This window comes from Lissotriton vulgaris, chromosome 5 (genome assembly GCF_964263255.1).
Source record: "Lissotriton vulgaris chromosome 5, aLisVul1.2, whole genome shotgun sequence".
NCBI lineage: Eukaryota > Metazoa > Chordata > Amphibia > Caudata > Salamandridae > Lissotriton > Lissotriton vulgaris.
This window is the reverse complement of record NC_141693.1, coordinates 1,807,969,912-1,808,042,000: the sequence shown is the minus strand read 5'-3', so window position 1 is coordinate 1,808,042,000 and position 72,089 is coordinate 1,807,969,912. Positions and strand designations below refer to the sequence as shown.

Below are 72,089 nucleotides of genomic sequence, written 5' to 3'. Positions count from 1 at the left end.
CTTTGTAGATTTGATGGCTTCCTGGGTTGTTATTTCATTGGTACTTCAAATGCTACTGTTTCAATGCACACAGGAATTAGGGCCCTCACCGATACCGAGTGACAAAGTAAAAAGTCTCGGAATCAAGATTGACAATGAGTTGTCAATGGCCAGTCAGATCTCCTCAGTAGTAGGGATGTGTTCTGGCTTGATCAGACAGTTACGAAAGTTGGCCCCTCTTCTTTCCTTTTCTGCACTCCGTATGGTAGTCTCCGCCACCATCGTTTCGAGGCTGGATTATGGGAACGCCCTTTATTTAGGTCTGCCTAAAATCTTGATTAATAGACTGCAGGTGGTCCTGAAAGACGCGGTGCATCTGATCTTCAAGTTACCTAGAAGATCCCATGCCTCTCCTTTACTGCTCAAGCTACACTGGCTCCCCATTGAACAGAGGGTGGAGTTTAAGAGCCTGTGCACAGCCCATAAGGCCATCTATGGGCAAGCCCCTGCGTACATTAAAGAACGCTTGGAGGTGTACACCCCCAAGCGAGCCTTAAGGTCCGCCGAATCCCAGCTTCTGGTCTGCCCTTGCTACAAGTTAAAAACCAAAGGAGGGAGGTCTTTCTCGGTTCTGGTCCCACAGATCTGGAACAATCTACCAGAATCACTTCGGAAAGAAGCGAATCTCCTCCGTTTCAGGAAACTGCTAAAAACCTTTTTATTTAGGGAGGCACTTGACCCAGCTGAATAAGTCTTATTACATGCCCCTGCCTCTCTCTTGTCCTCATTCACTGTTGTTTGTTATCTGGTCTCGAGCGCCTAGAGACCTGTAGGTGAGTTGGTGCTATAAAAAAACTAAGCTAACAATACAATAACAATATATTACTCCTTTTCCTTACTATCATATCATTGATATTATATCTTATGCTCTCTTATTATGCGGATATATTTATATCCTACCTAAATGTTGCCTCTGCTTTGTATGCAAAGCGCTCTGCCAACTCTATGGGAATGCTGTTCAGATACAAAAAAAGAACAAATTAATGAAATAAAAAATTATATTTGTTTGTGTTTCTATCTTTCATATTTTTAGAGGGTGTTGCTATCAGGTTGATATTTGACAGTGCTTGAATGGTATCTTTGGTTGCAAACCAAAGGTACCTCGTTTAGGGACTGGGAATTAGTATTTAATTTTTAAACAACAAGAGAGAGAAAGACAGAAAAGAGAGCAAGAAGGGGGAAGAGAAAGACGGGAAAAAAGGAAACACATGAGAAAGCAAAATATAGACAAGAACTTGTCATACTGAGCTATACAGGTAAGAAGTGTAGATTGGTGAGAGAAAGATGCAGCCGGTGGAATAAGAAACAGATAAACATGTCATTCAGCTGCCCTAGCATTCGGCACCTCCAGTGGTTGCCTCGCAAGAAACACTTTGGAGCATGGCACTTGAAAAAAATAAAATTAAACAACAAATTTCTTTGCCCACGCCAGATCTGCGGAAATCAATCGTGTATGCTTTTTAATCGTGCCAAAGTCCTGTGATAGATACTTTGAAGGCCTCCAAATTTGATTTGTGTGGGTCAAAATCTCTAGTAAGCACCCTTTGACTCCTACCTCCAGTACACATGGCAGTGGCTTCTTTTGTGGTGGGCTGATTATACTCAAAGACATAACTCCATGGACCCCAGACCAGATCAATTTTATGCCAATCAAACACTTACCTTTGCCGGAGCTTGCGGAGGAAGTTCCCTTGGTTGTTGTTGATGACCCTCTGCAGGAAAAAAATAATAATAATCCAGTGGATCCAGGTCATTTCCTGTCCTGAAGTAGCATATGACGTATTGCACTCCCTACGCCATCCATTCAATCTCTCCTCTTTCTCCTCCTATATTGTATGTGTGTGTGTGTTATAGTGGCTATTTGGAAGGAAGAACACAATCTCAAGTATCACATCATGACCATGACCAAGAGTGGTCTTCACCATCAATGTTCTCGGTATAACTCATCAAAGAGCCTTGTCTCACATTACTGGAAAAAGTCCTGTCAAACTCAGCCATGTTGCTCAATACCCTACGATGTATCTCAGTTGCATTAGATCTGAATATTTAGAATTGTGTTGCACGAACAAACTGTGGCCACAGCATTATCTTTCCTTTCTAGAAAATCCATGAGGGGTCATTGTTTGACTTAAAACTTATGACCTGTGAAAGAGACCTATGTGGACATAACGCAGACTGCAAATCCACTCCAGTACATAGGCAGCACTGTACTAGCACTGGCCAATAGATGTTGCTGCTCTGTGACTATCTATCTTTTCTTTTGTTGCAGACACAAAAGCTTGAATGACTCATTGGAGGGGCAGGAAAGATCGAAAAGATGGACCGTCAAAGAGTAAAAGAGGGGAAAAGGTAGCAGGAATAGAGGGAATGAGGAAGGAGTCCAGTTGGAGTGGTCATTCTCAAAATGCGAATATGACATTGAAAATACCTATAGTACTTTTTGTGTGGCAGGTCTGCACTATCCCTACACTACCCAACTGGTGCAGACAGACAAGAGTCTTACAGCCTGACTTAGAGTTGGGTAATTGTGGAAAATCCACTGATTTGTTGTGGAAATACTAAATCTAGACAATAGCCCGCTAACAGAATTTCCTTCACCATACGGATCAAATCATGTGAGCGTCATATGGTGGAGGAATATTATGGCTTCTACTGAGGATTAGTGACCTCAACAAAGAGGATTAATAAACCTTCTCAACCAACATCACCATCCAACTCATGACTTTGCAACCTCCTGAATGGCCATCTTCCTTTAGCTCTCTTTGGTCTTTAGCGCTGAAGCCCTTACCCTCCCTCTCCATCCAGCAGGCGCCTGTAGGTCTGGATCTCCATCTCCAGCCGGCTCTTGATGTCCAAGAGCTGCTTGTAATCGTCGCTCTGGCTCTCCATGTCCATGCGGATCTGGTTGAGTTGCTCCTCAAGGCTGCCAATAGTGGTCTGGATCATCGCCAGCTGCGAGCAGTACCGCCCCTCTGTCTCTGCCAGTGTTTCTTCAAGGGATCTTTTCTGGGATGATATCATATATACAATGTTTAGGAGCAAGTAACAGGAGCGTAACAATTGAATTTTTATTAGAAGTGAAGAGGCCGTCTCATGCTACTTTGGTACATAAGGTGAATTATACAGGTAAGCTGGGCACCACCTTTCCCCCACCTCTTTTTGCCAGTGGTGTAGCTACATCCTTAGTCAATCGGATTTGGAACATATGTGATGTCCAGCTGATGGTGTCATATGTGACCACCTCTGACATGTGTCCCAGCTGAACAACGGTGCTTTGCACTCGCAATACCGACAGAAAATGTAAAGTTCCAACTCGCACTGCACAAAAGGGCATTTTACTATGGCCACTGTAAATTGCACTGCATATTTTGCAGATCCATACAATCCAGTGCTTAATTTGAGCCCGTGGTTTCTGGTGCTAGGCACCGGCACGCAATTGGCAGCACCAGTTCTAATGACAGTCCACAACACAGTGTCTGTCAAAATTTGTGATAGGAACAACAGTCAATATACATTAAAAATGAATAACACCTGTCACTCACACCATTATTATAGCTTCGGTCAGCCTGAAATAGTTTAAATTGTCACACTTGCGGGAGTGCAGTGGTTAGTACTTGTGTTGGTTCAGTCATTGGCAGCGCAGGCAGGGTCGGTGGGTGGTGCAGACTGCAGTGGCCTTCCGAGAAGGGCCCTGGCACTCACTTTTTTATTTTATTTTTACAAATTAAGCACTGAATCACAGGGGGGAAGATAACGGCAGATATATTCTTGAAAAAGTCACATCCTCCCCTTAACAGGTAAAGCAAAAAAAAAAAAACATGCAAAGGAGTAGCCGGAAATCGACCCCCACCCCAAAACCATCCTCTAATCACACAAAGCAAGGAAAGCAGTGAAACCCGACGCTCCTTAAAAGTTCCTTCAAACAATGTGTACCCCGCCCGTCCATCTACCCTTTTATCCCTCCAACATTCCATCTTTACATCCGTCCAGCTGTCCATCTCTTCACCTTTATTACCACCCACCTGTCCTCATCCAAGCATACTTCTTTCTATTCACCCATCTTCCCAGCCATCCTTTCATGTTTACTTCCAGCCAGCCTTTAACTATCGAATATATATTGTATCCATCCATCATGTTACGCCTCCACCCATTCACTCTTATTCATCTGTCCATTCTTCCTTTTACGCGATGATCCTTTCCCTCCAAATCTTCCCCGTTAATCCATCCATGCTTTCAGTCTTCGTTCCCTTCATTTTGTTCGCCCATCTGCCCTTTCTTTCACTTTTCCTCCTTTGCTTGTACATTTCCTTCTTTGCTGTCACCGCTCCATCCTCCGCCCATTCTTTCTTTGCCCTTTCCATCTATCCATCATTTTTCTCTCATCCTTACTTTTTCCTTCTCATCTTCCCCTCCCATCCTCGATGTTTTCTAATAGTCCCTCTCCCAGTGTGTATCACGTATCCCCATCATTCCATCTTCTTTGCTTCTGTCACTGTACATTTGAGCCTACACCCCTCTAGGCACGGTTTTACCTAAACGTGTTATTTGCATTTGTCTGCACGCTTGCAGACCGAAAAGGCCAATGAACAGCTAATTGCAGTTTCTGTAGGACCCAGTTTCCCAGCCCTCTGTGCCCAGTGGCTGCCCCCGCTTACGCTGCTGGCATGTGAACCAGCTCTCTCGTACCATGGCAAGGGCCGACTGCAGCTCGATCTCCAGGCTCTGCACTGACCGCCTCAGTTCGCTCAGCTCAGACTTGGTGGTCTGCACTTGTTCCACGCCCGTGGCGAGTTCCTTCTTTAGTTGTTTGCTCTACAAGAACACAAAGGGAGGAAAAACACAACGATCATTTGCTGGGTCCTCCCATGTTTTGATTAGCAGCAATCCCACCGACTGGTGGACACCCACCCCAAGAACCTGCTCAGCAGACTGCTGCATGGGCGCCCATCCTAACGAGGCACCCAGAAGACATCTTGGTTGTCGCTGAACTCAATCATGCCACTAACAAGCGTTGGTCTGTGCTGTTGTGTATAAGGGTGCCAGCATGCTGAGGTGCATATACCATTGGTTCGGTGCTGCAGTGCATCGTTCTGGGACCTCTCAATTATCTGAGTCAAGGTGGGATTGTATTCCTGTGTATTGGCACTGTGTGGTCTGTTGATGAATTATTGTGTAACTGAGAAGCTGTTACATTCACAGTTCTGTTGGATGAGTTTGAAGTTGGTTTATGTAGAGTTTCCTGGTGATTCTGTGAGGTACCGATGTCTTGGGGCTGAAGTGTGTTATTGCTTTGGTAATGCCTAGCCAGCAAGCTACTGTTATTTTATCCTTCAATGTGCCATGTACTCTAACATGTTCTCTTGCATCAGCGAGGGGCGGTAACGTGAGCAATGGATGTGCTGCAGCAGCAAATCTTTCCTAACTAAATGGCTTTGGCGCCCTTCTTAGAACATGAGTGAGTTGTGAGACCTCAAGACACAGCCTCAAGGCTCTACGATAGGAACAGGAGGCCTCATAAATGATCGAGGCCTCATGACTAGTGCAGCAGGCCTTATGACAGAGCTAGGTGGCCTTTGACAGGACCAGGAAACCTCATGGTAAGACCAGGAAACCTCATGATGTGGCTCGGAGGTATCCATGCGGGGCTGACAGGCTTCATGACATGGCCAGGTGGCCTCATTACAGGGCTGGGAGGACTCAGGACTGAGCCAAGTGGCCTAATAACTGAGACGAGAGGCATCAGGATGTGGCTAGGAGGCATCTTGGTAGAACCTGGAGCCCTGATGACAGAGCCAGAGAACTAGACGACGGGGCTGGGAGGCCTCATAACTGAGCGAGAGGCCTCATGGCATGACCGTGAGGACTCATAACTGAGGCCTAGCTGGGAGGCATCTCAACAGGGCCATGAGGTCTCTCAATCTCGTTCTTTACGTGCTGAGAGTTTTTTAATGTCTCTGGGCTATTGCACAGACATGCACTTTGAGCTAGAAAGTAGTTAGTGCTATAGGGAGCCCAAATGATCTCTTGTCCCAGCAGTGCCAGGTGTATGGTATATGATGTCCCTAAAGCGTTACCATGGATCTTGGAATATGTCATGTATTAGTGGCAGATATTGCTGCTACCTTCTTGATAGCCGACCGCCATCGCTCACCTGCTCCAGGAAATTTGCCTCTGCTTTTTCGCGGTTCCTACTAGCGACCTCCTCGTACTGCCTCCTCATGTCATCCAGAATCTTGAGGAGGTCGATACCCGGTGCAGCGTTCATCTCCACAGTCAGTTCTCCGGCGCTTCCACCAGCGAGAGCCTTCATCTCCTGGGCAGGTGGAAAAGACAACAAACAGGTTATAAACACCCAATGGCTGAGCACTGTCAGCTTCATTCACTGCAAAGGAGATCTCTTTGGACTTAGAATTGTCACTGCATAGGAGCTCTTGCTAAGTGTAGAACTTTGACTGTAAATGAGCTCTCTCTAAGAGCAGAACATTAATTGCACAGGAACTCTTACAAAGAGCACAGCTTTGCAGAATTTTCACTGTATAGAAGCTATCACTGAGCGGCGATCTTGCACTGAGTATAGAGCCCTCACTGCACTCTAGGACTGCTATGCACATGAACCATGATTGCAAAGGAGCTCAGAGTTTTAACTGATATATATATATATATATATACATACATATATATATATGTATGTACATATATATATATATAATTTTTTTATTGCTCTACATTAATCATAAATATATCAATTGAATCTACATTATTATTTGGCATAACATGTTTTACTCAATTCGTTTGAGTTGAACAAACTTCTTTTTTTTACTTTTCCCCTTTACTTTCTCACTGCGAGACTCCACTGTAGGGGTGGAGGTCTCCCCATTATAAAGTATAGGAACGTTGAAAAGAAACTGGTATACATTACAATAAATTAGTAAAAATATTTGCATGTTAAATATTGATGTAAATTAATATATATTTATTTTGAATGTAGGACGATAAAGAAAATGTGCCAATGTTATTAGCCTAATTTTGAATTAAATCTTTTAAAAAATTAAAATATATTAAATTACATCAACATCGTTCTTTGGAAGTGTAAATAAAAACAAAATCCAACCTAAAATAAACAAATATTGTGTATTATGCAATCATTATTATTAAAAGTGCGGCACATAATGAATTAAAAGTACATCAATCATATTTAAAAAAAAAGATATTGGTACATTATTTTTTACATTAAAAAAGGACATTATATATTTATAATTGAATAGTAAATATGTTTTATTTTTATATGTTTTAAATTAAACTATATATCTTTATATTTCTAACTATTTAAAATATTTTTTTAACATTATTTCCTATGGAGTTTAATTTTCAGTTCATAAGTCTATTCTTTTCTATGGGAATGGGCTGCAGTACCAGTGGTTTGCCATGTGTGACGCAGGACTTATTACTGTTTCTATTTCGGCAGAAGTAACTTACACTCATAAATGTGGCCCCACCTCCTTTTAAAGAGGAGCGGAAACGTGTGCATGTATGCTTTTGAGTAACTTTACAATCAGATTTTCTGAATAGGGAAAAGTAGTAAAGTCACTCAAAAGTGAAAGAGTAAATTGCACATGTAATTTACTACTCACAAGTCTAATTTATATGTGTGAATTTCCCGGAAGGTCATTTAATCATTTTTAGCAGTTTAGCAGACTTTGACTTAGACATTACCAAGGTCTGTGGAAGAAGTACTTGTCTTCGGAGTATCTATCTCCCTTTCTCTTGCTCACCTCACATTCTTCTGCAGTCTCTCAGTTAGATGCTGTTTTTTCTGAAACACCCCATGTGCACATCTCAAACCTCTTCTGTTTCTTTTTCAGCGTCTACTTTTCACTCTCTGCTAAACATATTTCCTTGCATCTCATTCACTTCACCAAGCCCACCCTCCTGCCCATCCACACACAACACCCACTCACCTGTAATTGTTTAACTTTTAGACTATTGATGTTTAGACAGCTGTGTACCTTCACCAACATTTGCATGGAATCACGCCTTCAGTTGGTACACCTGGCCATTGCTCTGTGCGCTCTTTGGATGATAAGCAGGAATTGTCAACCCTTTTCTCACCCAGTTACTGACACTGTAAAAAATGTGCACTACCTTCAGCCTGAACTCACAGCCCTCAAAAGTGGCCTGTTATAAACATCCATCCACAACCTGAACCCACTCTTTTCACAGTACACACCATACATAGGTAATACAACAGAAACGCTACATCCTAGAAAAAGCAGATACTCTTAGGGAATAAACACCTAAGTAAAACGTGAAGTGTAAACAGGAACAACATCATTGTTTCCTTGCTGAAAGGGAAGTGCCTATCTTCTCCAGCTGCGGTTGTCTCCCATTGGTGGACACAAGAGCTGAGGGAGCAGGACTCTTTAAGATGGGCCACCTGCATTACCCAATCAAAAGCACTAACTCTGGGCGCTTTGTGTTAGAACCACACAAGTGAATGACACCTTGCCTAGATGAGGAATGACAGGCTGTGTGTATCTTTCATAAGGTACCTCTTCGTGGTTCTTCTTCAGGTAGGCCAATTCCTCAGTTAGGCTTTCGATCTGGACCTCTAGGTCAGACTTGGACAGGGTCAGCTCATCCAGGACACGGCGTAGTCCATTGATGTCAGCCTCCACACTCTGGCGTAGTAGAAGCTCGTTCTCATACCTAGAGCGTAAACGTAGAGTCATAGATTAAAAGAAAGCATACATCCATCTTTCTTTCTTTCCTTTCTCCCCCCCCCCTTCTTTCCATCTTTCCTTTCGCAAAATAGGGAGATGGGAAAAATGCCACACTTATAAAGCCCACCAGTGTGGCACAGGATGTCCATCAGCCTACCAGTGGGCACCATGAGAGAAGCCACTGTGGGGAGAACTCCTCTGTCCTTGGAAATGCCATCACCTTCTAAAGGTAAATGTACACAAACTATGAGATCAAATACTCAGTTTTATCACACATCTAAGGTGTTCCACTGCATTTTGCTGAGATTCAGCCTTTATGTTGGTCAATCACAGGCGGGTAACGCCATTCACAATCTAACTTCTCAGTCACTACAGCGAGGCAAGCCAGCATTATCAGAATCATTTTCAAAATCCTGTCCCGAACTATGTCCCGGCCAGTGTTTGTTGGCAGTGGCATGCATCAAGACCTTTGTGCAGACATGGCCGATAATCTAAGAAATGTCTATTAAACAAAACCCATTTCAAAGAGAATGCATGGGAAGGTCGAAGGCAAAAATAAAGTTGGGATATAGGGTTGGGAAAAATTTAGTATATAGGGTAATCACTTGACTACTGTTTTAGTGATCGAACCAGTATTTTAGTGGAAGACTGATGAAAAGATGTTGAGGAAAATAATTAAAATCTCGTGTTTATCCCCTTCCATATATACACTGGAAGCAACAAGTGCAAGATGAAAACACGTCAAAAGCTGTTATATCCAAAAGCAGCTTCTGGTCCTACTAGAATCCCAAAACACGCACAATTCATCCTTTCTCCGAGAAAGGCGGCAACCCTGGTGGAAGAGAGCAAGAAAACACATGCATTCCCATGGAGGGCTGAATACCAAAAATAAGAGGCTTTGGCAAAGCTAATATGGCTGTCTTTAATGCGCCTAAACATGTAAACAGAGACATTCACTTATGCTGCTTGCATGCGTTGCATGCACAACTGCCTTCACTCTTGACTTTACCGTTGTTGTGGGGGTTGGAGGGAGTAGCAAAAAAATATTTATTTTCCACATAGAATGCTTATAGGAGGTAAAGAATTATTTGTGACAGGCAGAGTGGTGTACTCTTCGATTGCAATATAGTCCCTCCTCATTTCAATGGCAACATTTCCTGGCAGGTGGAAAGATACACCAAACAGCTAATAAACAAGAGAATATTAGGTGAAGGAATACTAATCCTCCACGTGGAGCCAAATAGTAGCCTATGTGTATTTTAAGGAATTGGTAACAACATGCCTTTCAGACAGCCACACTGTCAAATCAGACCTAAACACAGTCTAAATGTCCCCTCAGAACTAAACAATGGAAGGATGCAACTCAGCCAATCAGAATACTGTGAGACGGACATGCCACCGAGCAGGACAAACAGAAGACCAGGAAGGAGAATCATCACATTTTCAACCTTGACCTAACAAAGGAGTGGGTGGGGGGAGGGGGCTACAATAACCATCCCTTCCTATGACGCTGACTGCCACGGGCGGCCTCACTGGTTGGCTACCATTTCCAATCCACGCATTGCACGTTCTCAGAACTTGAAACCCTGACATTTAAGGGGCGGGACTTTAGGCACTGACGAGTTCGAGATAACTGCCTGCCATCATGAAGGGTGAAATTTACCTGACCTTGCGGGTGATGTATAAGTGTTGCCTACCCACATGTGTGGCTAGTCTCACTTGAGTTTGGTTAGTAAAGTTTTGAATACTCTGGGACAAGAAGACCTAAGTTCAAACACTGGCCTCCTTCTTGGCCGGAATGATGTGACCCTAGAAACTCACTTTATACTCCCGAGTCTCTCTTAACGATCAGCTCCTTGCATGGGTGGGGGCAGGCATGTCTATTTTACTTAGCACCTGACTCGCTTTCTAGCTAGCGCTTAGTTGAACTTTAATAGTTAAAGCGCTATATACATTACATTTCAATGCGATGTAACCAGTAGGAGAAGTTAGAGTAAAAGCTCGCCCTTGTGGCAGTGGCCCCTCACGTTCTATGGAGGCTGGTTTGTGTAGAGGGTACTGGGCCCTTACACTCGGTACCACAGATTCGTTGCATCCCTCAATGTAACGGTAAAGGCGCTGCTCTTGCCCCAGGCTAAGAAACCTCATACAAAGGTTTGCATTTTTGCTAATCTGATAGATTTATGTATTCAATACCTCAATACCTTTCAAAAGCACAAAACTAAGCTTTTTCACGTTCTACAAAATGTTGGTCAACATCTCATAAATATAAAAAAAAGGTGCATCATTTCTTTTCGAAAGGGGCAACTTCCCGCACAAATGACTGAGCCACTACTGTACAGCACACCTCTCCTTTTCTTTACATTGCATATATTTACACATTTCAGACACAAAGTGATAACTCATATGCTCAGAATCAAGCATGCTGTCAACTGCTGAGGCTGAAATTAAAATGGAGGTTGTACATGTCATCCATCTATCCTTCATTCATTAGTCTATCTGTACAGAGCGCCCAAAGAGTGTATTTGCTGCATGCCATGCCCCGCATCTGTGCCACTCACTTGAGTTTGAAGTCGTCTGCGGCCAGCCTGGCATTGTCGATCTGCAGGACCACCTTGGCGTTGTCCACCGTGGCGCTCATGATCTGGGAAAGAGAAGTTTGAGAACTTAGAACAGGTTTAGGGGCCCTCGGACAGAGTCAAGCAATTGGTCACTGCCCGCTGGTATTTTGAATCTGCCAAAAGCCAGTGTGGCACACCAGACTTCAGAATGTTTCCTTCCTTTGAAGAAACTATTAAGCATGGTTATTGGTGACGCTTAGAGGACCCTTTTGGAAATAGAGGCGCTTTACTGGTGAACTTTGACCACACTGTGAACGTAACGTTGAGTCAATTAGTGGTACTTGTGGTCTCCGAAAACTGTGAAAATCACCACGATCCCATTATTGTTGCTGGAGCTGTTCCTGTGCTTTACATGTTAAAAGGTAGTCCTGACCTGAAGAAGCGCACACGTGAGGCAAGCTCACGGTGACGTGTGTACCTCATCTTTTTCAGCTATCCAAAGACTTCAGCAATACCTAGAAGCACACTTTGGCGTACACGTGCGGCATATTCATTCTTATAAGGAATCATTTATCTCAGTGGCCTTCATTCTTCCCTCTTTTACTAAATAAGTTCCCAAACAGACCCAGATTTAGTTTTTACTCCCACTATAACATAAGGTGCATTTGTAAAGCGCACGTTCAGCCGTAGGCATCTTGGTGCTCTCATTTTATCGACCTCAGACGGATGAGAGGCTGAGTGGACCTTCTGGGATTTGAACCTGTGACCTTGAGGTCGAACAAAGACCTCTGCAGGTGACACATTAGTCCACTGAGCCACCAGACATCACATCTTTTTCCTTTTCTCAGGGATATTGTATTCGGAGGCCTGCCTGGCTGGCTACTGCACTGCTATGAGGATTGCCTCTTTCAGCCTAGCGACACCTACCATCCCTGCTGGGTGTGTGGTTGCAGACAGATGCACCCTGTTATTTCTCACCTTGTGCTGTATGTCTTCGATGGTGGCGTAGTACTTGCTGTAATCCCGGGTACCCACACCTGGGGTTCGGTGCTTTTCGTACCACTCGCGGATCTTGCGTTCCAGCTCAGTGTTGGCGTCCTCTAGGGCCCTCACCTTGTCCAAGTAGGTGGCCAGGCGGTCATTGAGGTTCTGCATGGTCTGCTTCTCAGTGCCGCCAGAGAGAAGACCCTCGCTGAGCCCACCCCCAAAACCACCTCCACCAAAAGCTGCACCACTGCCGGCAAAGCCCCCGCCACCGCCTCCATAGCCACCGCCACCGCTACCGCCTCCAAAGCCACCACCAGCACCGCCTCCATAGCCACCACCACCACTGCCTCCATAGCCACCTTGCCCTCCATAGCCAAAGCCAACACCAACCCCATAACCACTAGCAAACTCAGCACCACCATAGCTATCACCAAAGCCGCCGCTTTCCATGCCTCCTCCAAAGCCAGAGTCGTAGCCCCCGCTGAAGCCACCCCCACCAGCACTACTATATTGGGAGGACTTCACTGATTTTCGGACAGAGAGACTGCTGCCCCCGTAGCTGGGGGCACCTACAGATCGAGCAGCACTGAAGGTACTCATCGCGGCCAAGCAAAACCGAAGGGAGTGACCCTTGGGAAGATAGCAAGAGCAGGAAATAAGCAACCTAGCATGGTGCGATCACCATTATATACAGAATCCTCTGGGTGTTCCTGCCCATTGTGCCACCTCCTTTTTCCTTAACAAGCAGTTTTCGTGCCAACTCGGCATACCAGCTCCAAATTAAGTAATTTATGGAATTCTTAAGTGTTCATTTCTGTGAAATGTGATGCCCTGAGGGTGCCCGTATTCTGTGAACAGCGCTAAATGGGTGGGGTGGAACTAATCTTCCATTAAATGTTTGGACGATCTTTTGATTATTATAAATGTACACAGGCAAGATTGCTTCTACCTTTCCTCCCTTCCCCATACTCTCCTCAAAGGGCGGGAATGGCGGAGTGGGACTAGTCTTGCACCGGCAAACACTTGCCCAAGGGAGTGACTAATGTGATTTTTGGCAGGTCTGCCAGAGATGTCTCACCAGTGTTTCAGGCTCAGATCAGACTCATTTTGAAATACACCTTGGCTCGGCTCCCTGTTCAGGGAAACCTCCATGCTTGTGGAAAGCAGCCTCCGCCTTATACCTTTTCATGGACACCAAGGGCATAGCATAGTTTCCAGTTCTTGCAACAGGCTTTTCTTTGAAGCTTTAGGAATCACCTATCAGTATCAAAGCTAAGATTGTTTATGCTCCCTGCAGACCTGCATGCGGAATACTTGGCCTCCAAGGGCATGGCTCCTGGGGTTTCTTCATCGAGGAGACAAGGCTCATGGGAGCCGCTGGACCACACTTCCAGAAGAAGTCTACACACAATCTAGAAAACACACCTCCCTTCTCAACCACCCTCCCCTGACACTAAATCACAATACACCCTCTGATCACAACCGGACATTCGAAGAGCAGGTACACAAGATAAGTCAACAACCTTGATTTGATAGTATGAGGTTGTGGCCTAATGGCTAGGGTGGTTGACTTTGAAGGTGGGGAACCGGGTTCAAGTCTCGGCAGGTACACTCAACATCCTGTGATTCTGGGCAAATCATTTAGGGCCAGATGTAGGTAAATCACATTTACCGATTTTGAAATACCGAATTTTACCGATTCGGTATTTCAAAATCGGTAAATGTGATGTAGGTACCAACATCTGGATTAGTTACCGATTCCTTAAGAATTCGGTATTTACCGATTCGGTAAATACCGAATCGGTATTTGCTATTGAATCCTATGGGCCTTGAAGCCCATAGGATTCAATTCAAATACCGATTCGGTATTTACCGAATCGGTAAATACCGAATTTGTCAAGGGTGCAGGGGGTGTCACTTTGACACCCTCTAGCACCCCCAAAACGGGCATGTGTGCAATGTGACACACAGACATGCCCTAAGGGCACGTCTGTCTGTCACATGGCACATGTGTACATGCACAGATGTGCATGTATACAGGAATCGGTATTTTACCATGGATTTGTATTCCATGGTAAAATACCGATTCTGAAAGCCATGTGCCAATGGAATATTGGCTACCCACATTGCATTTTCGGTAATTTTACCGAATCGGTAAATATTACCGAATCGGTAAATTTACCGATTCGGTAATAATAACGATTCGGTAAAATTACCGAATATATGCCCCTACATCTCCATAGCCCTTTACCGATCGGAAACGGCTGAAAATCGGTATTTTCGGCCGATTCCGATCGGTAAAGGGCTACCTACATCTGGCCCATAATCTCCCCATTCCTAACCAAAAAAAAAGAATGTTTCTTGCACGAAACTGGTGCTCATGTAAAGCACTCTGATATCTTCGGGTCTAATTCACGTGATATAATACTCCTCCCCACCAAAAAAAACCTGCAAGCTTCCCAATCACTTTAACATTGCTATGCTTTAATTTGTTCCACATTAACATCTCATTGCTCTGCTTCAATTAGATCTACTTTAACATTCAACAGCTTTGCTTCAATTAGATCCACCTTAACATTACATTGCTTTGCTTCAATTAGACCCACGTCAACATTCCATTGCTTTGCTTCAATCAGATCCACCTTAACTTTCCATTGCCTTGCTTTAATTAGATCTACCTTAAAATTCCATTGCTTTGCTTCAATTAGATCTACCTTAAAATTCCATTGCCTTAATTAGATCCACCGTAACATTCCATTGCTTTGCTTCAATTAGATCTACCTTAAAATTCCATTGCTTTGCTTCAATTAGATCCACCTTAACTTTCCATTGCCTTAATTAGATCCACCGTAACATTCCATTGCTTTGCTTCAATTAGATCTACCTTAAAATTCCATTGCTTTGCTTCAATTAGATCCACCGTAACATTACATTGCTTTGCTTCTATTAGACCCACGTCAACATTCCATTGCTTTGCTTCAATTAGATCCACCTCAACATTCCATAGTTTTGCTTCAATTAGATCCACCTTAACTTTCCATTGCCTTGCTTTAATTAGATCTACCTTTAAATTCCATTGCTTTGCTTCAATTAGATCCACCTCAACATTCCATTGCTTTGCTTCAATTAGATCCACCTTGACTTTCCATTGCTTTTCTTTAATTAGATCCACCTCAACATTCCATTGATTTGCTTTAATTAGATCCACTGGCAGGTAAAGGTAGACTTGATGTTACCATACGGCTGCCCTTGGTACTCTTACCCACTGCAATGCACTATCACTGCCGTGTCTCTTAATGCCCTGCAGCTCTAGCGCCTCGAGGCAGTAGGGTATGGTAGCGAGCGCCTCACAAAGTTAATTCACACTTATAAGATTAATATTATGAATTCTCTGCCGTTGCCTTGACAATGCGCCCAAGCGGCACACTGTGCATCTGGGGTCTTCTCACACACCCGGGGGGGGCGGGGGGGGGGGGGTAATGAGGGGGGAGGGAGCAGACAAGCCGTGTGGAGCATGGAGCCGCAACCTTCTGCATGGACAATTGAGGCGGCAACTTGCTTGCAACTGTTCCTGGAAAAGCAGGCTGAGAGTAGACAGCTGGGAACCAATGCTCACCGAGCCGCTGGTGTGGTAATAAAGCTCACACATCTATCTGCTCTCGCCAGGGCAACCCTGCTGTTTGCAGATGTGATGTGCCTCCCATGCCCCAGAGCTATGCGTGTCTGTCATACCTCTGTGGTTAGCCTACTTCATGGTTTTGAATGTCTGGTCATCCTAGTTGAAGGGGGTGGGCTTCCATGATCTATTTATATAGGGAAGGATTGCATCCACTCGCTCCCTCCGTGATTTGTGGCATTGGTAAACCAGTCAACCTTCCTACACCCGAAAGGGCCGCCAGACGTGAGCATGTTCAACTCAGAAACATTCACTCTAGCCTCCCAGGCAGCCACCCATTGCTTTTTACTTATGGAATATGACATTTCTTGGGGATGCAAACAGTAACAGTCACATCATTACTACATTACAAGACCTCTCTATAACATTCAGGTGGAAAAACACAAGTCCTGGTCTATCGACAAAAGTCCCTATATTACAATAAAGCACAACCTGTAGGCAACAATCTGCATAACAAATATTCCTCACATCAAGCGTCTATGGAAATGGTTAACACTGCCCTAAAACATAGCTAAAAGTCCCCCAACCTAACAGTTTCTTCCAGATGGATGTGCATGCCCAGGGTTGGTGTAACATAACACCTACATTTTACATGGGGTAACCGAGGGTGGGCCATCCATTAACGGTAGCATCCCAGTGCATCCCATGTGGCTCTCTGATCAGGTATAAGTTTAGGGCAATCATAATCCATCTAGCTCCTGTTTCAAACCTCAGCACCAGAGACTCAAAGGCTGTCTCTTGTCTGGCTTGCGATAGGTCATTGATCTGTATTCCATTAGTGCATTGATGCCACTGCGGACCCTGCTTAGGGATGGTTGCTCCTAGCGGTGTCATATGTACCTGTTAGGACCCACAGATGCTCATAGTGCAACATGTTCCTCTGTATTGAAGGCAGCTGAGGATTCAAATATGAGAAGGGCAGGCATACAGGAAGTATCCATCACGATATACAATTAAGATTTAGAATTTGACTGCTGGATTTTCCGTCCGCTATTGCAGCAATTTCCTTTATCCAACATGCAGCAGGGGGTTCTCTGGCAAATTAAAGGTAATCTACCTAGACGGTAGAGGTTTCTCTATACAGTAGCAACTGTAGGAGCCATGCTGGTGGAGAAATACCATAACATTAATTTCGCCAATGTCCTCAACTAATAGAGGAGAGTCTGCTAGAAAATGTGAACAATGGACACATGCTCCCACGTTGGACCTACATTTCCTTTGCCCTCATGGTTAGTCTTTTCACCTGCTGGAGATGTTGCACAGGATGCTGTATTTGACCTTCACGAAGAACTGGCCACCCTTTGCATGGTGGATCATCTACAGATGTAGCTTTGCTAGACATGATGGTTGATCAGCCATTCTAGAGCAGGTGCTCTCTCCATCACCATTTCTGGTGGATTAAGTTTTGTTCACTGGCAGGGTACATGGTGGAAGTGAAGGAGTCTCCAAAGGTGGAATACCCGCCATTCACTTTACTATACACAGAGTGAATGCGCCGCCAGAGGCACAGACTTAAATCCATTGTTTCAGTAAAATTAAAAAAAGACAACCCTTCACTGGCTTCTAAAGGGTCTAAATACAGCTAGTCACCTAAGTTCCACTTTTCAGTAATAAATAAAATTGCTCTAGTTTGCTGTGCTCATGTATTATCTAATATATAAGCAGACATAAAAAAATCATGCAACACAACTCGATCTAGTAGAAATTATTGGATGACTGGTCAACTGGAATGTAGACATGTTTAGTAAGGCCATAACAAGCTGCCTTTTGCAGTTGTAGACAATCTGTGCTATGCACCTTTCACACCATAAAACCTCACTCAATTCCCAGAGAGAAAAGCCCTAGTGTGTGGTTTTGCACCGGAATGGCTTTCGGTAACTTTCCTCTCTAGTCTATCTCACTCAGAGATTACTCAGAGGATCCATATTCGTTATGGCTGTGTGCCTGCACCAACAAGTTCATCATCTGTTGTTTCTTCTTGGGGAGGTTGATCCTTAAATTGCTTGCCGCCTGGGGTATGGGTGCCCTGCCCTTAGAAAACTATTCTATGCCAGGCTATGAGAAGTTTCCTCAGCCTTTCACACATCAGTAAGTGGCATCTCTGACGATTCTTTTCATTTTCCTCACATTGGCATAAGCTGGTGCTCGTTCGTCAAAGTTATCTTTGACAGTATAAAGATACTGCTGTTTCTGTGTTTTGTCTTCACTTTGATTATTGAATAACTCACATATCCAATGAAGTATTCAGATTTACAACCACACACTCAATCTCAACTCCATCCCCCGCTACAGTGATCACATATTGGAATCCTTCTGATGTCTATTGAGTTGGGTAATAAACACATTTGTTATTCAGTGCCAAGATACCCTAAGTTGTGATGTTATTGTAAATGCTGATTGCATATCAAATCATGACATAGATACCGTCTTTGTTACTGACGCTTGGCCAATCACCACTTCTTTTACATGCGAAGAACTTATCCCCAAGGTGCTGACTCTATATGGAGATGCCATACAGCATCATCCTAAATGGCCACTGTAGGATACCAGGTTGCAGCAATTGCTCCGAAATGTGGGTGTTTTGATATGGGAAGGTGATCTCTAATAAGTGTATACTAGTAGATGTTGACTATGCAGAGGTGGAGAAAGCCATTCTATATCACACTACAGAGGAAAGAGATGCTATTCAACCAGAGCCTTCAGGTTGTACTGCGAGAGAGAGACACAAGCATCTTACAGGATAGAATAAGGGTACCACGTTACCGAGGCAACCTAGAACACTGATAAGATTAGGGGCCAGATGTATCAAAGGGTTTTACCCATTCTGTGTCTATGGGAAAATGTGTTTGTACATATGGCCCTAGGTGTCTGTATATGCCTGGGACGGAATGCAAAAAGAAGAGATAAGACATAGGTGTAAAAACTTGCCAGAAAATAGTGGCTACAACTTGGTAGTTGAGAGTGGTGGCTGTTCAGAGCATGACAAAAATCTGAGAAGAACTCCATGCTGTCTTTCTTCACTCTTGCTATTACAATAACTCAATCACATGTCTTAACCATTCTTGGAAGCTCCTACTTACATCTCCACACCAGTGCTTAATTTGAGCCGGAGGTTTCCGTTGCTCGGCAACAGCACTTAATTGGCAGCACTGACTCTAGTGACAGTCCACAGCATGGTGGCGCTGTCAGTCAACATTTGAGATAAGAACAATAGTGCTTAATAAGTCAATATATATTAAACATGAATAACACCTGTCATTCGCACCATTATTATAGCTTTGGGTAGCCTGAAATAATTCGAATGTTCACACTTGCAGGAGTGCAGTGGTTAGTGCTGGTGTTGGTTCAGTCATTGGCAGCGCTGGCAGGGTCAGTGGGTGTTGCAGGCTGCAGGGACCTTCCGAGAGTGGCTCTGGCACTTACTCCCTTGGCACTTACAAATCAAGCATTGCACGACACTAAGGTCGCCGTGTTTACATCCCTTGATGGAGCTTGCTGTCTGAAATGAAGAGTTCTACATTGTGCTACGGTTTTGTGGAGGCAGTAAGTACCAACAGGCCATGTTTTAATTTGCACCAGAACACCCTTTTATTGATTGATAGAAGAAACAGAACTCACAAAGTTCAGCCAACCGGATCCCATTTGCGGTTTCCCGTTGACTCTGAATCATAAAAAGTATCATGTAATGCAAAGGCCTTCAGAGAAACAATTGAAGGCACTGAGATTAGAGGTGAATAACACATACAAAATGGAAGGAGACTTACTAGAAACAATCCTGCTGGGGGAGACCCTGCCGGAGAAACATTCTCTTACCAATTAAAGAATTAATCATCGCAGAAGCATAGGGTTAGGTGGCAGTAGGAATCAACCAAGAGGAAATCATGCATTAGAACATTCTGAACGTTTCAAGAATGCTACCTTTTTCATCAGCACCATTTCCCCCCCAAATATGATACATTTATTTTAAAAAACAGAAAAGGGGGTTTCTCTCGGTTTCCTCTTTTATTGCCTTTATGCCAGACAAATAATCTTTCAAGATATAGGAGAAAAAATGCATTAGAAAAGCTTGCATAGAAATCCCGTTTTATTGTGCCCCATGAACGTGTAACAAAGTGTTCTGCAGAAGTGTGCTCTTTCGTCTTCTGTCCTTTATTAAGGTGCTTCATTCAGCTTTCAGAAATCATCGTTGTTGTTCATCTTACTTGTTTTGATGTGGTCTGGAATATAAAAACAGAACAAATGAAAATATGAGCTTGGGATATAGGTGTGGTTGAGAATCAGAACAATAGAGAAGAGAGGCCCTAATAAAATGTATTTTACTCATAAGTGGTTGGGAAACAAGTTATTTAAATGCTTTTGAATTTTACGAGGACCAACCTGATGCTGGCTTATTCTAACCGAAACATGTTACGTCACAGTATGAAAAGTCTCTGTGATGATAAAATTATCACCTCTAGCCTTTCCCATTTATATTTTAGAGTTTATCCTCTTGCCAAAAATTCAAATAAGCAGTTATAACATTTTTGGAGTTCAGGGTGAAATCTTCTCGTGAGCTAAATTTGAGCCAGGCACTTTAATCCACAATTATCAAGGTGCACTTAGATCTCCACGGGCCTGCAAAATTGCTTTTAACATTAGATGGTACTAAATGATTAAAGTTATATTTCACAAATCCAGTTTGTTGGCTGGTGGCATACAGGTTATGAATAACTCTTTTTTGGTGGTGCTTTATACCATAGGTGCTGTGTGCAATGTGAATCGTATACAGAGAGTACTGCCTTGCTTTATTATAGGTTGCTGGACTATATGGTACTGTATTTTGTGTTAATTGAGCACAAAGTCAGCAGCAGGATCAACAACCCAATGCACCAGCAGGTCGGCAGGTATCATTCACAGTTATGTTTTGGACCTTGTCTTAAACTATGACTTTAACGTCATAAACAGTAGGTAGAGTTTAATGGCTCAGATATATGTTTACCTTTTAAAGGTAACATTGTGGAACACCATGGCACAACACTTCATTATGTGCTGCGTAATGCCTCTCGTAAGTTCTCCTATAGGTTTGTTAGTGCTCCATTCTAATCATTTCCATATTATTGATTCTGTATCTTGTGGGATTTTGTTAGATATATAGAAAAACTCCACAAATGCTGCAATACATTACAATAATGTGTTAAAATAATATGTGTTAGTGTTTTTTTTAGATAACATAGATGATGTATTTTAATCCTCATACACTTGCATCATATTGTATTAATATTTAATCTGCTATAAAATAATAATGTCTCAACATATATAGACAATATAGCCGTTCACGTGTAGGTTGTTATATATAGCCCTGAAAAATATATTAGTATCAACATGATTCTATGCATATCTGTAATTAGGGGCCTGATTTACAAGGCTTTTTTAGGTTGCAAATTCCCAATTCACAGAATTGGAGATTCTGCGACTGCAAAAAAGCAATATTTATGTGCAAAGCCCAATTTTGTGATTCAGTAATCTATTACCAAATCGCAAAATGGGTTTGCGATCTGGCATTAGGAAGGGGTGTATTAAGGGAATCCCTTCTTAATATCGAATCGCAATGGTATGCGTGAATGATTTTTGCCCAAAATGCGTTTGCAAGACGTTTGCATTTTACTGCCTACTTCAAGTAGGTGGTAACCCATTCGCAAAGGGAAAGGGGTACCCAATGGACCCGTTCCTTTTTGTGAGTGTTCCTTTGTGAATGTTTGTAAAAATGTTTTTTAAGATCAGGCAGTGGCCCCATGGAACACTACCTGCTCTTAAAAAATGAAAAGGAACCTTTTTCTTTTTGAAATGCATCCCATTTTTCGTACAGGAAAACGGGCTGCATTTAAAAAAAATGCTTTATTTAAAAGGAATCACATACATGCTGGCACCCATCCCTGGGGTTATAGCGATTCCTAATGGGTCGCGAACTTAGACCTATCTCATGAATATTAGTGAGGTAGGTCTATGTGCGACCCACAGGGAATCCCAAATGTGTCAAAGACACATTAGTACATGGTGTTTGCGAAATAGCGAATCGCAAAAAAAAATTTTTGGGTAATTGCAAAGCTAACCATATGTACATCGGGCCCATAATACTTTGGTAATATTAAGATATGAATATATATATAAATGGATATTATTATGCCTTCAAATTAATCATTCAAAATTGATTTTAGTACTTTGGACAGTATAAAAACTTCAACAACTTCATGAAGTTTGGGAGTATTTTTCCAATTTTATGATGTTAGAAAAGATAAAGACGACCATATTATAGAGCTGCAATGGCAGGATTAATTTTGTAATATAATGAAATATACTCTGGGAAGTTGTAGTCAAAAAGCTGTTGTCTTTCTCAGCCCAGATGTCCGAGGTTCTGTTATCGCCTTGCCTACAGCTGACTCTACTCTGCAGCCTACAAGAATTGTACTTACAAGGTTTTAGTTCTTTGATGACAGAATAAGCCCTTCAAAAACACAGGTACCAAACTTTCCCTAACCATCTTCCAATATTGCTGTCCTACTGCTTCTGTGAGAGCCTCGTTGGTTGTCCTCACAGAAGCAAAGCTGATTAACATGGCTGTGAGCCTGCAGCAGTGGGGTAATACATTCAATATCCCCCTTTCTATGGTGATATCTACCACCCTGACAGGAAGCTCAGGCAGTGTTCGTTAGATGGACAACCCGCTGGGTTTTATTATGAACATGGCATTGAATGATTGGTTAGTATGATCAACAGGCACCTTTTGTTTTTGAATTGAGTTCTGGAGTCTACAAGTTACACACGGTCAAATCCTAAACTTTGAGCCTCCGACTCACAGATTCCTGTTTATTGAACTTCGGTGCTCTGAATCCCCAGTGTAGGAGCCCCCATTTCTCCAAGCTGACTTCTCAGTAATCAAAGTCCCCACTGGATCATCATAAACCTTAGGCTGGGCCACCAAACACCACCCTGTCAGCTGAAGATGTGTTTTATTTAATTGAGAAACTCCCAGCAGTGAACCAGAACTAGCTTCAATCCAGACCCTGCAGATCCAATAGCTCTTCAAGTCATAAACTTACCGTTCTTGAACTGTATATCGATGAGCTGCCGCCAGACGAGCTTCCACTTGATCGATTTACACTTGAAAATGAACTCTCACCACCACCAGATATCCTGTAAAGACAGAGAGCAAAATGTTATGTTTGAGTGTGTATTGTTGTAAAGTGTCCCTCATTTACAGTTGCAGTTACAAGTGACAGATTTCATTTGGAGATGGAAAGTGCTGGATTAATGGCTGTGTAGCCTGAAGTCTGCCATGTCATGCCATACCATACTATACCATACCATACCAAGCCATGTGTGTAGCTGCCAGCAAGGCAGCAGTTGTAGTGCCACCGACGTCCAGGTGTCATAGGCGGCTTCAGATCTCCAATTATGGCTCAGTGATTACCCAACTAGCAGAAAACAGGCCCATTTTCTTTGCTTTCATCGTGGCTCATGGCAGTCTCGGACACCACTAGACCATGTTATACATACTCTACTGTACTGTACTGTACCATACTGTACTATTCCATACCACATTGAACTATTTAAATGACTCTCTGGACAAGACACCAAAATCCAAAGAGATATTAGGTATCCATTTTCTTGTCAAGTGCCAGATAGTCTTCTGTGATGCTTTACAAATAGTGCTTTTCTTTGCCACAGTATATAGACCATTGGAAAACACTTCAGTTCTCGGTTTATAGTTCGTTTTTGGAGTAGTTTTTGTTTTTATCCCACTTAAACTAAGTCATGTTGCAAGCTCCCCGAGTGTTTCCTGGCCCTCCCTTAGAAAGGCTGACATTGTGGTTCTGATGCTGAAAATAAGGGTGTGCCAAGTGGGAAGAGTTTCGTTCCACTAACTCCAGAAACATTCTTTAAAACTTTAAGACTTCTGGACAGTTGCTTTTAAATGCAGAAAAAAACAAAGTTAAAATAACAATTTGTGGGATCGCTGTACTGCCAATATAGGAGCAGTATGACAGGAAAAATCTCCAGGACAGACGTTCTTTTGTGTGAAATTCTGTGTGAAAGGGGAAGTGCAAAGTTGACAAACATCATAACTTCGCAAAGCAACAACATTTCCACGTACATACAACTAATCTGGGGGGACTGGAATTGCTCACAAAATGTGCACAGAGACCTGCGTAATGTTCCTTACCCGCCCTCACTATCCAGAAGACTTCTGTAGGTTTGGATTTCCTTCTCCAGGCGGCTCTTGGTGTCCAACAGTCGTTTATAGTCCTCGTTCTGTTCCTCCATCTCCACCCGAATTTGTGCCAGCTGCTCTTCGATGTGGCTGATGCGCAGTTGGAGTTGAGAGAGCTGAGAGCAGTAGGCTCCTTCTGTCTCTGCCAAACTGGCTTCCAGCGATTGTTTCTGAACACAGATAATGAATGAAAGTTAATGACAACTCATCAGTCTTTCAAGGACCTGCAGAAGACTACTTCCGCACAGAAAGGAGAAACGTTTTACAGGAAGAGACAGGAATTCGATTAGACCCTACACCCTGGATATTACACTATATCTAGTTCAATTACTAATTATCAAATTAAATGTAAAGATCTGGATGAAATGCATGCATTCCACTTAGAGAGTGCATTAATAGTGTTGAAATTCTAGAAGTGATTGTTAGACATAGCAAAATCGAGCATGAGTGACAATATGCATTTAGTAGGGAATATACTACATGTCAAATTCAAATCCAGTTCAATATGACGTGTCATATTGAGCGTGTTGGATTTGTTGAGGATAAGTACTATTACTGTGTGATGACTGTACTACCCCGTCTGACTTTTGCATGTGATTTTAAGTTGTCTATGCCGGAATGGGGAATAATTAGCATTTTCGGTTGTACTTACCCTTTTTCCAACATTAATTCCTCCAAGCATTACATGAAGGGCTTTGAGTTGACAAAACATCAACATCCATGCTCAGTTTACGTAAAATCAGGTGCAAACGCAGTTTGGGCGCAATTTAGATTTAGTGCCGAAATCAAAATTGGCACATGGTCCTAATGTCGCTATCTGTAGCCCTTGAAACCCTAATGAAGTTAGGACAGAGGAAATTGCAGAAAAATAGCTTTTTGGGCTAACCTTTGCTAAAAATAACATTAAGAAGCCAAATGTAAAAAATAAAAATGACGATTATTTTTGTTTAAATTAAGAAAAAAGCAAAGAATGTATATATTGAGTGAAAGCGAAGTTTGTGAGATAATAGTCTGGGACCCTAATCTTAAGCATTTAATAGCAGCTAAATTGAGAAAGAACAAAAGTGAATTGGAGCATTTAAAGTGGGTTAGAAAATACAAGCAGGTTTGACTATTAGGCACGCTGGTTCACTGTCACTCATTCACTCCCCTCCTCTCCTTAACTTGTAGAGAACTCAGGATGACCAACGTGTGGGATTTTCAGAACATATATAGACGTAGGATACGTAATGCATACCACTCCGGGGACCACGTTATTAACATCATCAGCAACTAGCCTGAACATTTAGCATGGATTTGCCCTCGCGGACTATGTTGCAGAGCCCTTGATTATCCTGCTGAAAAAATTGAACATAATATATTTGTAAAATAATTTTACCCCAGCTACTAAATCAGATTCGAACCTATTCATGGCTTGCAGGGAGTGATGGTTGTATTGAATGGGTAGTGCTTATTGGTACTATTTTTTTCTGGAACTCGATGAATCCATCTTTGTTTTGAAGAGGAGCTACTTTAAGATTCACACACTATAAATACATTTGCCTAAAACAAGGACTTACATTGAGAGAAATGCACCAGATGCCGTTAGAACGCCGTCCAGAAACCCGACTGTCGTGTTCTTGTGGTGGGGCGATACATACACGACACATCACTCAGGTTAGTTGCTTAGGTTGCTTTATTGTCTTAGTCACAATAGACCCTTGAGATGGCGTCCTTGCTCCTCCTGGCCATCCCATGTTCTGTGTGTTCCCCCGCCCCGATGACCGGATGTCCTGTCCGGTGACCTGTCCCCAGCTACTCGACCCACGGGGTCCTAGTGCCCCACACTTAGGTCACGACATCTCCCCCTTTGTTACAAACAAATGTTCGTGACACATTTCTGCAGTCACTGCTAGCCAGCGTTGATAGTGATCATTGGCCAGAAGTGGAGATATAGATGAAGAGAGAGAGAGAGAGAGAGAGAGGAGAGAGAGAGAGAGAAAGAGAGAGAGAGAGAGAGAGCGAGAAAGCGAGAGAAAACCTGCTCACTTTATCTCTCTTCAAACAAATTGTCTCTGTGGTTTCTTGCATGTTCTTCTCAGCCTTGCTTCATCTTCCTTTATTTGTCCTCTATCTCCTCCGTTATGCTTGCTGCGGGTTCCGTTGATGTTTCTTCTTTTTTCAGTCTTCAGCTCCTTTAAGCGTGAGCTGTTTCTCGCCATGTCGTGTTGACCTGCTGCTGCTGTAATAATTGGTCTTTTTACTTGCGTCACAGCTAGTGGGTCTCTGGAGAGTTGGTTGTCAGACTTCCCTTGTTGTTTCTGTCGCCCTAGTATCAGGTCGCCTTCTTTCAGTTTTAGTTCAGATGCATGTTTCCGGTGATCACCACGTGCTTTTATCTTTTTTTTGCCTCTTTGTCTTTTATTGTTAAGTTCCTTCGGTATGCACTTATTTTATCTTCCACTTGTGGCAGTCTCGTCTTGCTCAGTCTGTAAGGTGTTACTATCCGTGCCTCCTCCATTAAGATGCCTTTCTCTGCTTCTGACAGTTCTTCACTTATTGTCTCGAGCGTTACTAGTTCTTCTTTGCTGACTCCTTGATCCGTGAGGCTGTTATTGTTTGTGTGTCTCCATCTTTGTTTCCTCGATACTTTCTGTATCGCTAGCATGGTGGTGTCTCTTTTTGCCTCTTGTTCTAGCACTGACATTGTTGCTGATATCGGTGCGTTGTTCTTTAGGATGTAGTTTAGGTGATTTTCCGCCCTTGTTCTTCCGTCTTTTTTGTATGGCCACGGATGTCTGGACATGTAGTCGGCTAGATTTTGTTCTCTTTCATGCTTGTTAATTATTTTCAATTCGTAGTCCATCAACCTTCTTCCCCATCTTCCTGTCCTTGGTGGTAAATTTGCTTTTCTGTTGCCATAAGTCATTTTTAGTGCTTGGTGGTCCATCACTATTGGTGATGTTGGTGATTCTTTTTCTGCTTTGTGTTGGGCCACTATCGCGCCCAATCCTACTGGGCCGGCATCTGCGGTGATCTTCGTGCCTAGTGTTAGATCCAAGTACTCCAAGTGATCTACCATTGGTGTTACCCAGGCTGTCGGTCCGTCTGCCGGCTCGATGATTTCTTGACTCAGTAGTGATTTTCTCCCTTTCATCTTTCCTAGTCCTCTTATTTGTTTCTGATATTCTCTTGAAATGTTTGTGGTGCAGCTGTCGAGCACGAGCCTCGCTTTGTGGGGCCCCACCTCTATGGTCACGGACTCTGTTTTTTGATTGTCTTTTTGTCTGCGGTATTGTGTACTTGGTCTCGTTTCAACCACGTTACTTTCCTCTTCTCCTTTCCTTTTATGTTCTTCTTTTCTATTTCTAGCACTTGTTCACTGATTCTTCGTGCTTTCTGGCACGTGTTTTCGTCCTTTTTTGCTCTTTTTGGCACTTATTCTTTTATTTCTTTATATCCACTTTTTGTATTCTTGTTCACTGTCTCTTCGTGCTTTCTGTCATTTTTTTTCGTCCTTTTGCTCTTTTTGGCACTTATTTTCTTTATTTTTCTCTTTTTTTTTTTACACTTTGTGATTCTCTCTTGATTGTGCTCTTTGCGGCACTTTCCTCTTGTCTGTGTTCTTATGTGCTCTTTGCGGCACTTTTCTTAAGTTATCCTCTTTTTGTTTGTGCTTAATGATTGTCTCTTGACTATGCTCTTATCGGCACTTTGTCATTCTCTCATTTATTATGCTCTTTGTGGCACTTTTCTTATTAAGTTATCCTCTTCTATATATATTTTTTTTTTCTTGCACTTTCTTGTGCTTATTTAATTCTCTTGTGCTCTTTTCCTTGCACTTCCCTTTGTTTATTTCACTCTCCTGTGCTCTTATCGGCACTTTGTGTTTCTTTTTTCACTTTCTATGCTGTTTCCTCGTTTTGCCTGACTTCAAAATGGCCGCCGCTGCTCAGACCGCTCCTATTGGTCCTTTGTGCCTGATTCCAAAATGGCTGCCGAAATCTCGCGCGATTTCGGAGCCAATCTCGCTCTTGCCTTACTTCAAAATGGCCGCCACGCTGTTCTCTTCTCCTATTGGCTCAATTTCCTGGCCTTAAGATGGCCGCTTTCATTCTCGCGAGAGTTCGCCCTCCTTTGAAAAAACGAGCGCGTTTCACTGCCGATTCCTTACCGGAGCTGTTTTCTTCATCAGACGCTTGTTTTCCTCCTTGGGATAAATTTTCTTCGTTGTGGTGCCTCAAATCCTTCTTCTTGGTCATCAATCAGGGTGGCCTCCTGGTCACGATCTCTGCGCTTACCGGGCTCAGTCGGACCTTTTCTTTCAGCGATCGCGGTGCTCTCTCGCGTCGCTGCACCTCACCCCTTCAATTTCTCTGCACTTTCCGTGACGATGCAAGTCCAGGGTGGGCTCCTGGCATCTTCATTCGACCATTCCTCGGTGACTACGCGTCGATTCTTGACACCCTCGTCGCCAATTGTCGTGTTCTTGTGGTGGGGCGATACATACACGACACATCACTCAGGTTAGTTGCTTAGGTTGCTTTATTGTCTTAGTCACAATAGACCCCTGAGATGGCGTCCTTGCTCCTCCTGGCCATCCCATGTTCTGTGTGTTCCCCCGCCCCGATGACCGGATGTCCTGTCCGGTGACCTGTCCCCAGCTACTCGACCCACGGGGTCCTAGTGCCCCACACTTAGGTCACGACACCGACTAAGGGAGTGGCGTAACGCAAAACGATGGGACCCCTGAGTCTCGTATATCTGACGGATATTTATTGGTCTTTGCCTTAATGGGTCCCCTTAAAGTGGTGTGCGGACCCTGGAAGGTTAGCCCCACACCCCGTGCTGTAGGGACTGCAGGGGCCCGAGATCCACCCATGCACTAAGACAAATGTGTAATATGATAAATATGAATGTTACTCTAAGGTGGTTAGAAGGAGAACATTTTCTGTGATACTTTCCTTTTGCCAGTGAAAATGTCCACTTTAAAAAAGAACAGACTAGCACAAAGTATTGTCTTGGGATAATTCTGTGAAATTGATGGACAGTGGGTTCATTAAAAAACATGCAAACATCCATTGGAAATGATCTCGATTTTGAGTATTAACTGCAGAGGAGGAAAAGTAGGAACTTTTTACCTGTAGGCAGTGAATAGGTAGATGTCTTTGTAACTAGGTGATCTGGCATGGATAGGCAGCTCTTGAATTATTACCAAGCTTCCTTAGAAGCAAGGTATGTTTTCCAACTAAAAGAACCTTCAGATATCTCTTTAGAGTTCTGCACTCTGTCTCTCACATGGGTTTATTTTATGTTTAAAGCTGCACATTGCTACAAGTCAATCTTCTGTTTGCTCTGTAGGTATTACGTTGCACATCAGCAGTGTGGTGCACATCCACCCACCAAGTGCCAGCGCTAGAGTACTGGAGATGACCAGCCGGCAATCCTACCTAAGGTCAAAAAGAGACTTAAGAAAAGATCGTGTGTGCTGCTGACGAATCCAACACAAGCTAGGAGATCGAAATCCTATTTATTTACCATTGCCCTTCAAATAAACTGAGGAATTCACAGGTAGATGCACCGTATGAAGCAAACGTGATTTTCAGTTTTTATGACACCATGGTTTCTTCTGCTGAATACTGTCAAGGCTTACAGGGTCTTTTGACAACTTAAAGAAGAGCATATTATTTTCTTTAAAGAGTACATTGAATGTGTGATCTTGTGTGGAATTAATGCACATCACCATTGTGTCTCAATTACAAACTGGGTTAGTCGTATGCCTTGGGAGATACTACTTCATCCAATTAGAAGTGGCCCAAATGTTCCCACATCTGGATTTTCCAGGTGCAGAAACACTCAGCACATTTTTAACTTCCAGATAATTGAAAGGTAAAAGTACATTTGGGTTGGGTTGCAAGGGCAGCCCAACCCAGCCCTTGCCCAACGCCAACTCTCTCCTATGGAAGTGGTGGAGCCCAGTACAACTCACCAGCTGGTTCTGCACTACCCTCCTGTGACACCATCCCAGACCCTGACAGGTCTCCTCCTCCCCATGGAAAAGGGAATATCATTCATAAAAAACGGGTGTGCAGGGTTAGTACCCAGTTATTGGGAATTAACTCATAATTGCACAGTAGCGACAGGGTGTTACTTCAGGATACCAGTGTTTACGGATGTGGATTTTGCTCCCTGCCCATACCATGATTTGATCGAGAATTGTATACATTTTAACTCTAGTAATTTGGTTAGATACACTATTGGCACTGCTACTAGTGCAAGTGTAATTTCTGACCATATCGCTATTTTGTAAAGTTGGCTGTTGGGGATTGACTCTCCCTGGTACTGGATGTTGATGACAATATGACTATGGACATAACTGAAGAAACGGCGGAGACTCCGCCCATTGCTTTCCATATTATATATGGCAGAAAGTGCCCCGCCGAAGATTATAAGGATATTGCAAGAGTTGCAATGGAATGAGCATGAAGACCGAGTAACGTCTTGCATCGTGAAACTCCAGAATGACTTTTAAATACCCTTATACTTATAATACACCTCTATAAACGAAGAAGTCAGCAGTTGGCCCAGGGAACTGTATAGGGATGAGCACCCTGAATGCTTACTAGTGATTGGCTCCTCACAAATGTGTTCAACTAACGCCCTGTATTTCTTTTTCTTCAGACATAGTTCTTAGAAATGGAAGCCTTATGGAAAGGGGCGACCATTCGGTCCCCCCGAACGTATGGCCGAGTACCACGAGCCCCCCGGGAAGCCATTTTTGGGCGGGAGGCGAGCCTCGGCTGGTATGCCCGAAGCGGCATAGCCGGGGCGCGCTGTTTCCCGCCCTCGAGTGGGCTGGCCTAGACACTGACGCGGCTGGCCACGCCCTAAGGGCAGGCAGGGGCGGGTTTACGCCCGCCCTGAAGACGGATAAAAGGAGCAACAAGCCAAGAACGCATCCTCTTGTTCCTGTGCTCTGAAGCTGCACCCCCTCGCTGCACGTGAGCCCGAGACGGAACGAAGAGCCAATTTTGAACGTTTTAAATCTTTCTTGTTTGTTTTACAGATATTCCGTTCGAGAATGCCTAAGAAAGTTGGAAAGCGAATGACTACCGACCAGATGCTGCGTGTGCTTATGAAAGAGGTGACCGACTTAAAGAAGAGAATGGCGGAAAAAGACGGGGAAGAGGGGCCAAAACGTCCGTTGGCTGGAGCAGCTCCGGGAGGAAAAGGCAAGAGGCCCAGAAGGGGAGCAGCTGGAGGGGGCATCCCGGTTCCCCCTGCCCCTCTCGAAGAGCCAACTCCGGTGCCGATGGAGGGCAATCCGATCCCCGTGGTGGTCACCCCCGTGTCCGGGGAGGATATGCCGCCCGAGCTGGCAGCACAATTAGCAGCGTGGTTGGGTAAAAATAACGAGGGCGCCACGGCTGACGACACACGGGTCTTGATGCGGCAACTGCGCGAAACAAGGGAGGCGGCTAAGGCAGCATCGCCAGTCATCACGCCGGCCGCGGCAGGCGGAAAGCCGCCTGGGATAGGCTCAGCCGCAGATACAGCTTCCGGTTCAGGTAAGCGGCCATTGCCGATTGCGAGGGATGAGTCTGCCCCGTCAAGAAGGGAAAAGTTGGGTCAACATGTCCCTCTAGCTATTAAGGAGAAGATATGGGCAGATGAATATGTAAACATCTTCTCGTTACTTACCGATCATTATGAGATGGAATATGTTAAGAGCCAAAAGGAGCTCATGCATCCGAGTGTTTGGCGCGCAAAGATGGCCGCCTTCAAGGTAAATGAGAACATTGGCAATTGGGGCAAGGCGTGGGGGATTTTTACATCCATCCTGGGCGAACGTAGGCCCGAGTTACTGTCTGAATTGCCGATTTATCAGTCACGTATCATGGGGTATTCCGTGTCACATGGGGGCAATCAATGGTTCTGTTACGATAATATTTTCAGGAAAGCGAAAGAACATGATAAAAACTTAACTTGGGATTGTTACGATTCTGTGTCATGGTCGAAAATGGCGGATACTGGTATGTTGAATTTGCCATTAGTAGGGAGTAGTGTGGGGGAGTCCTCCCGCCAATATTCTGGGACCTCCTTTCGATCAGGCGCGAGTAACGAATACCAGTCCAGGCCGAACGGCACCACAGGTAAAAAAGGGAGTTGTTGGAACTTTAACAGGGGTAAATGTACGAGGCCCCAGGGGTCATGCAAATTCAGGCACGAATGTAGCGGGTGTGGGCAAGCGTCCCATCCTGAGTCCATGTGCAGAGCCAAAACGGGTGATAACGGGGGTAGAGGAGGCGCCAAACAGGTCTGAAATAGTCCGAGGGGCGCCTTTACCTACTCCGATTGATACCATGGCAATGATTCCTTGGCTCAGTGAATACCCGGACCACGCTTCCGCTGGGGTGTTGCGGAACGGGTTTTCATATGGTTTCCGCATCCCAGTGGGGGAGTTTCAGGGTTTAGCGAAATGTAAAAACCAAATATCAGTCTTGCAGCACACGACCGTGGTACAGGAGAAGATTGGGAAAGAGGTTGCTCGAGGTCGAGTCGCCGGTCCGTTTAATGTGCCACCGGTTGCTAACTTTGTTTGTTCCCCCTTAGGGATGGTCCCCAAGAAGGACCCGGGTGAGTTTCGGCTGATACATAATTTATCAGCCCCACGTGGTTGTTCCGTAAACGATGCGATAGACCCGGCAGTGTGTTCAGTACGGTATGCATCTTTCGATGAGGCCGTAGCCATTTTGAATCGCCTAGGGCCCGGTGCGCTGATGGCGAAATCTGATATCGAGTCAGCGTTCCGGTTGCTCCCGGTACATCCAGACGATCAGCGTCTTCTTGGTTTCATGTTTCAGGGACACTATTACATGGATAGATGTATGCCAATGGGGTGCTCTATATCTTGTTCCTATTTCGAGCAGTTCAGTTGTTTCCTGCAATGGGTCTTCACAAGGGAGACGGGGTTTCATCATGTTATGCATTATCTCGATGATTTTTTGTTTCTAGGGGCAGCCGGGGATCCGGAATGTGGTCAGGCTTTGAATGAATTTTGTGTCTTAATGAACCATTTTGGTGTGCCATTGGCACCAGGTAAGACGGTGGGTCCTTCGACTTGCCTCGAGTTTCTGGGGATCGAGCTCGACTCGGAGGAGGGTTGTTTTCGTTTACCAAGTGAAAAAGTGCTTAGGTTCAGGGCATCCCTGGAGACGTGTATTAGTCAGTCTAAGGTTAGGTTGCAGCAATTACAACAATTGGTGGGACAGCTGAATTTTGCCCTGAGAGTAATACCGATGGCCCGCCCCTTTTCCCGCTCGATCGCTCAGGCCATGGTCGGCCTGAAGGAGGGTCACCATCGCACGAGGCTCTCGGCCGAGGTTCGCCAGGACATGCGCATTTGGTTGGCATTTCTGGCGGATTTCAATGGTCGAGTTGTCTGGAACAAACCGGCGGTGTCCTCCGAGGAGCTGGGGCTGTGGACAGATTCGGCAGGGAGCATTGGTTTTGGTGCCATCTTTGGCACACAATGGTCGGCTCAAAAATGGCCGTCATGGTGGCATGAGGATGGGTTGACGAGTAACATTGCTTTTCTTGAACTGTTCCCCATTCTGGTGGCCCTGAAAACTTGGCCTGAGGGGTTTAGAGATCACTCTGTGGTATTCTGGTCTGATAACATGACCGTGGTTGAGTGTATCAATAACCAGGCGGCACGATGCAAATGGATCCTGAGGCTGCTGAAAGAAATTGTCTTGTTGTGTATGCAATTGAATGTCCTATTTAAGGCAAGACATGTGCCGGGGGTGATGAACCAAGCGGCTGATGCGCTTTCTCGTTTCCGTATGCAGGCCTTCTGGGGTTTTCTGCCCACAGCGGACCCGATGGCGGCACCCTTTCCCGAAGCTCTCTGGTCTCTCGGTGCCCCGAACTACGAAACCTCGTGGGAGAGAGTTTAGCACCCAGGACAAGGAAGGCATATGAAGGGGCGTTCCGTTCCTATTTGGCCTTTTTGGGGACTGCAGGAGGGGAGCTTTGGGGCCAGGAGGAGTAGGTAGTAAATTTCCTGCTGTCTTTACATCAGGCAGGCAAATCTGTGGCTACTGCCCAGAGGCATCGGGCAGCCATATCCTTCGTGGCTAGGGCTTATGGGATCCAGGACCCGACAGCGTCTTTCGTGGTACAAAAAGCGCTACGTGGGTGGCAACGCCTTGAGGGTCGCAGAATAGATGTAAGGCGCCCGATAGGTCTGGATAGGCTGGCCCTGTTATTATCTGTACTCCCTTCAACGTGTTCATCCCAGTACGAAACAGTGTTATTCCGAGCCGCTTTTGCGCTGGCATTCCATGGGGCTATGCGGGTAAGCGAACTAGTGGCGAGGAACAAGCGGGATGTGACGGGGGGACTGTGCCAAGAGCACGTTCAGGTCAGAGGGGAGACAATGTCCATCTCGTTTGTCAGGTCCAAGACCGACCAGAGTGCGATGGGGGACTGCATAATCATACAAAGGATTCCCGGGTCCTCCATGTGCCCGGTAAGTTGCGTAGAAGAATATTTAGCGCAAAGGGTGGCATCATGGGGGGGGGACATTGTTGCGACACGCTGACACCACCCCACTGACGAGGTTTCAGTTTCAGCGGGTGCTTGCGATGTCCATCTCCGCTGCGGGCTTGAACCCCGGCGAGTTTGGGACCCATTCCTTTCGGATAGGGGCTGCTACAGAGGCTACAGCCAGGGGTCTGAATGTCAAACAAGTTAAACGTGTGGGGCGTTGGTCCTCGAACTGTTATAAAAGGTATGTGCGGTTGCACATGTTGTGAAGCTGTAATGATGTACTCACGCTTCTTGTTTTTCTTTGGTTTTTCAGTTGCGCAAGCCTACGAGGCGGGGCGGACTGGGCAGTCGACCCAACACCGGGTCAGCGGTCAGACATCACCGGCTGTGAAAAAGGAGGTGTGGGTCGTGGGCCACTCATACGTGAGGCGGGCCGCGGACGTATTCAAAGCAGGTGACATGATTCACGTGGCTGGGGAATACGGGTACAGTGTGTCCTTCTACGGAAAGGGCGGGCTCTGTATTGACCAGTTTCAATCATTTTTTGAGGGTTTGTTAGGGCGGACGAGGTCACCGCCGTCTGTAGTCATAGTACATCTTGGGGGCAACGATTTGGTGTCCACTGGTAGACGACTACTTCTTGAGGCAATGCTTTCCACTGTAAGTTGGTTAGCGAGAAGAGTTCCAGGGTGCACAATCGCATGGTCCCATATGATACCGCGAAAAGTGTGGCGGGGGGCTCTTTCAGTTCCTGCTCTGAATCATTCAGTAAGGAAGATTAATAATAAAGTGAGTCGATTGTTCCGTTCAAGTACACTGCATTCTATTTCGCATGGTTGTATTAATGGGGACAGTATGTATTTGGGTGATGGTATTCATTTGTCCCGGGTGGGGAACGAGTTACTCATAGGAGACCTGATAGCTTGGCTGGGGACTTTAAGACATGACCTTTAGGTAGGAGTGTGTGGGGGGTCCGGATAGCCGGTCAACTATCCGGCCTGTGGCGGTAAGGTCATGATCGGTGAGCACTAATTAGTAGATCCCTATGAGTGGGCGTCACCCATTACGGATGGGAGCGCTCGAGGGAGGTGGCCATTGGCCCCTCAACGGGTAGGCGGTCCCTTCTAAGGATGGGACGCCGAAAGGAAAGGAAAGGCGGTCAAGGCCCCTTCCTGGGTAGGAGGGGCTACAGCCCCCTCCTGGGGAATTTCCCGGGGCCAGGATATCTGCGACGGCAGATGTGGTAAGTTGTGTGGGGTTTGGGAGGGGGTCTACGCTACCTTCTAGATACCTCACACGAGTCCTCGAACGACCTTTAAGTGGCGTCGAGTTTATTGGGGCCCCCGTCAAGTCAAGGGAAATTGGTAGTTGCACTTGAGGTACACCTCTGTGCGGTCGCCCCTCACAAGTGAGGGGGATTTTCGGGTTTAGGGATCTTGACACCGGTTACGACCTTGCCGTTGGCCCTTAAACGTTAGGATGTACAATTTCAAAATTTCAAGTTAATGTTTTGTAGGATGTTAGTTCGGCTAGGAGAACCTTTGTATTAGAGAATATGTTAAGGTTAGCCAAACATCGCAATGTGGTAATGAAATTGTACATAATATGAAACTGTTATTTTAATGTTTTAATTTTGTTTCATATTTTAATAAATACGGCCGGGAAGGGTAACTCCCTTCCCGCCTTCCAAAAGTTCAAGAACTGTTTCCGGTTTCCCATCCTTGGGGAGTGTGTTGAGAGGGGGTGGCGGGTATCGCGGCCATATGGAAAGGGGCGACCATTCGGTCCCCCCGAACGTATGGCCGAGTACCACGAGCCCCCCGGGAAGCCATTTTTGGGCGGGAGGCGAGCCTCGGCTGGTATGCCCGAAGCGGCGTAGCCGGGGCGCGCTGTTTCCCGCCCTCGAGTGGGCTGGCCTAGACACTGACGCGGCTGGCCACGCCCTAAGGGCAGGCAGGGGCGGGTTTACGCCCGCCCTGAAGACGGATAAAAGGAGCAACAAGCCAAGAACGCATCCTCTTGTTCCTGTGCTCTGAAGCTGCACCCCCTCGCTGCACGTGAGCCCGAGACGGAACGAAGAGCCAATTTTGAACCCACCCACCAGCCCCTGAGGACAGCCAGTTGAGTTGAATAAAGTTTTGATATGGTAATTCTATTTCTTGCAGGTTGTGCTGATTGTCGTGGTATTCTTAGTATGCAATAAAGAATGGTCAGCTACAATATGTTCTACAAATAAAGTAATTCGTGAAATGGTTTATGCACTAAGTATTGATCAGTAATCATACGTGAAATGGTTTATGGTTGTTTTTTAATTGAGTAATTTAGTTAAATTGTCGTATTTATTTTTTGGTCGGGCGGTAAGGTCATGATCGGTGAGCACTAATTAGTAGATCCCTATGAGTGGGCGTCACCCATTACGGATGGGAGCTCTCGAGGGAGGTGGCCATTGGCCCCTCAACGGGTAGGCGGTCCCTTCTAAGGATTGGACGCCGAAAGGAAAGGAAAGGCGGTCAAGGCCCCTTCCTGGGTAGGAGGGGCTACAGCCCCCTCCTGGGGAATTTCCCGGGGCCAGGATATCTGCGACGGCAGATGTGGTAAGTTGTGTGGGGTTTGGGAGGGGGTCTACGCTACCTTCTAGATACCTCACACGAGTCCTCGAACGACCTTTAAGTGGCGTCGAGTTTATTGGGGCCCCCGTCAAGTCAAGGGAAATTGGTAGTTGCACTTGAGGTACACCTCTGTGCGGTCGCCCCTCACAAGTGAGGGGGATTTTCGGGTTTAGGGATCTTGACACCGGTTACGACCTTGCCGTTGGCCCTTAAACGTTAGGATGTACAATTTCAAAATTTCAAGTTAATGTTTTGTAGGATGTTAGTTCGGCTAGGAGAACCTTTGTATTAGAGAATATGTTAAGGTTAGCCAAACATCGCAATGTGGTAATGAAATTGTACATAATATGAAACTGTTATTTTAATGTTTTAATTTAGTTTCATATTTTAATAAATACGGCCGGGAAGGGTAACTCCCTTCCCGCCTTCCAAAGGTTCAAGAACTGTTTCCCATCCTTGGGGAGTGTGTTGAGAGGGGGTGGCGGGTATCGCGGCCATATGACAGAATGTGCAAGTCATGGCATGAGAAATTCTTCAATTAATCATTCCAAAAACATAATAGTCATTGTAGACCACAGAATCATCAGTCCTATGAAGAGGATGTCCAGACAAGACAAAATCACATTCAGATACCAGATCAAATCTGAATTTAATAAACATTCAAGGCCCGTTTTAATATATTCTTTACCCACTTATGGAGACCTAAGGCATGCAATCTTTTGAATTTGCATTCATAAAAATCAAATCCTGAGTTTCAGATTCATAATTCTCAGATATTTGTGAACACATGTTAATTGACAGGGGAGATACAATGGGTATTATTAGGGGGTGGTCAAGCAAACATTTGTTTACAGCAGAAAAGACAGAAGTTTGCTAATATTTACATAAACGTCGATGATATTCTCCACGCTGAAAGTACAAACCAAAATACTACATTGTTTACATTTAGATTATAATATGTTATGTAGATTTGTTGCATACTAGACAATTGGGAGAACACTCATGGAAACCTAAACGTGTCAACAATTTCGGGGCATGTCAGTGGTCTTTGGAAGTCATATCAAAGTAGGGGTAAGCTTCAAGGAGATTAATTTCTGACTTTAAAAATTTAGGGAACAGCATTATTTTTTTATAGGGAAAATCCCTACCCTGGGGTATTCCTTTACCCTTCAAGCCCTGGATAGATAATTACTCCTGCCTTTTTTTGTTTCAAATCTGTTTATTGAATATATGACAAACAAAAAAAATCAAAGAGGTTGAAGACATGCATCCTTGTCAAAAGAAAAAAAACATAAGAATAAGACCAAGATCTATTTTAAATAGCACAGTGCTTCAGCTAGAACTTACAAGACAAAAGCCAAGACCTTTCAACACCCCCCAAATAATCCACTAAAAAACAAGCTGAAGTGAAAGGATGAATAATGTGTTACAACCCTTTTACAGGCTATCCTGCAACACCTCTCACCGCAGGAAAGGCTAAAGTGAAGTACCCAATAATCCAAGAGTTATATGGGGCTCTGTTGTTGTCAAAGAGTTTGAATGGTAAATATCCGGCTATGTTTTATTGACACTAATCACGCGCACTGTCCTCTAATCGTTTAATATTTCAATCCGGAGAGCAGCAAGGGCATGTCTTCAACTTTAAATAGATAAGGGGGAAAACAAGCTCCCGTCAGGGGGGGGAGAAAGGATGCGTTGAAAATACCTTGTGTTGGGGGAACGGGTGCCTAGTAAGGGAGAAAGAGGCAAAGCCTCCTCCATTAAGTGGACGGGGCTGGGGATTCCGGCTGCTGACCCCTGGAGTAAGGTTCAAGAGGATCATCAAATAATTGTAAAGCTCATAATCTAGGGGGAACCAGTCGGGAATGTTCGATCTTGGAAAAATAGTGTACACGCGGCTGCCAGATGCGGGTGAATTTAGCATCCGTGTGATTGATACGGGCAGCAAGTAATTCAAGGGCTAAGACATGCCATAAGTGGGGTAACCATGTGGCGTCGGTGGATTCCAAAATAGAGCTATAGACTGCCTGACGGCTCCTAGCACATGTAAGATCAGATGCCAGTCCATATATGTCATAGCAGTCAATGTCAAGGACCTAATGCCTAACAAAGTAACTATAAGAGAGGAAGGAACAGGGAACCCCACTACGTCCTTAATATGGCAGAGAATCTCCTTCCAAAACATTGTAAGTCCCGAGCAAGATCACCAAATATGAATACTCCTGCCTTTGAAAGGTGTAATAGTGAGTGCCTTTCAAGAGCGGGAAACTATCTGCAACTGGTTGTAAATGCCCACAAACCTGCAAGTTTATTCTATACATTTTCCAGAACCACACATATGGAACAACAACGTTCCCTCCATAACTTAAAAGTTGTGGAAACAGGAAATCCGCCACTCTGGCGAGTTTACTAAGGGGCATATTATTAAGGGGGTTAATCTCTGCTTTTTTGGCTTTAAAAGCCAAGAAAGCGGAGATAAAATTATCTCCCTATTACCTAGCTGTCGCTAACACCAGTTAGCGACAGCTAGTAGAAGATAGCGACCATCTTGGGCCCCACTTTGCATGTCAGTGATATTTATCACTAATGACATGCAAAGTGGGCGTGCCAAGATGTTAGCGACTGGAAACAGTCGCTAACATCGCTATCTCCTATTACCAACTTTTGGAGATATTCGCGCTAAGCGCGAATATCTTCAAAAGCTAACACCTGCCCTGAGCACTTCTTAGGCATGTTATCCAATGGGAGGTGGATAACATGGCTAAGAGCATTAGCTCGGTAATGCATGAATATCGCTGACTTTTCAGCGATATTCATGCATTGCGGCCGATTTTTATCGCATTTGCGATAAACCTTGGTAATACCAAGGTTTATCTGCGATAAAAATCGCTGCAGCTCAGCGGTAAATTTTTGTCTCTAACCAAGCAATAGCTATAATTATCGCTATTGCTTGGTAATATGCCCCTAAATTTGTACAATCACCGTTAAATTTCCGTTTGCTTGCAGTTTAACACCTACATTTCAGTGTGAGCTATTTATAGAGCGTAACATTCAGTGAAGCTTCTGGGCGCTATTCAGAACAGAGACAGATTGGTAAGGAATTCCAAGTCTTGGCTTCCTCATCGAACTTTAGTGTCCGAATTTTAGGAATTCTTCGTAGGACGTCATGTAGAAAGTGTCTGATTGTGCAGTATAATGTATTCCTTATAAAGTCCATCAATCGCTGGGAGAACAATGCTCAATGGACTATGGCCAGGATGTCACTGCGCTTTTGAGGGTTAGTCAGTGGAGCGGCCATAAAAGAGGAGAAATAGATGGGGACTTAGGTACTTTTGCAACACGGCGGGCAGCAGCTTTTTTAACCAGCTGTTATTGATAAACAAGTGTTTCCGGGGAGGCTAGATATACCGAGTTCCCTCAATCCAGTCTAGATTGATGAGAACATTCACGAGATGAGCGTGAAGATTCTTATTAATGAACGAAAGTAAAATCCACAAGGTTTTCAACCATAAAATACATTAGTACAAAGATTACAAAAACTGGCAAAGGTGGTGCACATATCTACCAGAGAATCAGAGATGAAATAATCTGATTAACATAATAAATAACGAAATAAAACCTGTCACTTATTTGATTGCGTGCTGTTTCTAACCTTGTTTCATGCATGCAGTTGGTGGACACGCTCTTGTTGCCTAGCACACACTTGTGAGTTTGCTGCGCATTGTGTTGCTTCCTTTCACATGTTAGTAACTTACCATGGCCAGCTGAGACTGCAGCTGCAACTCCAGGGACTGAAAGGTGCGCCTCAGCTCTGAGATCTCCGATCTGCTTGATTTCACCTGCTCCACCCCAACCGAGATCTCCCTCTTCAGCTCGGCACTCTGGAAGAAAGTGTTGGAAAGGAAAATCTTCAGGCTGAATTTCACAGCATTTACAATTATTTCCACCTTTATTTGACAGCTTGATTCTCTTACAAGTGCTACAATAAAATGCATAATAACAATAATATAACGTGTTTTAAATAAGTAGCATGCTACACTTCTGCCATTTCTAAATGCTGCATATTACATGCATTGTCATGGTCCATATTAATGGTACTCAATGTATCCATCTCACGAAAATGGAAGGCTAGGTTGACCTTTCAGGATTCGCACTCCTGACTTTTAGCTCTCCAGATGTTTTAGACGTGACCGTGCAGCCCACTTAGCCATCCTGTCATCATTGCAGGCTGGTATCATCTGGTAGAGCGACAAACTTTTCATCTCATGACCATTATTCCACCTTGGCACGTCTCTAACTCTGAAAGAGCTAGGAGTGGCATTAGAATAGTAAATGTGCCCAGCTGTGCCATGGGAAGGTAGTGGCATCAAGAACCATGCAACAGATGCCCACCTGGTGAAGGTATCGTTCCTCTGCATCTCTGCGGTTCTTGTCCGCGAGCGCCTCGTACTGAGATCTCATCTCACTGAGATTCCTGAGCAGGTCAACCCCTGGTGCAGCATCCATCTCTACGGTCACATCTCCTTGCTCTCTGAGATTGGCGGACTTCATTTCCTGGATGACAGATCAAAACAGAAACGGTGATGCCATAAAGAGATATCAAAGGTGCACCAAAAGCATTAAGATGCCATAGAGTACTCTAGAACCTAAACCCTTCCAAACATTAACAACATTGTACAGTGTAGGGTAAGATAAGTTCCTAGCTGCAGGGAGCTCTATCATGAAAAGATGGAAACATATGGAAAAGGGGCTCTGACGCTTTCTATACAAGACAAGCATTGTCAAAGAAAATTAGTCCTGCTCATGAAACCTACTGAATGTCCTTTTCCAATAGTTGACAGTGGCACGTCCAGGAGTGGAGTATATCTTTGCAAGATTTTTATTAAAATGAAACAAAAACCTTTCAAAGATAGCCACTGTGTATATGTATGTACACAGACATGGCTGCCATCTTTGAATGATTTTTCTTTTCCTTTAAGATAAAGCATTACTAGATGGCCACTGCGTGTGTGCAAGCGTGGTGGCCATCTTTGAATGATGTTTCAGCAGCAGGAAAAGCAATCAAAGACTACCACCTTGAGTGATCGAGTATGCAGCGGCCATCTTTATGTTTCATTTTTAATTTACTGTTCTCTGTTGACTGATGGAAGTTGTTAAATGTTAATATAAAAAAGTATGTACGAAATGGGAATGCTGTGCAAATCGGAGACAACCAGCTATCCATTTTCAGTGTTCTGGCAAAATGATAATAATTAAACAATTATGGAGGAAGGGCGGGAGCATGGTGATGGGGTGCATAAGGGGGCCATATCAGAAAAACCAAGCAGCCTGCAACCTGTGTGGAACTACTGGGCCCTTTCAAAAATGAAAAAGTATGCTGAGTGAAGGTCTGTGCATATGCGGGCAAGCAGCTTGGTAGCATAGTGAACCTGCAGGGCCCTCGCAAAAAATACAATAATTAAGTTGTGGAGGAATGAGAAGCGAGCAAAGAAAGTAATGTAGTCCGTTGCAGTGCTGAAATCAAAATAAGAAGTAGTCCTCTTATGTCCACTGTGTAGGATATAACGCATTAAAATACAAAATCACAATAAGATCAAAATGGTCCCTGAGCAGCAGGACAAACACAAGAAAGGGAAGGAAAGCTGTTGAATCAAGAACTGGGAGGTGAGATAGAGAAGAGAGCCACTAAAATACAAAAAAGGGGTGGAAGTCTATGTTGGATACAATAAGTCCCTTTGCTAACAGACAACTTTCTATAGGCGAGACCTTAAAAGGAGTATCAAGTCTGGGAGGATGGTTTAAAGTAGTCCAACCTCAAGTGTCTGGAAGGCTGGTAATAACTGGATAAGGCCCTCTAACGCACACCTTTGTAGAGCCTTGTGTACAGTGGGAAGGGGCTATAACTGTGATCTTTGTGTCAGTGGAGCAACCAGGGAACAGGTAAACACTGTGATTTTTAGCAGGAGATTCAAGAATGTCAGCAGTTAGAGATAATAGAAACTATTTTTGGTGAATACATTCACTTGAAGGAGGGTTCATAGTTTAACAGATGCACCAGGATGGACCAAAACTGAACATCCACTGTGGCCACAGAAACTTAGAAACACCACCTCCCAAAAGAGGCACACTGATTGGCCACCTGCATGCTGGGTTTGATTCGGAAACAAATACTCATGGCACATCCACTCAGTTCCTTTAAATGTTTTGGCTGAGTGTACATTACGGATTATGTCCAGTTAAAAAAAAAAATCAAGCCCTTATTGCTTTAACCCTGATATTTATGTTGAAATGAATTGGAGGTCTTGGCTAGCTCGCCCTATTGCTCTGCCCTGACCGCTCAACAGCAGTGAACTCTACCTCCTCATGGTTCTTCCTGAGGTAGGAGATCTCCTCTTGCAGACTCTCCACCTGAGACTCCAGGTCAGACTTGGACAGGGTCAGCTCATCCAGGACACGGCGCAGCCCGTTAATGTCGGCCTCCACACTCTGGCGTAGGATTAACTCATTCTCGTACCTGAAAGTATGTGATAGGACAGGGGATAAAGAAGAAGAAACTTTTTGTTATAAATGTTATAATTCACTTCGCCTTTTCCCTTAGTACATTTTTTGCATTATCCTTGAAATATGAAAAATAATTAGATCAGCTAAAGGGCTGATTACGAGTTTGACGGTGCGGAGATGGGATCGCCCCGCCACGACACTGCCAAAACCCCGCGAGAACCGCCTGCCATATAATGATTTTTTGGGTCATTGGCGAGCGATTCCTTAAGTGTTCCCACGGCGGTGCCTATAAAATACCCACCGCAGCGGGAACGTCAAAAGGAGTTCCAGCACGGCATGGACAGAAAAGTCCATGTGGTGCTGGAACTTCGGTGCATACACACAGAGGGGCACATGTTATGCCCCATGTATGCTTCCACAGGGCGGGGGCACAAGGGGGCCCTGTAGGGCCAGCTTTGTTTCCTTTTTGCCAGGATTTTCATGGAAGAGAGACCACTATGAAAACCAGGCGGAGGGGAAACTCGTAATATGCTTGGTGGGACCACCGCTGTCCTGCCAAGCATATGGATGCCTCTGGACCACTGCGCCACCGCCAGTGAACAGCAGTTCCCTGGGGTATTCAGCAGTCCCAGGGCTGCACGACCACTAGGGTCATAATGTGGCAGTCGTAAGACCGCCACTACTGCCCAACCACCAGTCTGGCAGTCCGAGGACCGCCATACTCGCAATTAGGCCCTAAGTCTGTTGGGTAATATTAAGCAGTGAACTAGAGCTGGTGCAAATCCAATGGTATATGCATTTTCCAGAGATGTGGGATAATCATCAAAGGTTGGTCTGGTAGTATATGCACAAGCAGGTATATGTAGGGTGTGAATTTCAAATCAGCCTATACGGCACAGAATTAAGGCACCATAGACAAGTTATGTGAAGCATTGCAGATCAGTACAGTGCTGTTGCGGAGTTAAGTTTTGTTAGCAGAGCAGTCATGTTGGTTTACAAAAGTGAAGTATCAGGGCTCTTTGTGAAGCAGTGCTGGTGTAGACGGTCAAAGCTGTATGTAAGGATAACAGTCCTAGAATGTCAACAAATGCCACAGATATGGACTGGGGGGCATTGACCAAACTATGTGTGATGGTACAAAACGCAGAATAGCAGGCAGTGTCACAGAAGTGCAGCGATGCGCATTGGTCGAGCAATGAGTGGATCCCAGTAACTCATCATCCAGAGAACTCATGATCAGGAGATGGCCAACTGTGAGAGTTGAATGCAAGCATGAACAGTACTGAGGTGCCAGGGCCGCATATGTGGGTGGAAATTGATGTGCCTTAGAAAAACACCCGTGCTGAACTATTATTGGGACCAGAAGGAAGTGTTGTAGGACATCGTTGAGGTATGTTGTGGCGTGCATGAGGTTACTAAGTCTGTCAAATGTTTCCTTGACTTCAGACATTAAAGTTTACTGCTACCAGAAGGTCTAGCCTCTCACTGTAAGAAAGAATTAGAAAGAGGACAGATGATCCAGTTCCTATTTTTGACTGCACGCCTCTCTTCTTACTTGAGCTTGAAGTCATCAGCAGCAAGACGAGCATTATCGATCTGGAGGACGACGCTCCCATTGTCAGTCGTGGCTTTGATGATCTTAACAGGACAATGGAAAACACAAACAGAGCAATCAGTAGGTTGGCATGGTCGACCACGCTTGCAGATGGGGTGCAACAAAGGTAGTTGTATAGCAGCAAATAAGAAGTTTGCTACTTAAACAGCTAAACAAATTACATTTTGTGACTAATAACAAAAGTGAAAAAGAGACTGTCTGCAAAAAAAAGGATCCCTTCTATTATGGTTCCCACTCTCCTGCCTTCATCCTTTTATCTGGTATGTTGGCTTATCTGTGGAAGAGTCATTTATTAGTCCAAATACAAATTCAGAAGACCTTCATCTATTTTAGGCAGTGTTCCCTCGGACAGACATCTCTCAAAGGCTTTATTATTTATTTTATCAAGCATTTTGAAAGTACCATTAGTACATATTTTTATAATTTATTATTATTTGGTTTCTAATTCTGTAATCTATTTTGGTCGTGTATTTTCATTTTTTCTGTTTCTTACTTTTAAAAAATATTTTATTTAAATTAGTTGCCATTTAAAAAATAATAATTTCGCCATTTCCTTATCAACATAAACTAGCGCACAACAATACAATACAACGATGTGACTTTTTCTTCTCTGAATAAGAAATTTCAGATGTTTTGAACATTTTACTTCTGACTTCGTAATATAATATTTGCTACACCTAACAGTTAGAATTTGCTTCTTTAATTTGCTTGCCAGGCATTGTGGAACTTCAGTTGATTTAGTGACAACGTGTACAATCTCAAACAGCATATAGGTATTGTGCCATAGGAATGCCCTATATACAAGGGTCCTTAAATTAAAATGTGCCTAACCAAAGTTTTTTCGAATTTTCTTTTTTTTAATACATTTGAAAGTACATCTACAGCATATTCTTTGTCGTGAAATTTTCATCACTAAATGGTATCATAAACTGTCCCTGGCTGTTTTTTGTTAAGGTCGAGCCTGCGAGGAAATGCACCCAGCGCATATGTCTTGCTTGCAAGACTCTCTTGTATACAGAAAAGGGCTTGGAGCCTGTCCATTGCTTACCATTTGTTAACTGGCGTGTCACTCCACTGTACAGCCTCAAAAGTCATCATGCGAGGTTTCACATAATTTCCGTTCCTCTCTGTAGTACAGGGGCCATGCCCTGATTGCTTCAATTTAATCAGTGCCTGTCTGCTGCTCCGGACTTGATTGAGGTACTAGTATGTTCTTTTTAACTTTTAGTGCCCTGCAAACAGAAGGCGTGTGACTGGCAAAAACATGCCCAGCAAGACAGGCACAATTGCAAAGATTTATTTTATATAGTTAACTTTCTTTTATTTTGGCTGGTCTTCTTTTCTCACTTTGCACTCATGTTTTCTTTTATTTTTTGATTTTAGGCACTGTTCTGGAAGCTCAGGATTCTATTATTGCAAAGTGACATTGTTTCTTTTTTTATGTGTAATTTCTGAAATGGTGCTTTAGCACATAAACATGCATTACACCCCAATCCACCCCACTCCAATCCTCCTCACTCCAATCTACGCCAATCCACCCCACCACACCCCATACCATCCTTCCTACCCAATCCAAACCAATCCAATCCACTCCACTCCAATCCAAACCACTCACCCCAATCCAATCCATTCAAGTCCACCACACTCCAGTCCTCCCAACCCACACAACCCCAATCTGCCCCACTCCAATCCAAAACAATCTGCCCCAATCCAATCCAAAACAATCTGCCACAAACCAATCTTTCACACTCCAATTGGTCACACTCCAATTCAAACAATCTGCCACACTCCAATCCACTAAATCTGCTTCACTCCAAAACAATCTACCCTTTCCAATCTGCCCCACTCCATTAAAAAACAATCTGCACCGCTTCATCTGCCCCACTCAAATCTAAAACAATCTACCCCACTCCAATCCAAAACAATTTGCCCCATTCAATCCAAAAGAATCCGCCCACTCCATTCCAAAACAATCTGACCCACGCAATTCAAAACAATCTGCCACACTCCAATCTACCCATTCTAATCCACTCACTCTAATCTGCCTCACTCCAATCCGAAACCATCTGTCCCACTCCAATCTGCCCCACTCCAGTCCACCTCACCCGATTCAACCAATGCATGCCAATTTGCTCCTCTCCAATCCAATCCACCTCCCTTCAATCCAATCCACCCCACCCCACCCCACCCCACCCCATTGCAATCCAATTCACCCCAATCTAGCCTAATCCAATCTACCCAACTCCAATCCAATCCACCGCACCGCACCCCAACCCAATCGACCCTACTCCCTCCCCAACTCAACCCACCCCACTCCAATCCAATCCACCCCACCCCAATCCAAAACAATCTGTTCCACTGTAATCTGCCCTATACCAATCTGCTCCACTCCAATGCAAAACAATTTGCCCCACTCCAATCCAAAACAATCTGCCCCACTCCAATTTGCACCACACTAATTTGACCCACTCCCCTCTAAAACAATATGCCCCTCTTCAATCCAAAACAATCTGCCCCACTCCACTCCAAAACAGTCTGCCCCACTCCAATCCAAAACAATCAGCACCACTTCAATCTGCCCTACTCTACTCCACCCCACCAATCCACCCCATTCCAATCCAATCTCACCAACCCACTCCAATCCAATCCCCCACACCAATCCAGTCCACCCAATCCATTCAACCCCATCCCATTCCACTCCAATCCACTTCACCCGACCCCACCCCAATCCAATCCAATCCAGCTCAATCTAATCCACTCCACACAAATCCAGTTCACCCCACCCCAATCCGATAAACCCCACTGCAATCCAATCTGCCCCACTCCAATCCACCCCACAGCACTCCAATCTACACCACTCCAATTCACCCCACTCCATTCAACCCCACTCCATTCCACCCCACTCCATTCCACCCACTCCAGTCCACTGACTCCAGTCCATCTCACTCCAACTCACCCCACCCGTCTATCCCAATCCAATCCACCCCACACCACCCCAATCCACCACCCCCTCCTACCCCACCCCAATCCACCACACCCTATTTCAACCCACCCCACTCCAGTCTAATCAACCACATCAGGCCACCCCACTCCAATTCACCCCATTCTACCCCAATCCAATCCCCCCTACCCCACCCCATTTTAGTCCCTAATATTAAATCTAATCCACACAGCCCACCACACTCCAATCCACCCCACACCATTCCAATGCAATCTAATCCACCCCACTCCAATCCAATCCACCCCACTCTAGTCCAATCCACCCCACTCCAATTCAATTCACCCAACTCCGGCACACCCCATTCCAATCCAATCCACCCCTCTAGTCCAGTCCAATCCACCCCTTCTACTCCACTCTAATTTACCCCACTCCAAACCACCCAACTCTAATCCAATCCACCCCACCCCAAAATAATCTAATCTACCCACTCCAATCCACCCAAGTCCAATCCACCTCACCCAATTTCAATCAACCCCACTTCAATCCATCCCACCCCATCTAGTCCGCCCACTCCAATCCACCCCACTCCACTCAATCCAACCCTCTTTACCCCTTCCAATCCACCCAAATCTACTCCAGTTCAATCCACCACACTACCTCAATCCACTCCAACCTACTAAACTCTAATTGAAAGACCATTCCACTCTACGCCACTCCACTCTCTGACACTCCACTCTACAATACTGAACTCTATGACGCTGCACTCTATGACACTCTCTGCCCCTAAACCACTGAGCTCTGCTCTACTATAGTCAACTCTACAACACTCTTCTCCCCTAATTCACTCTATGACACTCTACTCCAACAAATCCAGTCTATGAAACTTTACCTCCACTCCACTCTAGGGGCCTCATTTATGAGGACGTGCGTCACTTTTACGCCGCCGGTGCGTCACTTTTTGTGACGCATCAGCGGCGTAAAACATGCCTCCTGTTGCGCACTATTTACAAAGTGACGCTTCTAATCAGATGCGTCACTTTGTAAACCCCTGCGCTACATTATACCTGCGTCAGGTATAATGTATGCAGAGGGGGCGTTCCCCCGCAAAAAGCCTCGTAATAGTGACGCAGTGAAATCTATGAGATTTCACTGCGTCACTTTTAGGACGCTGTTGCGTCAAAATCTTGCGCCTGCCTCACAGCAGTCGTAAGACTGACGCAAGCCCTTTCACATGGGGCTTTCCCTATGTGAAAGGACGCATTGCTGCAGTTGCGTCACTTTTGTCACACACTCCAGCAATGCGTCACTTTTGCGCCATACAGATACGTATCTATAATTCCTTGCGCAATGATGCGTCATATTGTAAATATGACACATCATTGGGGTCGCAATGAGGTCGCAATGAAAAGTGACGCATCGCTGTTTTCTCGCAGCGATGCGTCACTTTTCATAAATGAGGCCCTAGGTCTCTCCACGCCACTAATATTTAGCCATTTTGAACAGCAGCCACACTGGTGTACAAAATGGCAAAACCCATTGACAAAGCCAATAGCTCTTGTATAGGCAAAGCCTATTAGCTTTGCCAATGCTTTTTTAATTCTAATTAAGTACAGAGGGAAAAAGTAAACGTATAACTCTGCAAGCATTCTTGCTTAAGCAGACCCACAATGTGCTCAACAGAAATGTACAACTTCTTATGCAGCTCTCTATGCACATTAAGGGCAACTTATTCATTTGAGTGATTTACACTTTGGAGCAAGTATACTACTTGTCAGTATTCACAAACTCTGAGTGTAAATTTACTACAAGAGTTTAAGTTGCATGTCTCCATTCCCTGATTATAGAAATTGACTTAGTCGTGTGGATGGGTGACTTCTCTCTCTTTACCCCTCCGTGGCCCTCCCTAAACCTCTCTTTTTCTTCCCAAATCCTATTTCCTTTTGGAGTAAGTCTGCCTCTTTTTAAATCTTTTCCCCTGTGTCACACCTACATTAACTACTAAAATGTATGCTAACGTATTTGGAGACTCCGCATTCGGGCTGGAGAATTTGGCACGCATAGGTAATGGCAAAGGCGTAAATATGCACAAAGTTTGTGATTAGCACTTTCTAGTAGAAAATGTATCTCAAACTGCAGTTTGTGAATCAGGCAACTAAAGTGCAAACATGTTATATGTGTTAATTGGGACCAGCAGATTAAATAGGTGAGTGTGAACAATAGCTGACATTTGCCTGAGTTAATAGTGAAGTAAATCTATTTTTTAACCATGGTACATCCCCACAGAGGGTCTAAAAAAAGGAACTCACACTCTGTTAATCATCCTTGAAATGAAAGCATTTTGTCCTCTGCCATCTGCATATTTAGTGTTTTCTCAGATACCAGTCAATCTTTTAATAAAATCTACCAGAATGGGCCACTAAAGAAATATCTACTAATGAATTATATATTTCTTATAGGTATGAGATCTATTTAATTGCATCTTGTTCATAAAAGTATACTTTGACAAACGTGTTATGAACGAAATAAAACATATATCATAAATTAAGCCAACTGTGCTAAGAGTACCCGGAGAAATTGATGGAAAAAACGAGGTGATGACTCTTAAACTAAAAAGGTGAAACATGTTGATGCTATTTACACATGTCTACGGACTGGGATTGTATTAGACACACTGACCTCAACCTGTATTGACAATGTCTAGGCGTGACAGACCTATGGTCTCGATTGAAACTATCAATTATTGAATTATTTTAATTTGATTAATATTTTCTGGTTATTTGTCTCACATGTTGGAACTTCCTTGTCATGGGATTCTAGCGATTGTCCTAGTTGGCCACTGTTAATTACCATACTCTTTCATTGTCAATCAAAGGAAATAGCATTGTGAATGTATAAATAGCTACGCATTAATGTGGGCAGGGCCTTAGTGGGAGCCTGAAACCATGTTTAAAGCTAAGGGACAGTACACAGCTTTGTAAAAGAAAGAAATGCATTGTTCGTTGGAAAATATTAATTAACTATTATATCGAAATAAATCTTTGTACTACTAATTAACTGTTTTATGTCGGAATACACAACGTGCCCAGAGACTAAATTTTACTATCTAGGTTATCAAAATAAATATAGATTAACAAAACGATTTCCAGGCATATTAGTCAGACTTAGCATTTTGTGTACTCAAACCCCATATATTTGAGCAACAAAATCTAACATAAATAGAAGCTTGTTTTAAACAGTGTGAAATGGTATGTATGGGCCTGATTAACCCAAAATGAAACGTGAAATAACTCAATATTTAGACGGCATATGTAGTATGTGATTATGGATAGCAAAAAAAAAGGTGAAAGTAGGCAATAGATAAAAGGAAAGTGAGAAGTCCCCTTCCATCCCTAAATTAAGTACATAAGAAAAACTCATTTCCAGAAGATTTGGAGGTACACGTTTAGTGCAGGTGTATTTGGTTACACCCATGGCCATGGTGACTAGTAAAAGCTGTTCACTGTGTTCACGGTTTGCTGGGCATTAGCATGAGTTTATAGCTGCAGTTATCCTAAATAATGAAGATTCTTACCTGCTTTTGCAGATCTGCAATGATTTGAAAGTATTTACTGTAGTCCCTGTTAGGGGTAGTTGGACGGTTCTTCTCATACCAGTCTCTGATCTTTCTCTCCAGCTCTTCGTTTGCTTCTTCCAGGGCGCGCACTTTGTCCAGGTAGGAGGCCAGTCGGTCATTCAGGTTCTGCATGGTTTGCTTTTCATTGACATTGAAAACAGTGTCCATTCCGTAGTGACCGCCAACCCCACCAGCAAAACCTCCAGAGCTTCCACCACCTGAAAAAAATGCTCCACCGCCAAAGTTTCCTCCAGCTCCCCCTCCATAGCCTGCTCCTTGGTATCCCCCAAAGTTCCCTCCATAGCCACCAGCAAAGCCTTCACCAGAACCAACATCAAAGTGTGCACCCGGTACCCCTGCAAAGACCCTACCCGATGAAGTGCTGAACCCCCCACTAGGCATAATGTAGCCGCCACCACTGGTACCACCCCTTGAGCTAAGCCGCCCGCCACCAAAGCTACCACCTGAGCTGTTGCTGCTTTGTATGAGGGTCGATTTGTTGGAGTGGATAGAATGAGACATGGTGTCAGATTGCTGCAGGCAGGTGGAACTATCTGAGACCCACAGTGCAGGTGAGTGCCTGCAGTTTGTGACCTTTATATACAGAACTGGGAGGGTCAGCTATGTCTACATTTTCATTGCTGGGTGCAGAGGAAAATCACTTGCTTGCTTACTTTTTCCTCCTGCCTCATGGCATGTATATTATTGTTGATAATAACTACCTTCGAGTGCCAATTTGTACAGCTACCCTAGAGATGTTTGTTATGATATGGTAGCATGAGGGTGTTGTGGAGCAAGACTCTCAAATCAGTTCCTCCTACTGTTAACACATACCATGGAATAATCCCATACTTTTTGTTTTTCTTTCTAATGCATGATTTCCCTCGGCCATCACCCACACAGCTCTGTTCCTAATGCACCCATTGTGTCTCCTGTGTGGCATGCCTGCTGCCAGAGGCACCACCCTGGCAGCTTTGGGTGTGCCACGTAAACACAGGATGTATCTGTCTATTTCTCAGGGGCTTTTGTGCCAGGGCTTGCCATGTTTCTTGATATTGTTATACCCATTTGTTACGCCTCTTTGCTATGCTCCATAACACTGTCAACAACTTAATAATACAGTAATTTAGGCCATGAGGTTAGATAAGAACAGGCAGACATATTTGTTTGCATATATCTCTACAAATTGCAATGCTACCGATCATGCTTTATCTGTTGTGTATCTCTCATCTCTACAAAAACACAACTCCACACATCCGATAGCTAACCCCCACTGCATCCTTTGTCTCTGCCCCATTTGTGTGCATGGGTTTCCATGTAACCATCACCTTATCTGGAGAACAACAACCGTGTCTACCTGACATCCAAATCCTCTCCAAACCGAGGTTAGGATTAGGATTCTACTGCCATTAGATTTGCCTTCTTGATCTAGAACAATATCTTATTTTGTACCATATCATCTCCCCACTGTGGGGAAAGGAGGGTAGGCTACAGCAGATTCTGGATTTTTCCTGTGCAGAGCCGCAATGTCACATAACTGTGCTCTACTCTTCTTTGATTGTACAGTGGGGGTTCTTTCTCATTATTGTTCCAGAACATGGGTACCCACATACGTTTTTCCGGGGCCGCAAAATTTAGTCTATGGTGTGACCGAGGGCCGTACTGATGTCAGCGGGGGAGTAAAGTGGGTGTAGGGAAGCAAACCATGTATATCTAGTGGCTGTCTTTACAACTGAAGGTGCTCCTAAAGTTAAGGGCCTAGTTACTTCATTTCCCTAACTGCAATTAACCTTTAAATAAGTGCTTGCTGTATATTTAACTTTTCTGTTCATGTTAGTCGAGTATACAGCAACCCAGTGCGGCTGCTGCCCCGGGGGCCGCATGCAAAGTCAGGAGGGCCACATGCGGCCCCCGGGCCAGACTTTGAGTATCACTGTTCCAGAACATATCACAATACTGCAAATCCTCATCTCTGTGCCATATTATTCTATTATAGTGCCCCAATAGCTATGTAAGTTCGATAATATCAAATTCCTATACACACATATACATTCTGAAATGCATAATTATGCATATGATGTGCTATAATTATGTTTGAATATCCCATCTCTGTGCCAGATTATCTCATCATTGTCACAAATTTGCTCTCACCATGACGCAATATTCGCTGTGTGCTTTACAGGGAGGAGCAGTTCTACCGGTGGAGTCTGGCAGCTCTTCAGGTAGGGACAAAGAATGATACATTAAGAGGGTCTGAAAGTGCAGTCAGTGTCGGTCTAATACTGAGCGAACCAATAGAGGACCAGATTAAGTGTAAAGTTTAGGACAATACATGAAGAATAGAAAAAGCAGAAAGCAGACAGTGGGACAGTGGTGAAACCCTTAAATCATTCCTTCAATGACCATCTTACACCATGTTGGCACCAGCAAGACACGACACCCTCTCATGTCTTGCCTGTTAAAGCGCCGAGATGTTCCTTCGAGAACGAGTCGTGTGCCATATCAAAAACCCAATTAACATAACAAAGCAAATATCACACAGAATGGTGTCTGGAGTTTCAGGACACCTGAAATACTGTTTGTCCAGTTGTGCCTAGGTTATATCCTCTCCTCTCACTCCGTCTTGGTGGGTATTTATAACAGCAAGACATGCCCTTTAACAACTTTATCACAATATGATCATTATTTATATAAGCGTTCCCTTTACATGGTACAGATCAATCAATCAACCAATCAATCATTGAATTTGTAAAGCGCACTACTTACCCGTGAGTGTCTCAAGGCGCTGAGGAGGGGGGGTGATGCTACTGCTCGAAGAGCCAGGTCTTGAGCAGCTTCCTGAATGTGAGCAGGTCGTGGGTCTGCCGCAGATGGGTGGGGAGGTTGTTCCAGGTCTTGGCGGCGAGGAAGGAGAAGGATCTGCCGCCGGAGGTTGTTCGTTGGATGTGCGGTGGTGAGGGCGAGGCTGGCGGAGCGGAGCTGGCGGGCGGGGGTGTAGAAGTTGAGTCTGTTGTTCAGGTAGGCTGGTCCGGTTTTGTGAAGTGCTTTGTGTGCGTGGGTGAGGAGCTTGAAGGTGATCCTCTTGTTGACGGTGAGCCAGTGCAGGTCTCTAAGGTGGGCGGTGATGCTGCTGCATCGAGGGACATTGGGGATCAGGCGGGCGGAGGCGTTCCGGATGCGTTGCAACCGTCGTAGGTGTTTGGTCGGGGTTCCTGCGTAGAGTGCATTGCCGTAGTCCAGCCTGCTGCTGACAAGGGCTTGGGTCACCATTCTACTGGTTTTGGTCAGGATCCACTTGTAGATCCTGCTAAGCATGCGGAGGGTGTTGAAGCAGGAGGAGGAGATGGCGTTGGCCTGTTTCGACATGGAGAAGGAGGAGTCAAGGATGAATCCTAGGTTTCGTGCGTGGTCTGTGGGTGTTGGCGCTGTATCGACATGGAGAAGGAGGAGTCAAGGATGAATCCTAGGTTTCGTGCGTGGTCCGTGGGTGTTGGCGCTGTTCCCAGTGAGGCCGGCCACCAGGAGTTGTCCCAGGCGGAGGGGGTGGGGCCGAGGATGAGGAACTTCTGTCTTGTCCGAGTTCAGTTTCAGGTGGCTGCTCCTAATCCACTCGGCGACGGCCTTCATTCCCTCGTGGAGATTGGTTTTGGCGGTGTGCGGGCCCTTGGTGAGGGAGAGGATGAGCTGGGTGTCGTCGGCGTAGGAGGTGATGTTCAGGTCGTGCTGTCGGGCCACTTGTGCGAGGGGGCCCATGTAGACATTGAACAGGGTCAGGCTGAGGGATGAGCCCTGGGGTACGACGCAGATGATGTCAGTGGCTTCGGATCGGAAGGGTGGGAGACGAATTCTCTGGGTTCTGCCGGAGAGGAAGGACGTGGTCCAGTCCAGGGCCTTCTCCTGGATTCCGGCTTCTTGAAGGCGTGTTCTTAGTGTGCGGTGGCAGACCGCGTAGAAGGCGGCTGACAGGTCCAGGAGGATGAGGGCTGAGGTTTTGCCGTTGTCTAGTTGGCACCGGATGTCGTCTGTGGCGGAAAGGAGGGCTGTCTCGGAGCTGTGGTTTCATCTGAAACCTGACTGCGATGGGTCTAGGATGTTGTTGTCCTCGAGGTGGCGGGTCAGCTATATGTTGGCGATTTTCTCGATGACCTTCTCCGGGAAGCATAGCATGGAGATGGGCCAGAAGTTCTAGAGGTCCTTGGGGTCCGCCTTGGCCTTCATGAGGAGGGCGTTGATTTTGGCGTGCTTCCAGCTTTCCGGGAATGTCGCTGTGTCGCAGGAGATGTTGATGACCATCCGTAGTTGGGGTGCGATGGTAGAGTCTGCTTTGTTGAAGACATGGTGCGGGCAGGGGTCAGATGGAGATCCTGAGTGGATGGAGTTCAGGACCTTGCGCATCTCGTCGTTGTTGATGAGGATTCAGGAGGTCAGCTGGTTGGTGCAGGTGGCGTACGGGGTGGGGTTTGACGTGGTTGGAACGGATGGGGTGTTGAAACTGTTGTCGATTTCGGCGATCTTGCGATGGAAGAAGGTGGTTAGTGAGTCGCACAGATCTTGCGAGGGCGGGATGTCATTGGTGTTGGCGCTGGGGTTGGAGAGTTCCTTCACTATGTTGACGAGCTCTTTGCTGTCGTGTGCGTTGTTATCCAGGCGGGCTTTGAAGGAAGGTCTCTTGGCTGTTCTGATGAGGTGGTGATGTCTACGGATGGCGTCCTTGTGGGCTGCATGGCTGTCTGGTGTGCGGTCGTGGAGCCATTTCTTCTCCAGCTTCCGGCATGTCCGTTTGGAGGTCTGGAGTTCTTCGGTGAACCAGGCGGCTTTCTTGCTGGGGTGGAGGGTTTCTTGAGCGGGGCGAGAGTTTTGGCGCAGTCGTTGATCCACTGTCTGAGGTTACGGGCGGCGGCGTCTGGGTCGTGGGTGGGTTCTGGGCGAGGGTGGAGGTCAGTTGGTCCTCAGTGACTTTGTACCAGCAGCTGCGGGTTAGCTGTTGGGTGCGGTGGTGCATGGTTGTTTTCTTGAAGGTGAAGAGAATGCAGCGGTGGTCGGTCCAGTGGAGTTCGGTGGTGTTGTTGAAGGTGATGTGGGTGCTTGTGGAGAAGACGGGGTCGAGCGTGTGGCCGGCGGCATGGGTGGGTTCAGTGACGAGCTGTATGAGGCCGAGGTTGGCGAGGTTGACAATCAGGGTGGCAGAGTTGGCGTTGTTGTTGTTCTCAAGGTGGCCCAGCACCTCACCCCCAAAGACACGGACTGGTAATACCAGCAAGTAATGGACATGTTCCGCTCCCTTTTTAGTGCTCCGCTGAATTTTGGCTAGGTTTGTGTTCTAGAAATTCCACATACATACATGTGCATTAATTGGTAAGACTCTGTCTCTCCCTCTCTCTCTCTCTCCCACCCTCTTTCTCTCTCCCCTTCTCCCTCCCTCTCTCTCTCTCGCTCTCTCTCTCTCTCTCTCTCTCTCTCTCTCTCTGTCTCCCTCTCTCCCTCTCTCTCAGTTTGTGGGTATCCACAAATTATTTTTAACACATTTTCCCATCCTGGAAATGGTCAGAGATTTATTCAAGGGCTAGAGTAAATAAATATCCAGGTTGAGAACCAGAAGAGAGGAACTAGAAAATTGTGTGGGATGTCGAGAAAATTGATGGTGTTGCTCTTACTTAGAGATTTTCGCATGAACAAACATTAATCTGTGTACTGGCTCATAGGCAAAGGGAAATGTTATGTTATCTTATGTTATATTTAATTTATACACGCCACGGATACTCGAAGCGTCCTGGCGCTTGCTCCAGAAAGTTAATCAGCACCCATATCAAAAGCTAAAAAAGCAGCGTTTTTCTTTTTTTCTTAAAAAGCAGTGGATCTTGTATGCCCCGGAGAGCCAACGGTAACATATTCCAAGCCAAGCCAGCTTTACGAACAAAAGAGCTCCCACCCAACCTTAGGAGATTAAACTGGGGGGTCTGTATTAGTAGCTGGTCGAACGAACGAAGTTGTCTAGTGGGTTTATAGAAGACAAATCTCTTCTGAAGATATATAGGGCCAAGCCCATAAAGGGCCCGATGAGCAATAGACAGCATTTTGAATTTTAGCCGAGATTCGACTGGAAGCCAGTGCAAGTCACGCAAATGGTTACGAACACTCTGTCCTGAGGCACAGCCGGGAGCTCTATTTGTTTGTTTAAGCTGCTTCTTTTAAAAAATTTGTGTAACTTTTACATATTTTTAATAATCGCATTCCTACCTTGCCTTGTATATTCTTGGGCACTTCTCTCCACCCTGTGACCCCCGCGCAGCCGAGGTAAACGCTGCCGCGGGCTAGGGAAATCTGCATTTGCCGCCATCAGCGAGCCTGACCTCAGGCTACGCCCACTCCCACTAGGCCACGCCCCCTCACCTTCTTAACCGGGCTGACTACGAGCCCAAATCCAGACCACGATACTTCTGAGGCACAGCCGGTAGCTCTACTTGTTGTTTAAGCTGCTTCTTTTAAAAAAATTGTGTAACTTTTACATATTTTTAATAATCGCATTCCTACCTTGCATTGTATATTCTTGGGCACTTCTCTCCACCCTGTGACCCCCGCGCAGCCGAGGTAAACGCTGCCGCGGGCTAGGGAAATCTGCATTTGCCGCCATCAGCGAGCCTGACCTCAGGCCACGCCCACTCTCACTAGGCCACGCCCCCAACACCTCCTATAAGTAATGTGCTTTCCACGTACGCGCAGCGGACGGGCGCAGCGGGCGCGCCTAAGGCAAGCCCGTCTGGGCCCGGCCGGCCCCAGGCCCTGTCACCATGCCCAAATCTCCCACAAGCCGACTCACCTACACCCAAGGAAGGCTCCTCGCACTCAACCCTTCGAAAAACATAAATTGTAATTACACCTATACAGGAGAAAAACCTTTTACTAACTGCGAGCTCTGCAACCCGGCCCTTACCAACGCAGAATGCCACGGACTTCAGCTCGGCCTTATTAACTGTAGGTCTCTTCCTAAACACTACCACGAGATAAACCTTCTTATCCATGATCTTGCCTTCGACATCCTGTTCCTTACGGAAACTTGGCTCACCCCCTACACCGATTCTGACATTGTTAATCCTCTACCACCTGGCTACCAAATCCACTCTCAGAACAGACCCCTCGGCAGAGGAGGTGGCCTGGCAATAATTTACAGAGAGCACTTCGCCTGCAGAACTAACAATGGTAACATCAATGACTGCGAAAGCTGCCATTTTGCTTTACAGATCTCACCTGTAACTAAGCATGAGCGGATTTTGCGGATTGGCAATCCGCGAATTTTGCGGATTTGCGGATTCGCAATCCGCAAAATCCGCGAATTCCCGCGAATTGGCGGATTTTTTTTTTTGTGTTCGCCCGTGTTTCTGCCAGTTCGCGAGGGTTTTTACAATTTCGCAATTTGCGAACTTACCTGTCGGGTCGCAAGTTTTGCGAACTTGTTGTTTCTACGTGTCCAGCCTGTTTGGGACACTCTTCTTCATCACTGCCACTCTCTGTCACCACTGCCACTCTCTGACTACTCATGCCACCCTCTGGCCCACCCATGCCACCCTCTGTTTCATCACCACACCCTCTGGTTGTCCAGTGTACATTATTTTCCGCAAAGCAAAGCACACCTTCCCTGCCTCAAGTGACCTGAATTAATTTGGGGCTGATTAATGTGTCACAGAGTATTTTTTTAGCTGGCACCTGCTTCCTTAGTGCGCCCTGATTAGTGATCTTTTGCACTTGCTAAGTGCTTTAATTGTTGCAAAATTAGTTACAACACCTGCCCTGCCCCAACTGACAATAATGAATTAGGGGCTGATTAATGGATTTTAACTTCCAGCCTGGCTCCTGCTTGTCTCCCTTAGCTGTAATTCAGGACCTTTGTGGCATATGTGTAACTATTCTGAGGTTCAGAGCAGGGTCACATAATAGTTTCAACTGGCAACTGAACTCTGGAGGGGCCCCTCAGGAAGCACTACAGGAAATGGCTACTAATGATGTGCCTGAACTTTTGAACCTGGTAAGTAGTTACTTTCAGTTTTGCTAAGATCGTATTTCTGCAATTTTGCACTTATTCGCGGGGCGCGAACTCACGCGAACAGTGCGAGCAGCGCGAGCAAAATCCGCTGCTCGCGGATTTGCAGATTTTGCGGGAAATTCGCAAATCTCGCGGATTGCGGATTTCCCGAAAATCCGCAAAATCCGCGAGCGTAACGGATTTTCCGCCCATGCTTACCTGTAACCTCCCTCTCTGGTCTACTGATATACCGCCCGCCTGGAGCCCCAGCCAAATTCTCCAGCGCTCTTGTTGATACGGTTCCCCTTATGGCAACAACAACTCCCAACTTTCTAATCCTGGGAGATCTCAATCTCCATCTACTAGACCCCAAGGACATAACTGCCTCCGAACTTCTCCTTGACCTCACGTCGTTTGGCATACAACTAGTGAATTCAGAGCCCACCCATGATAAAGGACATCTTCTGGACCCCATTTTCACTAACATCCACAACCTTAAAACCCATACTCCCCTTCCCCTACCATGGACAGACCATTTATTGATTCCTATCGACTGGCATCTTTTTGTCCCGCCACCCCAACCGTCCAAAACCCGGGTCACCGATAGACGCTGGCACAAACTCTCGCCGGAAGAATGGGCTTCCACGCTCATGGTCACTCCCCCCCCCCCAGCTCCTGACCAGTTACTGCAGATATGCAGTTTAACTCCTGGCTCACTCATTCACTGGACGATCTCCTCCCCAAAACAAGTACCTTGAAACGAGCCAAAAGAGTGAACCCGGCCCCCTGGTTCACTCCTGAGCTTAACCTACTACGTAAGGAGTGCAAAAGGACAGAGCGCTCATGGAGGAAGGACAAATCCACAGCCAAAAAAGCTGCCTTCCGCGCCTCCCTAGGAAATTATAAACTCACGCTACCCAATGCTAAAGGCCAATTCTTTGATGAAAGAATAAAAAACTCCTCCTGCTCCGCTAGAGACACCTTCACCATCTTAAAAGAACTACTCAAAGTCCCAGACCCTCGGCCAGAGAAACTCCCAGATCCCAACACCTCTGAGGATAAATGCCACAAGCTGGCTAAATACTTTGACGAGAAAATTCAGAAAATTCTCACCTCCCTACCTCCAGCCGACCACAGCCTCAACGATGAGGGTTGCTCTAAATCTGACCCAACCACCACCCACCTAAACACCCTCGGCCCGGTAACCATTGAAGAGGTCTCGACCACGCTCGCCACAATCAAAAGTGGTTCCCCTAGCGACCCGGTCCCCTTGCGCATCCTCAAAAAAGTGGCTCCTACGATCGCCCCCCCTCTTACCGACCTCATCAATTCATCTTTACTTCAGGTAATGGCCCCCCCCAGCTGGAAAGCGGCTGTTGTCAAGGCTCTCCTGAAAAAACCTCTACTAGACCCTCTGGACTTGGCCAATTTTAGGCCATTCTCCCTCCTCCCCGGAATCAGTAAAATCACTGAAAAAATTGTCAATAAAAAGCTCTCCCAGTTTTTGGAGTCTAACAACCTGCTCAGAAGCTCGCAAACTGGATTCCGCCCAGGTCAGGGCACGAACACCGCCCTCCTGGCTGCAGTGGAGGAGACCAGATGCATTTTGGACGCAGGAGGATCAGTGGCAGTGATCCTCTTGGACCTCAGTGCGGCCTTTGACACTGTCAACCATCGGGTTCTAATCCAGCGACTCAGAGACATTGGTGTGGAGGGCACTGCCCTGGCCTGGTTCGCATCATTCTTAAACCATCGCTCCTTCCAGGTTTGGGAGAACGAAATCCGCTCCCCAGCCATCCCCCTCCAATGCGGAGTGCCGCAGGGCTCTTCACTAAGCCTGACATTATTTAATGTCTACATATCCCCATTGGAGGAGGTAGTCACCCCGTTCGGAGTGAAAATCATCAGCTACGCGGATGACACCCAGTTAGTGGTGTCCCTATCCCATGCCAACCAAGAACCAGCTAACCTCCACAACTGCCTTTCCAATATCCAGGGGTCGATGAACAATTCAGCGTTGAAACTCAACGGGTCCAAGACGGAAATCCTACTCCTTGGTCAAAAAGGGCTCTCCCTTCCCCCTAACATCTGGCCCTCCTGTCTGGGTGAACCCCCGGTTCCCAAAACCGAGATTAAGAGCCTGGGAATCTGGATAGAGAAAGACCTGTCCTTCAAAACCCAAGCCAAAAAAAAGCTGGGATTTGTTTCGGGCTCCTTAGATCAGTCAGAAAAATCCTGCCCTTACTCCCTCCCATCTCCCAGAAATTGCTTATCCAAGGCCTCATTCTTTCTAGGCTGGATTACAGCAATGCCATCTATCTGGGAGCCCCTGAAGCCACCTTCAATAAATTACAAAGGATTCAGAACGCCGCTGCCCGGCTTCTCACCAACACTCCGGCTAGATCCTCGGCCAAACCAGCTCTGAAGCATCTTCACTGGCTCCCAGTAAGAGAAAGAGTTAAATTCAAGGCTCTCTGTCTGGCCCATAAACTCCTGCAGGATAAAGGCCCCCCATCCTTAAAAACTTCATCAGGCCTTACAAAGCCACAAGATCCCTCCGCTCTGACCATGAACACCTCATCACAGTTCACAGAGTGAAGAAGGCGCGCACAGGAGGACGGCGATTCTCCGTGAACGCAGCCCGCCTTTGGAACACTCTCCCCCGCAATCTAAGGATGGAATCTGATCACCTCCGGTTCAGGAAACTTCTGAAAACGCACCTCTTCCCCTGATCCCTCTTCCCCACTTCTTCCCGCCGTTCCACCCTCTTGACTGTCTTGGTCTCAACGCTGGGATGCTTCTGGGTTACTATGCGCTCTACAAAACCCTAATAATAATAATGAAAGTCCCAGTAACAATCTGGCTACTGAATTTTGGACTACTTGTAGTTTCCTAACCAAGTAGTCTGGACTGCCAACCAAAAGAACGTTGGCGTAGTCTAATCGGGCCAAGATCAGGGCCCAGACCATGGTCTCTTTGGCACTAGCTGGCAGAAGAGGGAGAAATTTCCTCAAAACTTTCAGAGTGCCAATGCAAGTCCCCATCAGCTTCTTCACTTGTGTCGAAACGTTCAAGGTTTCATCGAACCAGACCCCAAGGGTTTTAGCAGTGCCCTGTCCCAAGGTAGGGCGGGGGAAATCAGGAGGGCACAATCTTTCTCTGAAGTCCTCTGTGAACGAGCCATACAGGAGCACTTCAGATTTTCCTTCATTTCACTTCAACTTTGTATTCGCCAGCCAATGAAACACAGAGAACAAACAATGATGAGACGCCCCAACAGAGTCGTCAGCCCTCTTCCAGGAAAACAGAAGTTGCGTATCATCTGCATAGGCCATCACTTTAGTCCCCAGTGACACCGCAAGGTAAACCAGCGGAGTCACATAGATGTTAAAAAGAAGAGGCTAAGCGATGACCCCTGTGGAACACCAGTTGTCAACTGCATCGACGCAGAGGCACAAGGAGGAAGCCAGACCTGCTGCGACCTATCTTCCAAGAAATCCAAAAAGAATTCAAATAGTACTCTTGAGAAAAATGCTGCTGCTTAGCTTTGAAGTCCTGCTGTCAAGCTCTGAACAGTCGCATAGGAAGCGGGTGCTGTGGGTGGGGGCTGCCCCGGGTGTCGTCACTGAGAAAGGGTGACAAAATGGCAGAAATATGTGTTTTAAACACATATTATTGCCATGTTGTCAAGTTGGGGGTGACAAGAAATATTCCGCACCGGGTACCACCTAACTTTGCTACGCCACTGGTTCTGAAAACTTCACAGTTCACAAGTCCATTCATAAACCTGTAAAAGGAGACTTCGAAATGTCTTTGTAAATCAGACTCCGCATCCTGATGTACACTGGGATGGATATAGTATCTTGGGAAAAGACAGAGTCAGGGGCCCTTCATCATTCTGAATCCAATTAAGTGTCATTGCCTTTAACAGGTGCTTACCCATGTGCAACAAAGCAGCAGGGAGGCTGTGTATTGTGTACTGAGCGAAAAGGCCTATTCCAAGATTACTGGGTGTAGATATATCAGCTCCTTTGAAAGTGGAAAACGGATGAAGGGGCATATTATCAAGCACGGCGTTAACATTGTTGCCGCTTTAGCAGCAGAAAACTGCAGCTAAATCGGGGATAATGGGCTTTATAATACACCTTAGAGAATTCCCATAAAAAGCCATGTTCACACCAGAACATGGGCTTCTATGGGAATTCACAAGGGCGTATTATCAAGCCCATTATCGCCGCTTTAGCAGCAGTTTTCTGCTGCTAAAGCAGCAATAATGTTAACGCTGTTTCTTGATAATATGCCCGGAAGTCTTCAAAGGGAGGGATAGACCTTTCCTCTGGAAACTCTGTAAAGTTTTTGCTAAATGTTACCAGCTCTGCACAGTTTGCGATGTTTGCAAAATTTAAATTGTGAAAAGGATTGTAAGATCAGAAATAAATGTCAACAAAAACTCACTTTCAATCGCTGAATTCTCTAGCAAAAAAAGTGCTTAGTCGTACATTATTGCGTAATACTTTTTTTCACAAGACGTTTCACATGTCAGGCAATGCCTGTGAAGTTTCCAAAAGCTGCCCCGACTTCAAAAAGTGAAAGGTTTGTACATTTTGATGTAACCTTTGCAGAGGGATCCATCCCCAAGCATATGTTTTTAATAATTCACTAACTAGTTAATAGGCAGTTTCAATGAGTGATATGGCTAAACAAGAAAATAACTATTCCATACATTGTGCTACGCAGCTCTAAAATCTGGCCATTTGTGGCGTAAGCTGGGCAAAGCAGGAACTCACAGCGCATAGAGAAGTAGGGGAAAACCTGGGCTAGTAGGTTGCAGTGCCTGGTCTTACAGTCATTGAGAAATTATTATGGTAGTACTGTTTAACGTATCTTATGTATTAATATCAACACTCAGGCATCCAATCTTTGCACACAAATATTAGTTCAATGCATTTACCCTCAAATGTTGGCACTGCAGAACAGATTCAGTAACATGAAAGCTTCATGTTTCAAGAATGATTTTGTACCTCAGCATTTGACCAGCAGCACCAGACCCAGCGAGGAGGCAAAATTATAGGCCTTGGCTGCATCAGTAAGCAGTTCTCATCTAGACGAAAGCACCTGTCCTATGTATGTTGAAGGGACAGCAAGCTGTATCTCAGTTGAGTGGGGGTACAGAGGCATTTAATATAAATTGTATTGTATTGTAATTGCATTTATATAGCACTTACTACCCCGAAAAGGCGTTGAAGCACTTTTTCGGCGAGTAGCACCCTACTCCGTAACCCAAGAAGGATTAGTGTTGAATTAGTATAGTGAAATATGAAAGTAATTTGAGTGGTGGATAGGTTAGTCAGTGATTTGGATTCACAAGGATACCGGAGGGATAGAAGAGGGAAAAAGGTTTGCATTTATTTAGCGCTTGTTTCCCCTGATGGGGTGTTGAAGAGCTTTTTTTGCCACTGGATTCAAGCAAGCCTGGCTGAAGACGGCTGGAATGCCAGAAACTGGTCCTAGGAAGCTTGTTTCCGGTCCAGGGAAGGCATGGCTTGGCAGTTCGGGCTGGACTGTCCCCATGAGGCACAGGGTCAGACTGATTTGCAAATGGCCATGTCTGAACTGGGTCGGCAGAGTGGGCTAAAGAACGGTGATGGATTAAACCCAGATCTGTTGACTGGGTGTGAGTGTTTGATTGGTTCAGATGCTCCGTCTATCACCACCCCCTTTTGTACCGCCATGTTCGCCATAAGTTGGCAGGGTATGCTCAGACGTGAGTCCCTTGCTCACTTAGCCACTGGATTCAAGCAAGCCTGGCTGAAGATGGCTGGAATGCCAGAAACCAGTCCTAGGAAGCTTGTTTCCGGTCCAGGAAAGGCATGGTTTAGCAGTTCTGACTGGACTGTTCCCATGAGGCACAGGGTCAGACTGATTTGCATATGGCCATGTCTGAACTGGGGTGGCAGAATGGGTTAAAGAACAGTGATGGATTAAACCGAGATCTGTTGACTGGGTGTGAGTGTTTGATTGGTTCAGATGCTCCTTCCATCACCACCCCTTTTTGTACCGCTTTGTTCGCCATAAGTTGGCAGGGTATGCTCAGACGTGAGTCCCTTGCTCACTTTGCCACTGAATTCAAGCAAGCCTGGCTGAAGACGGCTGGAATGCCAGAAACCGGTCCTTGGAAGCTTGTTTCCGGTCCAGGGAAGGCATGGCTTGGCAGTTCAGGCTGGACTGTTCCCATGAGGCACAGGGTCAGACTGAATTGAATATGGCCATGTCTGAACTGGGGTGGCAGAGTGGGCTAATGAACGGTGATGGATTAAACCCAGATCTGTTGACTGGGTGTGATTGTTTGATTGGTTCAGATGCTCCGTCCATACCGCTTTGTTTGCCATAAGTTGGCAGGGTATGCTCAGACGTGAGTCCCTTGCTCACTTTGCCACTGGATTCAAGCAAGCCTGGCTGAAGACAGCTGGAATGCCAGAAACCGGTCCTAGGAAGCTTGTTTCCGGTCCAGGGAAGGCATGGCTTGGCAGTTCGGGCTGGACTGTTCCTATGAGGCACAGGGTCAGACTGATTTGCATATGGCCATGTCTGAACTGGGGTGGCAGAGTGGGCTAAAGAACGGTGATGGATTAAACCCAGATGTGTTGAATGGGTGTGAGTGTTTGATTGGTTCAGATGCTTCGTTCATCACCACCCCCTTTTGTACCGCTTTTTTGACGAGTAGCACTCTACTCTGGAACCCATAAAGGATTAGTGTTGAATTAGTATAGTGAAATATGAAAGTAATTTGAGTGGTGGATATCAGGCAGTTATTTGGATTGAGAAGGATTGCGGAGGGATAGAGGAGGGAAAAAGGTTTGCATTTATACAGCACTTGTTACCCCTGATGGGGTGTTGATTTCTTTTTTGTCAAGTAGTTCGCTAACCCATTAAAGGATTAGTGTTGAATTAGTATAGTGAAATATGAAAGTAATTTGAGTCGTGGATGATATGTTAGTCGGTTATTTGGACTGAGAAAGGTAGTGGAGGAATAGAAGAGGAACAGAGGTATATATATATATAGCCCTTGTTACCCCTGATGGGGTGTTGAAGCGCTTTTCTGGCGAGAAGCATGCTATTCCAGAACCCATAAAGAATTAGTGAAGGACTGTACAAAAGATCAGTCTAAAAAACTATATTAGAACAAAGCAATTATCAAGAAAAGATGGGCAATATACATGATTTTATTGTAATGAATCAAACCTGCAATGGTTTCGAAAGTTCCTTAACAATGCCACACTTGCTGTCAAGCTAAAGTCAAGGCATCCTTGTTCCGTGCCAGAAAACAGAGATTTCCTGCTTCAGATTATTAAATCTCTGTTCAGCAACCTAATTCTTTAGTGAAAATGCACTAATCACCTTTATACCTGGGTCCTGATGGCCAGTGAGCATCAGAAGGGGAGACGTGATAGGCTGGATGTCTGCACCAATCAAAATGTAGCCTCAAAGCTAGATTTTTAAACCAGCTGGCTAATTAGCCTCTCTGGGCAGTTTGCAGTGCTGCTTCCATGGCATACTATACTTGGTCAGAACTTTCAGAATTTGCCTACTTGCCTGCAAGGGAAAATTCTTGACTGTCTAGCAAAGTAGTATTAGGGAGAGAATTGGAGACTGCTTCCAGCTCTCCTCCACTGAGCTGGCTGTGACCAGCTGCAATCTTAAAGTGGACAGAAGCATTAGGACCCTTCACCTTAGAAAATCATGCTAGTGGGAGCAAGTCTTGCTTAGATGTTTGGGCACTATTAGCTGAATAAAGGCTTCCTGTAGAAGTGCTACCTCACGTAGGAGGAACTTGTTTCCTTACAGAAATAAGGTTAACTTTCAGGATCAGATTGTTTGGGCCAAGTGGGCGAGTAGTAGCAGCTTACATTAAGACTGTTTTCTCTCTTGCCACAGGTCACCAATCTGTTTTTCCTACAAGCCTGTACATTTGTAATGTTGTTTGACTGAGGCAGCTGTTACCTTTGCTTAACTGTAATGCAATGTAATGTAATTTGTACTTGTAAAGCGCACTAATACCCCAACTGGGGTGTCCTGGCGCTGTAACGCATACCACTGTGGAACCCTTTCTGGCTTTTCCCTGTGGAATGTCCACTCCTGGGCACCCCCAAGGTGAAGCCAGGCATCCCAGCGCTGTTGGGGCCGTTGTGGAGATTAAGCAAGCTATTGCCCAGAGTTGCAGAGTGGGACCCATGATTAGAATAGGCACTGAGGCGAGAATTATCAGGTCCGAGGAAATTGAGCCCAACACCCGCCGAGGCGGGAATTGAACCCTGGTCCCGAGCCAGACCTCTGCATCAGGGTCTGCCGCTCTAACCATTGAGCCACACTTCTCCACATGTGTGCTTTTCAAGCTTGAGTATACAATTTTTAGGTCTCGGCTGGCGTGGGCTGCGCACATGCGCAATCTCACTGGCGAGATTTAATGATTTAGAGGGGCTTTCAGAGACGGGCTTTAAGCCCGCCCCTCTTTCCCATTGGCTGTCCTCACCGTTTATGCTAAACGGTGGCCAACCATTGGGAAAGAGCTTTCCGTGATGTAGACTTTTCTCTTTTTGAGCTGTCCCACTTGGACAGGCTTGTCTGCCTTCCTTCTGTCGTGAAAGCTTTCTTGTCTTTATGGGGCCATGTGTTTAAAAAGCAGACTTGTTTGAACCCCGCCGTGGGCCAGCCAGGCCTAGCAGCGCCTGCTGCCTCCCCGCCATGCAGTACATGTTGCCTCAGCCAGGAGCCCGGACAGCCCCAGTCAGCGCTCCTCCGAGCAGATACAGGAAGGAAAACACAGCAGCGTGTGTGTGCTTATGTAAATCCTAGTGCCGCGTGCCGCCTCCCCCAACTTTATAGGAGAGAAGGAGGTTAGGCAAGAACAGATTCTCTACAGCCTGTAAGCAAGCAACAAAGTTCAGGACCGGCTGGGTGCCAGCCGTGCAACACTACCCTCCACTGTGCATACAAACCCCGCCACTCGTGTTGTGCCCTGCGCTTCCTGAGTACTGACCCGGTCACGGATCTGCTTCTAATGCAGACCCCTACACACAGACCCACTACAGAACCAAGGCACAGCCCATAAAAGCACGCAGAGCCGTACACTCCCAGCATGTGGACCTGGAAGCAGCCATGTGCACTTCTGTCTTTGCAAGCAGAACAAGTGTCAGGGCTGCTGCATTGCAGTCCTGCATGCAGCCAGCACACTCAGAGCCCAAAGCAACACCTGCTTACCTTCCCTGCTTTCACACATGCGCCTAACTCAAGTAGCCCCAGTTCCCCAGTGCTCATGGGCAGCTAACATTGCTCCACCGCGGCAGTCCCACTGCAATGCACTACACGTACACAGCCGCGCTGTGTGTACACAGCTCCAACACATGTGCAAATGTCCTGAATAGACTAGACAGGATACCAAAACTGTGTCCACTTTCTGCAGGGATTGGGAAAGTTGTTGCATTGAGGCGCTGGTTAATCTCCTTTCTAAGTAGGTATTCTAACTGTCGTAGCTGTTGTGTTGTGTTGCCTGGGGAGGAACTAAAGTCTAGAACTTCCCTGACTAATGAGTAAATAGATTCAGCTTCATCAGTGGTGTATGCCTTAGTTTCTGCCTGATTAGTGGTCAGATCTGCTATGTCTTTCCAAGACATTTTAAAAGGGCGGGTTCTGGTCTCACTAATGGGCCTGTATTGAAAGCTATATATTTGAAGAGTGACTCTGCACACCTAATTTATAGCAAAAGTTCAATACTTGAAAGTCAAGATTGAACCAATTTTAAATACGTTTTGCGTGCATCCATGTTGTGGGGGATATAGCCCCTAACCCCTCAAGATAATCAAAAGAAACTGCAAAGACTGAGGAAAACCACAGTCTACGTGAAGCACAGCTGTGGACAAAAAGTCTCAATACATTATACCAATAATTTAGAGAAAACTTGTAGGCTCTATGGCATTTGTATTTGTAAGTTTAAAAGTCATAAATTGCATTCACAAAAAATGAAAATCAAAGAATGTTAGAAAACGTACACTTATTTGCATTTCAGTTAGAAAATTGTTAACACAATAGCATCTAATCAGCAGATAAATACAACCATACATATACTTCTACATATCAACGGATTTCCAATGAACAATCCCAATGCATTTCGGGTTCATATTGAACACTTCATCAGGGGATCAATGGTGTTGATTGATAGAGGTTTGAAGCAAACAGCTATGTCCTCCACAGGGATCTATAACACAATAGATTAAGTATGTCAGACACAGTTTCCAATAAAATGAAATAGAATTTGCAGTCTAAAAGGAAAGGAAAAGAAGAGGATGTGAGATTTCAACAAAGTAATAAGTCAAGAGAGGTGTGCAGGACATGTTACCCAAATAGTTGAGATGAAAAACAGACTCACTCGTGTTGTGGTCTGTAAAAAATAGCCACGAAACAGATTATCTAATATCGAATCTGTCATCATTTAAAGGCTGAATAAATTCAAAAAATAAATAAAAACGATTAAACCAATGTTTAAACACCGACCTGGTTAAAGTAAAAAGTAAAAAAGTGCCAATGCAGATGGTTAAGCTGCAGAAATCTAATCACATTTTTGGGATGTTATTATCTGTGTGTTTTGGTCGTGTCAAAGTGTAGATATGTCATCACAAACGGTTTATGTTGCAAATACATACAGTGTACCAAATATGTATAACATTATGCAGTAACAAAAGGAGGTGTAAAATAACCACCAATAGTGGTACCAAGGTTGCGGACAGCCCAATTGAATAAAAATGATTCACAAATTTATTACAAATAGTATGCAAGTTCTATGCGGTCATTGCGGCCATTGGGTTTGCTCGAGTTCAATTTGCTGATCCAAACATTTTATCGTCGTATTAGGTACTTGTTATTGTCTCTTCCTTCTTGTCTTTCTACTTTTTCCAAAACCAAGAATTTAATTTGTGAAATATTATGATGCTCATCCAAAAATGTGATGCAATTGCAGATTTCATATTGCGTGTTCTGATGTTCAATTTGTGCTCGTTAATACGAATCTTGATTTTTCTTTCAGTCTTGCCCACATATACTTTTCCGCAAAGGCATTTTGATAAGTATATCACATTCGATGTATCGCAAGTGGCAGAAACTTTCAATTTGATATTATATCCCTGCATGGGGTGTGTTATAGTATTGCCTTTTATTATGTTGTTGCAATTGTTGCAGTTCATACAAGGTCTGGCTCCTTTTGGCGATGTCACCACAATTTCCTTTTGTTTAAGTATTTCACCTATGTTTTCGCTCCTGGTGTGTGCGAATAATGGAGGTTGTGCAAATATTGAGTTAAAGTCAGGTTCCATGTTTATCAAATGCTATTTTATTTATTTATTTTATGCAATTTTTAAAGCGTGCAAATACCCGTACGGGTGTCTCGGCGCTATCGTTACAGAACTCACTTCTTACGATGAGGGGGAATTTAGGCAGAGAACAACCATGTTTTAAGGCTCTTTCTGAACCTTGTACATCATGGTGTGCAGTGTCAATCATGCGATGTCTGTGTATCCCGTTGTGAAACACTAGGGTTGTTAGTGTGTGAAAACCACTGTGGTTTATCATGCGTTTTATCTATAAAAATAAATATGGCTGAACTTACATATTTTGAGTTCAATTCTGTGCGTCTAAAAAGAAAAAAAGAAACACTAACATTTAATGTTCTTTACGGGACGCAACTCGCAACTTCAAAAGGATCATAAGAAAAGATTGGCCTATCCTCAACATGGAACCTGACTTTTACTCAATATTTGCCCAACCTCCATTATTCGCATACACCAGGAGCAAAAACATAGGTGAAATACCTAAACAAAAGGAAATTGTGGTGATATGGCCCAAAGAAACTAGACCTTGTATGAATTGCAACAACATAATAAAATATAACACACCCCATGAAGGGATATAACATCAAATTGAAAGTTTCTGCCACTTGCGATACATCAAATGTGATATACTTATTAAAACTCCCTTGCGGA

General features: G+C 45.1%; 2 protein-coding genes across 3 annotated transcripts in view; both read right to left on the bottom strand.

Annotated features, from left to right (window-relative positions):
• The window catches only part of LOC147717246 (keratin, type I cytoskeletal 12-like), a 13,803-nt gene extending 826 nt beyond the window's left edge, over positions 1 to 12,977 (bottom strand). Inside the window, exons 1-8 of one of the 2 annotated variants that reach the window (XM_086924194.1) lie at positions 12,299 to 12,977; positions 11,321 to 11,403; positions 8,589 to 8,745; positions 6,191 to 6,352; positions 4,726 to 4,851; positions 2,828 to 3,045; positions 1,702 to 1,751; positions 940 to 993 (exon numbers count right to left, since the gene is read on the bottom strand). In XM_086924194.1, the coding sequence (XP_086780320.1) occupies positions 983 to 993; positions 1,702 to 1,751; positions 2,828 to 3,045; positions 4,726 to 4,851; positions 6,191 to 6,352; positions 8,589 to 8,745; positions 11,321 to 11,403; positions 12,299 to 12,907 (1,416 nt within the window). In that variant the 5' untranslated portion in view covers positions 12,908 to 12,977 and the 3' untranslated portion in view covers positions 940 to 982. The remainder of the gene's footprint in view (positions 1 to 939; positions 994 to 1,701; positions 1,752 to 2,827; positions 3,046 to 4,725; positions 4,852 to 6,190; positions 6,353 to 8,588; positions 8,746 to 11,320; positions 11,404 to 12,298) is intronic. The other variant, XM_086924192.1, reaches the window with a different exon arrangement.
• A 6,989-nt stretch (positions 12,978 to 19,966) lies between these two features.
• Positions 19,967 to 52,733, bottom strand: LOC147717245 (keratin, type I cytoskeletal 12-like). Its single transcript, XM_086924195.1, has 8 exons — positions 52,002 to 52,733; positions 45,430 to 45,512; positions 43,731 to 43,887; positions 41,766 to 41,927; positions 41,129 to 41,254; positions 24,184 to 24,401; positions 23,060 to 23,153; positions 19,967 to 20,200 (listed from the first exon to the last, which is right to left on the bottom strand). Exons 1-8 carry the CDS (start codon positions 52,563 to 52,565, stop codon positions 20,177 to 20,179), a joined length of 1,428 nt encoding a protein of 475 aa, XP_086780321.1. The 5' UTR covers positions 52,566 to 52,733; the 3' UTR covers positions 19,967 to 20,176.
• Between the last annotated feature and the right edge of the window lie 19,356 nt (positions 52,734 to 72,089).

Coding starts and splice junctions, on each gene's coding strand:
- LOC147717245 (XM_086924195.1), bottom strand. CDS start 52,565: ATGTCTCATTCTATCCACTCCAACAAATCGACCCTCATACAAAGCAGC. Junction 45,513..52,001: donor TTGCAGATCTGCAAAAGCAG/GTAAGAATCTTC, acceptor TGTCCTGTTAAG/ATCATCAAAGCCACGACTGA. Junction 23,154..24,183: donor CTTCTGGATAGTGAGGGCGG/GTAAGGAACATT, acceptor CTGTCTTTACAG/GATATCTGGTGGTGGTGAGA.